The sequence below is a fragment of the Salvelinus sp. IW2-2015 genome, linkage group LG28 (genome assembly GCF_002910315.2).
Source record: "Salvelinus sp. IW2-2015 linkage group LG28, ASM291031v2, whole genome shotgun sequence".
NCBI classification, from domain to species: Eukaryota; Metazoa; Chordata; class Actinopteri; order Salmoniformes; family Salmonidae; genus Salvelinus; species Salvelinus sp. IW2-2015.
Window position 1 is genome coordinate 1,888,843 of NC_036868.1, and position 72,089 is coordinate 1,960,931.

At 42.8% G+C, this 72,089-nt stretch overlaps 2 protein-coding genes and 1 pseudogene across 4 annotated transcripts in view; all 3 read right to left on the reverse strand.

Annotated features, from left to right (window-relative positions):
* Positions 1-5,357: 5,357 nt before the first annotated feature.
* LOC111954422 (myosin-6 pseudogene) lies at positions 5,358-12,510 on the reverse strand (annotated as a pseudogene).
* Positions 12,511-17,154: 4,644 nt separating this feature from the next.
* LOC111954553 (serine/threonine-protein kinase PAK 6) lies at positions 17,155-57,637 on the reverse strand. Of its 3 annotated transcripts, XM_023974368.2 has the most exons (11): positions 50,121-50,344; positions 46,408-46,437; positions 44,914-45,047; positions 29,760-29,999; positions 25,665-26,306; positions 25,005-25,493; positions 23,220-23,353; positions 22,544-22,670; positions 21,996-22,121; positions 19,043-19,177; positions 17,155-18,958 (listed from the first exon to the last, which is right to left on the reverse strand). In XM_023974368.2, the coding sequence occupies exons 4-11, from the start codon at positions 29,961-29,963 to the stop codon at positions 18,791-18,793; spliced, it is 2,025 nt and encodes a 674-aa protein (XP_023830136.1). In that variant the 5' UTR covers positions 29,964-29,999; positions 44,914-45,047; positions 46,408-46,437; positions 50,121-50,344; the 3' UTR covers positions 17,155-18,790. The 3 variants fall into 3 exon arrangements, with proteins under 3 accessions (XP_023830136.1, XP_023830134.1, XP_023830135.1); XM_023974366.2 differs by lacking the exons at positions 46,408-46,437; positions 50,121-50,344 and adding an exon at positions 57,341-57,637; XM_023974367.2 differs by lacking the exon at positions 46,408-46,437.
* A 4,158-nt stretch (positions 57,638-61,795) lies between these two features.
* The window catches only part of LOC111954435 (mitotic checkpoint serine/threonine-protein kinase BUB1 beta), a 17,331-nt gene continuing 7,037 nt past the window's right edge, over positions 61,796-72,089 (reverse strand). The window contains exons 11-23 of the mRNA XM_023974174.2: positions 71,599-71,732; positions 71,110-71,144; positions 70,903-70,965; positions 70,650-70,690; positions 70,189-70,418; positions 68,983-69,152; positions 68,185-68,325; positions 67,949-68,037; positions 67,411-67,572; positions 66,806-66,936; positions 66,401-66,566; positions 65,837-65,952; positions 61,796-62,094 (exon numbers count right to left, since the gene is read on the reverse strand). Of these exons, the coding sequence (XP_023829942.1) occupies positions 61,962-62,094; positions 65,837-65,952; positions 66,401-66,566; positions 66,806-66,936; positions 67,411-67,572; positions 67,949-68,037; positions 68,185-68,325; positions 68,983-69,152; positions 70,189-70,418; positions 70,650-70,690; positions 70,903-70,965; positions 71,110-71,144; positions 71,599-71,732 (1,611 nt within the window). The 3' untranslated portion in view covers positions 61,796-61,961. The remainder of the gene's footprint in view (positions 62,095-65,836; positions 65,953-66,400; positions 66,567-66,805; positions 66,937-67,410; positions 67,573-67,948; positions 68,038-68,184; positions 68,326-68,982; positions 69,153-70,188; positions 70,419-70,649; positions 70,691-70,902; positions 70,966-71,109; positions 71,145-71,598; positions 71,733-72,089) is intronic.

The following is a 72,089-nucleotide window of genomic DNA, read 5'->3' on the forward strand; positions in this document are numbered from 1 at the left end:
CATTGTATTACTTATAAATGATGTGTACACATTGATTCTTGAAGAATATAACTTATAAGTGCCTCATTAGCTTAGTTCGATTGTCGGTCCCCATCAGAACCTAAAATATATGCTTGTTTTACTCCAATGTTTGTAAATGTGAACAAACACTGTGCAGCCTCAAAACATGGTTAAAACTATAATCCTTGCAGGTCTGTCTGTTAATTTTAGAGTGGTTGCAATTCTCCATCCCCATCCTTCAGCTTTTTACCAAAACAGTGGCGGAGAGGACGCTTTGTTATTGTTTTACCTGCTGATTAGTCCTTTAAATTATGAGGTCAATTGCAATGTGACTTGGTTTTAAAAGGAAGAGCGCTAACACTGGTGTAAAAAGATATGGAGGAAGGAAACTCTTTCTCGCCCATGTTTACAACAATCCAATGTTTTTCACCTTAGTAGGACAAGTTAGCTACATAGGCTGTTTTTTCCCTGTTAGCTAGTGATAGTGATGTAGTCTCAGATATCCCAGACCTTGGAGCATTGTAAGCTAAGCAAGCAATTCATCTGTCTAGAGGTTAATAGTGACATCGCCATCTCCTGCCAGCATTTACCCTCCAGATTCAGTAGCTTGAAAACACCCCAAAAAGATTGAATAACGCATTGGAAACCCAATTGGATTTTTGCCCAAAGCTTAGATAAAAACTAAAACAACATAATTCATGATAGTTTTTTTTATATATTTGAGTTAGTTAGTTTTGGAGTCAAAGATAATAGTTTCATTGTTGTTTTAGTTATAGGTTTGTTAATTCTTTTTTATTTCAGTTTACTAAATCGTTTTTTCATCATTTGTTTTCATTTTAGTTTCAGTTATAGTTTACTATAATAACCTAGGTAAATGCTCTGAAAAAAGAGTCTTGATATTCACAACACCTCCAAAGATAGCTTAGAATATCTTTGTCTTACAAACCAAAACCAAAACTATCTTCACCTTATGGTTCTGCAAGCTGTGCTGTGATTCATCCCTTCTGATTTGACCACCACCAAACAGGATGAGATACAGCCTTTGCAGACTGTAATGTACGGACACACAACCATACTAGAGATAAAGGGTCTTGGTGCCTGGTTCTAATTGGCCACCGTCTGCACATCAAACAGGCATCTCTCTCTCTTTTCACCTCCAGCCACCTCAACTAGATGAGATCAGAGAGGGAGAGAGAGAGGCATAATAGTGTTGAAACGCAATGAGTGAGTGTGCATGCACCTTTATCTGTCAATGCGTGTGTATACTTGTATCTGGGGGAGGGTGGATGACATGAGACAGACACCAACACAGCCTTGAAAAGGGGCAGATTCTGCTCCATGTAAAATGTGACACACTGTTGTCACTGTCATGTTTAGCACGTGCTCTGGTAACCCCCCCGATATATCTTGTAGTTTTCAATTAATTCCCTTATTCATGGAAACGTGGTTTCATATGATTTTTCTCGTCACGTGTATACATCTTGTTATTTATTAAGTACGAAATGACATTTGAGGAATTCTTCATAACACTGCCCTGTTTTTGTCCTACACAAGAGCAAGAGCACAAATAGAAGTATATCCCATGACTTACCAATCATAAAAATATTAATCCTATTTGGATGATCAACTGTAAATTTACTGTACTGTACATACACACACACATACATATATACACTGTATATACAGTGCCTTCAGAAATTATTCAGACCCCTTGACCTTTTCCACATTTTGTTACGTTACAGCCTTATTCTAAAATGTATTAAATTGTTTTTGTCCCTCATCAGTCTATACACAATACCACATAATGACAAAGCAAAAAATCTTTTTTTTATTACAAATAACAACGGAAATATTACATTTACATAAGTATTCAGACCCTTTACTCAGTACTTTGTTGAAGCAACTTTGGCAGCGATTACAGCATCGAGTCTTCTTGGGTATGACGCTACAAGCTTGGCACACTCGTATTTGGGGAGTTACTCCCATTCTTCTCTGCAGATCCTCTCAAGCTCTGTCAGGTTGGAGGGGAGCGTCGCTGCACAGCTACTTTCAGGTCTCTCCAGAGATGTTCGATCGGGTTCAAGTCCGGGTTCTTGCTGGGCCACTCAAGGACATTCAGAGACTAGTACCGAAGCCACTCCTGCGTTGTCTTGGCTGTGTGCTTAGGGTCGTTGTCCTGTTGGAAGGTGAACCTTCGCCTCAGTCTGAGGTCCTGAGCGCTCTGGAGCAGGTTTTCATCAAGTATCTCTCTGTACTTTGCTCCGTTCTTCTTTGCCTCGATCGTGACTAGTCTCCTAGTCCCTGCCGCTAAAAAACATCCCCACAGCATGATGCTGCCACCACCATGCTTCACTGTAGGGATGATGCCAGGTTTCCTCCAGACGTAACGCTTGGCATTCAGGCCAAAGAGTTCAATCTTGGTTTCATCAGACCAGAGAATCTTAAGGTGCCTTTTGGCAAACTCAAAGCGGGCTGTCATGTCCATTTTACTGACGAGTTGCTTCCGTCTGGCCAATCTACCATAAAGGCCTGATTGGCGGAGTGCAGCAGAGATGGTTGTCCTTCTGGAGGTTTCTTCCATCTCGACAGAGGAACTCTAGGACTCTGTCAGAGTGACCATCGGGTTCTTGGTCACCTCCCTGACAAAGGCCATTCTCCCCCGATTGCTCAGTTTGGCCAGCTCTAGGTAGAGTCTTGGTGGTTCCAAATTTGATGGAGGCCACTGTGTTGTTGGGGACCTCCTTCAATGTTGCAGAATTTTTTTTGTACCCTTCCCAAGATCTGTGCCTCGACACAATCCTGTCTCGGAGCTCTATGGAAAATGATTTCGACCTCATGGCTTGTTTTTTGCTCTGACATGCACTGTCAACTGTGGGACCTTATATAGACAGGTGTTTGCCTTTCCAAATCATGTCCAATCAATTGAATTTACCACAGGTGGACTCCAATCAAGTTGTAGAAATCTCAAGGATGATCAATGGAAACAGGATGCACCGGAGCTCAAAGGGTCTGAATACCGATGTAAATAAGGTATGTCTGTTTTTGGATTTTTTTATACATTTGCTAAAATAAAAAATTCAACATTTTCACTTTGTCATTATGGCGTATTTTGTGTAKATTGCTGAGGATTTGTATTTATTTAATCCATTTTAGAAAAAGGCTGTAATGTAACAAAATATGGGAAAAGTAAAGGGGTCTGAATACTTTCCGAAGGTACTGAGTATATACAGTACCAGTCAAAAGTTTGGACACATACTCATTCAAGAGTTATTCTTAATTTTTACAATTTTCTAGAATAATAGTGAATACATCAACTATGAAATAACACATATGGAATCATGTAGTTAACAAAAAAGTGTTCAACAAATCAAAATATATTGTCTATTCTTCAAAGTAGCCACCCTTTGCCTTGATGATAACTTTACACACTCTGGCATTCTTCCAATCAACTTCATCTGGAATGTTTTTCCAACGGTCTTGAAGGATATCCCACATGTGCTGAGCACTTGTTGGCTGCTTTTCCTTTACTCTGCGGTCCAACTCATCCCAAACCATCTCAACTAGGTTGAGGTCGGGTGATTGTGGAGGCCAGGTCAAATAGCCCTTACAGAGCACCTACTCTGCGTCTCACAAAGACACGGCAGTTGGAACCAAAAATCTAAAATTTGGACTCATCAGACCAAAGATTAAAATTTCCACCAGTCTAATGTCCATTGCTCGTGTTTCTAGGCCCAAGTAAGTCTCTTCTTCTTATTGGTGTCCTTTAGTAGTGGTTTCTTTGCAGCAATTCGATCATAAAGGCCTGATTCACGCAGTCTCCTCTGAACAGTTGAGATGTGTCTGTTACTTGAACTCTGTGAAGCATTTATTTGGGATGCAATTTCTGAGGCTGGTAACTGTAATAAACTTATCCTCTGCAGCAGAGCTAACTCTTGGTCTTCCTTTCCTGTGGCGGTCCTCATGAGAGCCAGTTTCATCATAGCGCTTGATGGTTTTTGCGACTGCATTTGAAGACACTTTCAAAGTTCTTGAATTTTTCCGGATTGACTGACCTTCATGTCTTAAAGTAATGATGGACTGTTGTTTGTCTTTGCTTATTTAAGCTTTTCTTGCCATAATATGGACTTGGTCTTTTACCAAATAGGGCTATCTTATGTATACCACCCCTACCTTGTCACACAACATTGGCTAAAACGCATTAAGAAGGAAAGAAATTCCACAAATGAACTTTTAACAAGACACACCTGTTAATTGCAATGCATTCCAGGTGACTACCTCATGAAGCTGGTTGAGAGAATGTCCAAGAGTATGCAAAGCTGTCATCAAGGCAAACGGTGTCTACTTTTTTGTGGTTACTAATTTCATAGTTTTCACTATTATTGTACAATGTAGAAAATAGTTTTTTTTTTTAAAGAAAAAACAAGGCTATGTGTACTGTGTAGGTTGTATGACACTTCTCCATACAGAGTCAGAATTAAAGGAGAATTACATTTATATTAAATATTTTGTTAGTTTGTCTTTACCGTGAGTACTATGAATGTGTTTCACATTCTGTTGTTAATGTTATTAATTTTCTTTGTACAGTAGTTTGAACGAATCACAAACATTCCCCGTAAACACCTCTAGAGGTCAGTATTGGTCAAGATATGCTGTCACTGATCAGCGAGAATACAATTTACACAATTTCAAATACTGTGCAATCCCTGATTCATGTTTGTTTCAGTAAAACGATAGATCTATTTACATGTAGGGAATGAACTAGCTCATTTTAAAGAGACAGATATATGACCCTAGTAGGAAAAGGGCGGGATATAACGCAGTTCCCCCTCAGACACTGCCAAAACAAGTGCAATACGTCAATAAGAAAAGGGGGTGATATAATGCACTTCCGCCTCAGACACTGCCAAAACAAGAGGAATACATTTGTTCGTATACCTCTGATCGGATCGTGTGTGACTGAGTGTACCTGTATTTGGCACGTGTAGCCTTTGGCTATGTAGATAAGCAGGCCTCAGCGATCATGCTTATGGTGCTTTTAATCCTACTGTTTTGACACTACAATATCAACATAATCCATTTTCTAAAATGGAGCTTAGTAGAACTAGTGTATGATTTTACTTAACAAAAATGAATTCTTTTAAACCAAACCCAGCACAGTTGCAGTGACAGTTTCAGTCTGGTCGGGCGAAGAGCCTCTCTCCCTTGTTTGATGAGAAGCTGTGGGGTTGRGATCGAGTACAGGCTTGTTACCCTGTTTCCCCTGTATTCTGATGATACACCTGCCAAGTATTTTACATTCCTCAAACTTTATTCATCAAATTACATAATCCTTAGAAAAACCAGAGTGCTGGAGGCAGTTTTTAGTGCAGAGCAGTGCTTTATTTTTCCTAGTTGTAATACAATGTTGTTAGTTTAATCTTTTAAGGATTTAAGATGTTATGGTGCACAGTTGGCAGCATTCATTTCCAATGTACTTTACAAATGTGGAGACAACTTGGTATTGTCACATTGACAATGGACACACTGTTGGAACAGATTCAAATGAAAGGCTGACATTAACTCATGTTTTGGGAGTTATATATCTGACAAAATCATTTAAGGAAATATCTTTGTTGACATCAAAACATTTCCCCATCCTTTTTCTCTGCTTTAGATCAACAATATTACACAGCCTGTCCCCGCTACGGTTTACAGACTGTCCTCAAAAACAACATGACCACTTACTAGACATGAAGCCACGCTTACAAATCCACCAATGCATCTTTCTGCTGTATAGTTTAAACATGTGTGTACGATGCGGTAAAGACGTGCACAGGCCCTAAGCAAGACATTTTTGTAATCATCATAACCAACCATGGTATTCACCTTTCACTGTAATTACAATACAATGTGATTTATGTTGCACAGGGAAACTATTTAGGGCATTAGAATTAGGTATGTTATCTTAAACCAATGAAGCCTATTCCTCTTAAATAATTAGGTACATGTACATGCATTCAATAATATGATTATTGTGATTACTCTCATTACTATAATAGCTTGATTAAAACATTTACATGCTTTGCAAGAAGATCGATTTCCCTTATAATCCGGTTAACATGGACAGCTGTTAATCAGGCTACCTGATGAGGCTTTGAAAAATGCAGAAAATACCCTATCAACTTAAACATTTTATCACAGTGATCATATACTTTTTGGGAAGCCTATTTGATTCTGAGTTTAGTCATATAAAGTTTGCATCTGAAAATCATTTCTATAATGCATACTTTCACAACTCACTTCACTCGTGCCGAGAGGGAGGCACTGCTGGTGAGAGCAGATCAAATACACAGCAGGAACTCCGATCAAGCTCTTTACATGTCCTAATTATTCGAAAGATTGCTAAAAAAAATCTAGGTGTTTTAATCGGTTTATGCTTACTTCGCTTATAACCTTACAGCGATTAAGATAATCAGAGTAAGTAAGGAAGTAATATTGAATTATAAGTATGCATGTAAAACGTACTCATTGTCGGGAATATGGGTTACATTCTTCATGTCTTACATTCTGATCTATAATGCAATTGTGAGAAGAGGGGTAATTGTTCTTATCAACACACCTGTGACATTGCTGTTTTGGGACCTCCTCACTCATCCAAGCCCTTCTTGCCGGACCCGTCCCTGGTCTTGGCCCGGAGTTTGTTCACCTGGGACTCGGCGATGTCTGCTCGCTCTTCAGCCTCCTCCAGCTCATGCTGCAGCTTGCGGAACTTGGCCAGGTTGGCATTGGCCTGTTCCTCTGCCTCCTCGGAGGTGCGCTTGTAGGACTTCACCTTCAGCTGCAGCTTGTCCACCAGGTCCTGGATGCGAGCCATGTTCTTGCGATCCTCTGTCGTCTGGTAAGTGAGCTCCTTGATGCGCCGCTCGTACTTGCGCACCCCCTTGATGGACTCTGTGCCCCTCTTCTGCTCCGCCTCCAGCTCGCTCTCCAACTCCTTGATGCGTAACTCCAGCTTTTGGAGCTGCTTCTTCCCACCCTTCATTGCGATTTGTTCCGCCTCATCCAAACGGTGCTGCAGGTCCTTAATGGTCTGCTCCATATTCTTCTTCATACGCTCCAGGTGAGCGCTAGTGTCTTGCTCCTTCTTCAGCTCCTCGGCCATCATGGCTGCATCGGTGATGGCCTTCTTGGCCTTCTCTTCAGCATTGCGGTTCTCCTGTACCGCTTCCTCCACCTCGGTCTGCAGTTGGAGCAGATCAGCCTCTTGTTTCTTCTTCTGGTTGATAAGGCCTGTATTTTGAGAGTGCAGGAGCTGCATGCGCTCTGTGGCTTCAGTGAGCTCCTGTTCGGCCAGCTTGCGGCAACGCTCTGTCTGCTCAAGAACACCCCGAAGTTCCTCCAGCTCCGCTTGGAACAGATTGTTCCTGCGCTCCAAGAGAGCAATGTTCTCCTTCAGGTCTTCATTCCCGTGTGTAGAGTCATCCAGCTGCAGCTGGGTATCCTTCAGATATGACTGGATGATCTTAAGCTGCTTTTGGGCATCAGCCGCCTGTCTGTTGGCTTGGCTAAGCTGTATCTCCATCTCGTTGAGGTCGCCCTCCATCTTCTTCTTGACTCTCAGGGCCTCGTTGCGGCTCCTGGTCTCAGACTCGAGGGAGGTCTGCAGTGACTCCACCATGCGCTGGTAGTTTCTCTTGACCTGTTCCATTTCCTCATCTTTCTCGGCCAGCTTGCGCTCAATATCCGCCTTCACCTGGTTGAACTCCAGCTGGGCCCGAAGGATCTTGCCCTCTTCATGCTCCAGGGAACCTTCTGCCTCCTCCAGTGCTGACTGGAGCTCTGCTTTCTCTTGCTCCAGCTGCTTCCGTAGTTTCTCCAATTCATGGGCGCTTTTCCCTCCCTCACCAAGTTGATCAGTAAGGTCAGAGATCTCCTCCTGCAGGTTCTTGTTCTCCCTTTGAATGGTCTCCAGGTGATCCAAGGACTCCTCATAGGCATTCTTCAATTTGAAGAGCTCAGTGCTGAGAGACCGAGCCTCCTTCTGGGAACCCTCAAGCTCACACTGTGACTCCTCATACTTCTGCTTCCACTCAGCCATGACTTTGTCAAAGGTTCTCTGTTTCTTGTCCAGAGCTGCAGATGCTGCATTAGATCTTTCAAGATCCAACATCAGGTCCTCAATTTCATTTTGGAGGCGACTCTTGGTCTTTTCGAGGGAGGAACACTTTGCGTTCACAGCCTCCACAGCCTCCTCTGCTTCTTGCAGTCTTTGGACTAACTTCTTTTTAGCTTCCTCCAGCTCCTCAGTTTTCTGGATTCCATCAGTCTCATACCTTGCCCTCCATGTGGACACTTCAGTGTTGGCCTTGGATAGTGCCCTCTGCAGCTCTGCCTTGGCCTCCTGCTCCTCCTCAAACTGTTCTCTGAGCAGGTCACAGTCATGACGGGAAGACTGCACGGCATGGGCCAGTGAATTCTTTGCCTTAACCTCCTCCTCGAGCTGCCTGCGCATATCCTCCACCTGCTGGGTGTAGGAGCTCTTGCCCCTGGTGAGTTGTGAAATCAGGCACTCTTTCTCCTCCAACTGACGTCCCAACTCTCCATTTTCAGTGAGCAGCCTGGCCCTCTGTGAGGAGAAGTCATTGAGGGACCTCTGGGCCTCCTCATACTTGGTCTTGTTCTCATTCATATTGTCTTCCATCGATCGGCACATCTTCTCCATGTTGGATTTGGCCTTCACCACACTCTCCATATTTGAGGACAGGTCGTCTAGCTCCAGCTTCAGCTCACTCTTCTCTTTCTCTAACTTCTGCTTGACACGCTGGAGGTTGTCGATTTGCTCACCCAGTTCGGCCACACTGTCCGCATGCTTCTTCCTCAAGGATGCAGCAGTGGCCTCATGTTGAAGCGTGGATTCCTCCAGGTCCCTGCGAAGTTTCAGAAATTCATTCTCCCTCTTCTTGTTGAGCTCCACCTGGGCAGATGTGGCCCCTCCCGCTTCCTCCAAACGCTCACTTATGTCCTCTAGCTCGCGGGAGAGATCAGATCGCTGCTTCTCCACTTTGGCTCGGGCTGCTCGCTCAGCGTCCAACTCCTCTTCAAGCTCTTCGATTCGTGCCTGGCTTTCCTTCAGTTTCTTCTGGAGCTGAACTCCAGCCACCTGCTCATCCTCAGTCTTTACAGTCAGGCTGCTCATCTCAAAGTCTTTCTTTTTGAGTTTCTCCTCTAGCTGCTGTTTGTCGTTCTCAAAATCCATCAAATTCTCTTGGTTCAGTTTTAGGTCTCCCTCAAGCTTTCTCTTGGAGCGCTCAAGCTCCATTCTGACTTTCTTTTCGTGTTCCAGGGAGCCCTCAAGGTCATCCACCTGTTGCTCCAGCTTAGCTTTAGCTTTGGTCAAGGTGTTGGCTTTGTCCTCCTCACTCTGTAGGTCATCGAGTGTCTGCTGATGAGCCTCCTGCAGTGCCTTCTTCTCTTTGGTCAGCTTCATAATGTTTTCATCCTGGGAAGCCATCTCCTCTGTGAGGTTCTTCACCTTGTTCTCTGTGGCATGTTTCTCTTTCTCAACCTTGGCTAATGTCAGCTCAAGGTCATCTATATCTTTCTTCAACTCAGAGCATTCATCCTCCAGCTTGCGTTTCTTTGCTGTGAGATCTGCATTCATCTCCTCGTCATCCTCCATACGTTCTGTCAGTTCTTTCACTTTTGCTTCCATTTGGATCTTACTTTTTATGAGCTGCTCACAGCGCTCTTCAGCATCTGTTAGTGTGTCCTGCTCAGACTGGCATTGTAGGAGCAGGTCGTTCTTCTCTTGGAGAATACTCACCACTTTCTCCTCAAGCTCCTTCCGTCTTGCTTCTGATTTCTCAAAGGCCTCTTTGAGCTTAGTGAACTCGTCCTTTATGTTTGCCATCTCCTTGTCAGACTCAGCACTCTTCAGCAGTGGCTTGATTTTGAAGAACATCTTCATCCAGGGCCAGTTCTTAACCCCTAAAAAGGCGCGAAGGTTCCACTGGATGACCATTAGAGCATCCCTGCGTTCCACAAGCTTCTGGTACTCTGCCCTCATGAGTATGGCTCTTGCGTTGGCCTGGATCATTGTAATGATGCGGGAGAGTTGTTCATCTCGCATCTCCTCCAACGTACCCAGCAAGCCTGCTTTGAAGAAGACCTTGGTGTTGCCAAACCGGTACTGAGTGTGGTCAATGTCCAATGATCCCAGCAGCTTTTCAGCGGCTTTCTTGGAGTCAATAAACTGTCCCTCAGGAATGACGGATGCATTCAGGATTCTATATCTCTGTTTGAAGTCGCCATAGAGGACTCTGTTTGGGAAGCCCTTTCTGCAGATTCGAATGCCCTCCAGCACACCGTTACAGCGAAGCTGGTGCATCACAAGGCAGTTGTCCATGGTCCCTGGCGTTTTGCTCTCATTTGGGATCAAGCAGCGGACAAAGTGGGGATGGGTGGTTTTCAGGGTGTTCATCAGCTTGTTTAGGTTTTCCCTGTGAAGTGCAGATACAGTCTGGAAAGCAGACCCTTTCTTTTTGCCTCCTTTTCCACCAGCTTTGTCACCTCCCTCCGTTGCTATGATGACAAAAAGATGACTCAACAGCTTGAGAGAGGATTTTGCATAAAGACCACACACTGTTTCATTCAATGGGTCTTTGTTCTTGACCAGCCAGCCAGAAATATTGTAATCAACAGTGCCAGCATAGTGGAGCAGGGCAAAGTGTGCCTCTGCCTTGCCCTTACCTGGAATTGGCTTCTGAAACATTCTATTCTTGCCCAAATGGTTGTCATATAGCTTAGCCTTAAAGGTCTGGTCACTGGCCTTGGGGAACATGCACTCTTCCTCTAGAATTGACATGATCCCAAGTGGCTTTTCAATGAGGTCAATGCAAGCTTGCAAGTCCATCCCAAAGTCGATGAACTCCCAGTCAATGCCCTCCTTTTTGTACTCCTCTTGCTCGAGCACAAACATGTGATGATTGAAAAACTGTTGCAGTCTCTCATTTGTGAAGTTGATGCAGAGCTGTTCAAAGGTGTTGAAATCAAAGATCTCAAATCCAGCAATGTCCAGCACGCCTATGAAATGCTGGCGTGCCTGTTTTGTGTCAAGGGAGTGGTTGATTCTCACCACCATCCAGTTGAACATCTTTTCATACACTGACTTAGCCAATGCACCGAGGGAATAGTAGACCTGATCTACACCTTGACCTTTGGTGACATACTCATTGCCAACCTTGACTCTGGGATGGCAAAGTCCTTTAATCAGATCTGCAGAGTTTATCCCCATTAGGTAAGCTGACTTGTCAGCAGCCTCTGTACCGTCAGGCTCTGCCTGCTCCTCCCGCTGCTTTTGTTTGAACCTCATGTTGCCGTAGTGCATTATGGCACCTGTCAACTTGTAGACCCCCTGTTTTTCCTCTGCAGTAAAGCCGAGCACATCGAAGGCACTATCAGTGGCCATCAGTTCCTCAGAATCATTGATGGATGCTACTGTTACCTCTCCTTGGGAGATGTAGGAGTAGTCATATGGGTTGTTGGTGATTAACAGCAAGTCCAACAGCTCTGGCTTTTGATTGGACAATATCTGGAAGAAAATATGGTAGTTCCTCTCAGCTTTGAGCTGAAAGGTGATACGGGACTTCTCAAGAAGGTAAGTCTCTACGTCGGCAGAGGACAGTTTCCCACTGGTCCCGAAGTGAATACGGATGAATTTGCCGAAACGTGATGAGTTGTCATTTCTCAGTGTTTTGGCATTACCGAAAGCCTCCAGTGCAGGGTTAGCCTGGATGATTTGATCTTCCAGGGTGCCCTTGCTTGGATCCCTCTTAACCCCACTAACTGCTGCAATGCTGGCAAAGTACTGGATGACTCTCTTGGTGTTGACAGTCTTTCCAGCACCGGATTCTCCGGTGATAAGAACAGACTGGTTCTCCCGATCAGTAAGCATATACTGGTAGGCGTTATCTGAGATGGAGAAGATGTGAGGGGGGGCTTCAGTCCTCTTCTTCCCCCTGTAGGCAGACACCACCTCAGAGTCATAGACAGGAAGCCACTTGTATGGGTTCACTGTCACACAGAACAGCCCTGAGTAGGTGTAGATCATCCAGGCTGCGTAACGCTCTTTGAGGTTAAACAGAACAGCTGGCTCATGGAGGAAGGTGAACATGGCCATGTCTTCGATTTTATCGTATTTTGGCGGGTTCTGGGGATGGACGTCCACCTCCTTGACGGTCACGGTAGTCTGGTCCTCCCTCTTCACGACCACCTTTCCCCCCTCTTTGCTTTGGATCTGCCCCTTGACATATTCCACTTTGTCATCAACCACGAAGCACTCGGTCTTGATGTCAAAAGCCCTGGTCTGGGCTTCCAGGCGCTCCTTGTCTGACTTCCTCAGAAAGTGAGCAGCTTTCCCAAACTCAGCCATGAGAGCATCACCCATTGTTGCTGTTGGAGGTCCACAGACAAAGAGATAATCAGTTGGGGTGAACACAGAGCAAAGATCTTGTTTCTGTTGACTCTGTGGGTAACTGCGAGCTCATCTCTGCTGTCTGATCCTTATAAAGGGGGACAGAAGGCCAAATTAGGATGTAGCTGGTGGCATGACAAAAAAAAAAACCCAATTTTATCCCAAGAATGAGAAGTGCCTTGGGGGCAGTTTCCAAGACCTTTAGCTGTTAGTATCCATTTTAGGGAAAGTGACATGTCTCTGCTTATCTCCTGCCTTTCACCCTCCTTGAAATACATTCCACACAGCTCTGCCTAATAGGCCTACCCTGAAAGTTTACTGTAGTTCTTTAGCATTGGGTGTCCATTCATATTTGTTATTATGAACCTTATTATGCAAGAGTAGTACACAAAATTGGACAATTTTGAGAGGTATCATAAATGACAGTAGATATTGCTGTGTTTAGCTGAATAGTCGTGACATGGCGGTTCGGCTGAATTGGTTCCGTATCTGTGGTCGGCTGCTTGCCATGGTCCCTATCTAAGAGATGACATAGACACCTCTCACAGCTCTCACAAAACAAGCTGTCTCGGCTCATCTCCACTCAACAATGCCCTTCAAATAGCACAGCACACAAAGGCACTCTGGTCTTTTTAATGGGGTGTTTCACTGATTCAGGTCTGCACATAAGTCGTGTATGGACTCTCAAAATGTGTAGAGGTTATTTAGTTACATTCTACTGTATATTGCAGTCTGGTAGTTACCTAGCATCTACTGGACAATTACATGGTAAAAGGTAATTGTGTCATCACAACCAAATGATTGATATTTTGTTTGTTTGTGATGAATTAAGGGCCCAGTGCAGTCAAAAACTTGATTGTTCTGTGTTTTATGTATATTTCCACTCTATGAGGTTGGAATAATAGTGATATTGTGAAAATTATGATAATGCCCTTTTAGTGTAACAGCTGTTTGAAAAGACAGCGTGAAATTTCAGCCTGTTGTGGTGGGATGGAGTTTTGGCCTGCCTGGTGTCATCACCAGGCGATGAAATTGTTACCTAACCTCTTGGCCAATAACAGCTAGTTTTCCCCTCCACACTCTGACCACTCCCAGACAGTCATAGCAAAACTCTTGCTTAAGAAATTGCTCTTTGCTAAGAAGATATTTTTGTTCATTTTTGACCATTTTAATTTAAAACGGGTACTTAATTGTTACACAGAAAGGATTTGATATTCAGATAAAAATGGCTGCATTGGACCTTTTAAACAAGCACCATTACATAGGACTTGGTACAGCCACAAATTATGTTGAAGTCTTTTTAATTTATTTTTTTGTCTTTTTCTTTACAGATGTCACATTTTAGATGACGATACCACTGCCTCTCTAAAACAACTATGCTAAAGTGTATGTATTTTGAAAAGTAATGGGATTGAACAACACTGAACAAAAATATACACGCAACATGTAAAGTGTTGGTCCCATGTTTCAAGAGCTGAAATAAAAAAATCCTAGAAATGTTCCACATTCACAAAAAGCTTATTTGTCTCAAATATTTTGCACAAACTTGTTTACATCCCTGTTAGTGAGCATTTATCCTTTGCCAAGATAATCCATCCACTTGACAGGTGTGGCATATCAAGAAGCTGATTAAACAGCATGATCATTACACAGGTGCACCTTGTGCTGGGAATAATGAAAGGCCACTCTAAAATGTGCAGTTTTGTCACACAAAACAATGCCACAGATGTCTCAAGTTTTGAGGTAGCGTGCAATTGGCATACTCACTACAGGAATGTCCACCAGAGCTGTTTCCAGAGAATTTAACGTTCATTTCTCTACCATAAGCCTCCTCCAATGTCATTTTAGAGAATTTGTCAGTACGTCCAATCGGCCTCACAGCCGCAGATCACGTGTATGACGTCATGTGTGCGACGGTTTGCTGATGTCAAAGTTGTGAACCGAGTTCCCCATGGTGGCAGTGGGATTATGGTAACGGCAGGCATAAACTAAGGACAACAAACCCAATTGCATTTTATCGATGGCAATTTGAATGCAGAGATACCGTGACGAGATACTGAGGCCCATTGTCGTGCCATTCATCCACCTCCATCACCTCATGTTTCAGCATGATAATGCACGGCCCCATGTCGCAAGGATCTGTACACAATTCTTGTGTAACAGTTTAACTTTACGTCCGTCCCCTCGCCCATACCCGGGCGCGAACCAGGGACCCTCTGCACATATCAACAACAGTCACCCACGAAGCATCGTTACCCATCGCTCCACAAAAGCCGCGGCCCTTGCAGAGCAAGGGGAACCACTACTTCAAGGTTTCAGAGCAAGTGACGTAACCGACTGAAAGGCTGCTAGCGCGCACCACCGCTAACTAGCTAGCCATTTCACATCCGTTACACTTGGAAGCTGAAAATGTCCCAATTCTTCCATGGGCTGCATACTCACAGATGTGTCACCCATTGAGCATGTGTGGGATACTCTGGATCTACGTGTATGACAGCGTGTTCCAGGTCCAACCTACTGGGTTTCTGATCCACACCCCTACCTTTTTTTAAGGTATCTGTGACCAACAGATGCATGTCTGTAATCCTAGTCATGTGAAATCCTAATGAATGTATTTCCACTGACTGATTTCCTTATATGAACTGTAACTCAGTAAAGTCACTGAAATTCTTGCATGTTGCGTTTATATCTTTCTTCAGTATATACGTATACTCCACAATTCTGAACATAGATGTTTACTATATAATCCACATCTCTGAACATAGATGTTTACTATATAATCCACAACTCTGAACTATTTTCTTGCTGCCACAATTGGAGTTGAGCTATGTTGCCATGCCTAATTATAGAAACTGAGAACATGCATTGCCTTACATTCTCAATGACTCTTGAAGAGTATGTTGATAACAAGGCCTATCATCACAAAGTGCCTCACTAGCCTGCCATGCGTCACTCCAGCACACTTTCAAGCACTCTCCGTCCTTAATTCCGAGATAAGTTTTACAGAGTGTAACACACAGGGCTTTTGAAACCGCTTTGCTATAGCATTTCTCTTCATAAGACTGCATTAAGAAGTCCTGTGCATTTGATATAATCTAAATGTCCATGTACAGCCTAAGTTCATATWTCACAGTTGAATTGATTCAAATGAGATGATGATTTCAGGACATGGACAAACTGTTAAATTCCACTGTTTCTGACTCTAGAAAATGTTGAACAACTTCTATTCTTTAGTGGCTGTCAGGGACATAAAAAAAGCAYTGCCTACCATTTGCCAGATCTATTGACAGCAGTGTAGGTTTGTAAAACTCCCGGGTAATTTACCAAAGTTATTTTGGAATTTTTAGAAATGATTGTAATTAAAAGGTAATTTTGGAAATCTAAATGTATTCATATTCTTTATATCTGTTTCCACAATGTCCATTCGTTTCTAGTAGATAGACCATGTGATTCAGGAGAAAATAACCTAATCATGTAAAACACGTCTAATGAACAATGATGTCATTTCCAATTATCTCCTCAACTCTTTCATTTACCTTTTTTCACAACTGCYACCAATTTGTCCCCAAAACATTTACAACAAAGATATATTGGCATTGTAAAGTAAATAAAACCCCAAAATATAAAGGACATTGCATGCTGAAACCCTCATTAAAGAGTAACAGTGTTCACTAAGTTGATGGGTTATATTTCCGATAATGTTTTACAGTTTTGAGATTCTTTTTTCATATTAAAACATTTTATTATTTGATMTTTTTTTACGTTATGAAAACTCAAGTTTCCAAAAATGTGCTTGTTTACTGGTACATTTCTAGAGTTACTTGGTAATATTCCCTCCCTTTGCAACCCGACAGCAGTGTCAAATCTCTTCTGAGACGGTTCATTCTCCTTCCTTCTTCAAGTTGAACATTCTTAAAATGAGGGGGAAAAAACATGGCTGTGTTAAGTGCTATGAAAAGCTGCAGTGCCAGCTTAACTGGTCTTACGCAATCACGTGTTACATACTGTGTCCCAGTTTTGTGCTGTATACAATAACTGATATGCTATTTCATTTGTTATTATGAAACTATTGTTAAGGAAACATATTGAATATCTTTATCTGTATCCATCTATTTGATTTCTTCACCCAATTTGTCATGCTTTATAAGTGATGAAAATATTTTCAAAATGACTGAAAAGTGTATTAATTGCAAACCTTATCTGCACATTACGTAGTTGAAAACTGAGTCACGCTGAAATTCACAGGGTTGTTTGCTACCTGAAACTTTGTTTGTCATCCTTTTTTTCAACAAGATTTCCATATTTGTACTCATTAACATAAGGCAGGTTAATACAGATCCCTCTGGGAAACCTTTCTCTCACATCACTTATTTTACATTGGTATGGTATAGAAATTACTGCAATTATTTAAACTCTGTGAAACACTTTTTCACTCATACCATAATTTAGTGCTTTTCATCGCATTAAAAGATGCCATGATAAGGTGTAATGAAGGTCACAGAAAGCTCGGTCACAAAACACCTGAATATCCTGTGAAAAGTTAGGACATGATGATCTCACCTGAATGGCAATGACTTGTATACGTATTTGATCATTTAACAGAGGATCTTATGCAGATTCAACAGCATGCTTATATCATGTTGTAGGCCTATAAGCTGTATTTAAATCATAATCAATATGATATTTGCAACAAAAAAACAGCATTTGTTCACAGATATTTATTTWAAAAAATGTAAAGAAGTACCTTCATAGGTTTTGTCCTTTACCAGTACTTACCAAGTACTTACGTGCAAAGTGAAGTCACATTTTTGAAGTGTATGAAAAATATAAACTGCTGTACAGGGTCAGATACAGAACATTCTGAGAAGGACAAAAATGCATGTGAAAATGGGTGTTGACATAAGAAAGCTACAGTACATAGATATCCAGTGTTGGCAAACAGTACAGTTGCCTAGTCAGCTAACAGGGGTACATCAGTAGCCTAGTCAGCTAACAGGGGTACAGCAGTAGGCTAGTCAGCTAACAGGGGTTAACATCAGGAGCCTAGTCAGCTAACAGGGGTACATCAGTAGCCTAGTCAGCTAACAGGGGTACAGCAGTAGCGCTAGTCAGCTAACAGGGGTACAGCAGTAGATAGTCAGCTAACAGGGGTACAGCAGTAGGCTAGTCAGCTAACAGGGGTACATCAGTAGGCCTAGTCAGCTAACAGGGTACAGCAGTAGGATAGTCAGCTAACAGGGGTACAGCAGTAGCTAGTCAGATAACAGGGGTACATCAGTAGCCTAGTCAGCTAACAGGGGTACAGCAGTAGGATAGTCAGCTAACAGGGGTACAGCAGTAGGCTAGGCAGATAACAGGGGTACATCAGTAGCCTAGTCAGCTAACAGGGGTACAGCAGTAGGATAGTCAGCTAACAGGGGTACAGCAGTAGGCTACAAATCAATCCGGTCTTGAGATTTTGAAGTACCTCATGTCCGTATTTTATTCAATTTCAATATATTGCATGCCTATTTTGTCAAAAACATGTTTAACCAAAGTATGGCGGATCCCTTTTTATACTTTAAATACAGGTGATCGGTTCTGATTAAAATAGTGTTTTCCCAGGGATACCTGTCCCACAATAGAACATTGACTATACTCAGTATAGTCTTACTCTTTACTATATTACTCACATTCATATCTGCAATATCCCGAAATACTTTATCCATTTTGAAATTCTATAAAAACATGTTTCTCCAGCAATACCAAAACAAAGCTTCTGCTTGGGACAACTTTGTAGATCATCCCCTGATCAAGTCCAGGGTTACCCCTATGTGATCTGGTAGAAAGGGTCTGGTCATTCATTTGTTTTACAGAACGAATTACCCATCAAGTATAGTACCAAAGTCAGTTGTAATTGTTACATTTCAAAGTCAGTAGGACAAATTGGACAGCGATGGTGGGGATGATCAGTACAGAAGTTTCAGGTCACTGCGATTCTGCATTGGGGCTTGTTGCACTTTTTGCATAGAATTAATTAACAAATCCTTAAACTCAGATATCCAATTCCATCCTGCCCTACACTGCCCAACAAGGGAGCGACGACTCTCCTGTGGATCTGAAGGGATTCCAGAGAAAAGGAGCAAATAAAAAGGGACAAGATAAAGAGAGAGAGGCTTTTCTGATCGACTCGTCTATCCATCCACACACCGAGTGACAGTAAATCCACTTCCTGTAGTGGGCATTGAGACTCAATACCAATGTGGTGGATGGAGCGACAGGTCGCCTGTTAACCCAGGGTCAGACGTCAGGGGATCAGCCCATTYTTCGGCCATCATGGATCCTGTGTGTTTGGGTGAGTCAGCAGCGGGACATGCGCTTACGGTATCGTTCCACTAGGGGTACCAGGCACTGCCGCGAGCCACACTGCAGCAGGAAGGGGTGCTCCAGCAGGTCGCTAGCGGTAGCCCGCTCCTGGGGGTCCCGTGTTAGCATACGATCCAGGAAGTCCTTCAACACAGGGGAGATCTACAGAGAGAGAGAGAGATGGGGTGTGAGTAGTGTGCGAGTGTGAGTGTGTGTGTGTGTGGTATGTATCTATATGTATTTCACCTTCTGTGTGTTACTGACTGTGGGTGGCGGCTCGTCCCTCAGTTTCTTCATAGCTGCCACTGGTGTGTCACTGAAGTACGGAGGCTCTCCATCCACCATCTCTACCACCATGATACCCAGGGACCACACATCCACCTGCCAGACATCAGAGACATTTACAATAATAAACACACACAGAGCCTCACGTATCCTCTAACAGCATATCCAGAGACCTTCCATCCACCTGACTGACACAGGAACATAAAACACACACCAGGGGAGGCTCCTCAGAGGAGGAAGGGGAGAACCATCCTCCTCAGTTAATTTCATAAAAATAAAAATGGTAAAACATTWAAAAAGTTATCCTTTTTAGATAAAACTATACTAAATCTTATCAAGTCATCAAATTATTGATTAAATTGTTATATTTTGCAAAGAGGGTCTACAGTAGCCTCAACAGCACTCTGTAGGGTAGCACCATGGTGTAGCCGGAGGACATCTAGCATCTGTCCTCCTCTGGGTATATTGCCTTCAATACAAAACCTAGGAGGCTCATGGTTCCCATGTGGTGAGTAGTTGACTCAGGGAGAGAAAGACAATAGTTGAACCGTTTTGAACAAATTCATTTCTTCCAAAATGAAGGAGATGCAAGAGAGAAATATATATATAGAAAGAGATTGAAACTAAAAAAAAAAGACACTTTCTTAGCTAGCAAATGCAGCTAGCTAGTTTAGCCTACTGAAACAGCCTGCTCAAACAGAGGGATGCTATGTTAGCTATCTGGCTATGACTAGCCAAMACAACACTGGAACTCTTCCAAGTCAAGGTAATCTTTTGGTTTTACTAATGTATTGCCACCGGTGTAACTGCTAAACTGCTTATTGACTATACACTGTAACGTTACTGCATGATTGTAGTGGGTTTACTAACACATTAGTTATATTAGCTATGTTGACTAGGATGTTACGTTATCTAATATGGTGACAACGATGTAGGCTGTGTGTAGCGGTTTGGCTTGTAAAGTTTTTTTGTTGCCTGGTCACATATAGCTGATGTGTTGTGCATTGAAGTCCTCAAGCGAAGGGGAGCGGTGAGAGGAGGTGAGCGCATGGATGCGAGAAGGAATACAAAGTGGCTGTGTTTACGAGTGGTCAGGGGTGTATTCATTCCGCGGATTCTGTTGAAAAACGTTTCTTAAACGGAAACAAATGGAACAAAAGGGGGATAAACATACTTGAATTTGTCCAATAGAAACTCTCGTTTGCGACTGTTGGACTAATGATTACATCCTATATCAGCTAGATGCAAGGCGGTATTGAATGTCACTGTCTGTTACCTCAAATGCGTCTCTCGACCTGTGTGCAACTACGTTGTAAACTTTAATTCATAGGCTAGGTTGTAGCAACCTCATGATGGGTACAGGGAACATTAGAGTACCATGTAGTAGCCTAAATCTATCGATGTTACAYTGAACTGGGTTAATGGAATGTGAATGACAGTCATCCAATATGCTGTAATAGGCCATGCTCATTAAAAAAAAAATCATCCTCACTCATTTTAAACGTCACTCATCGCCACTGACACACACACCCATAGAAATGGCATGTTCAACCATGTCATATCCTGTACAAGCATTCATTGAACATCACAGGAAAAGGCAGACACTATCACACACATTCAGTGACAGTACACACACTGTCTTTCTCTCACATCAAACGCACACTTAAGGATGGAAAAAGGTCCCTCCATCTCTGTTGAATCCCGATAAGAAAATACCTCGGTGGGTAACAGATAATCCTGTCTGTCTGTTTTAGGCAGTATTCTCTAGTGCAAGGAGTATCTGGCCTGAAGTGGTGAAGGAGAGGTGTAGGCAACAGTAATAGGATCATTGGTCCTTTGTGTGTGTGCGGGTGTTGTGTCCTTTGTGTGTGTGTGTGTGTGGTGTCCTTGTGTGTGTGTGTGTGTGTGGTGTGTGTGTGTGTGTGTGTGTGTGTGTGTGTGTGTGTGTGTGTGTGTGTGTGTGTGTGTGTGTGTGTGTGTGTGTGTGTGTGTGTGTGTGTGTGTGTGTGTGTGTGTGAATAAAACACAATGTGCAAAACAATAAGATCAAAACATACATTGAGCTCCAACAGTATTGGGACAGTGACACATTTTTGGTTGTTTTGGCCCTGTACTCCAGCACTTTAGATTTTAAATGATACAACGACTATAAGGTTAAATTGCAGACTGTCATATTTAATTTGAGGGTATTTTTACCCATTTCGGGTGAACAGTTTAGAAATTATAGATTTTTTTTGTGTACAATCCCCCAAAAGTATCGGAACAAATTCACTTATGTTTTTTTWWTTTTTTTATTGAACCTTTATTTAATTAGTCAGTTAAGAACAAATTCTTATTTACAATGACAGCCTACCCTGACCAAACCCTAACGACGCTGCGCCCTATGGGACTACCAATCACGGCCGGTTGTGATAGAGCCTGGAATCAAACCAGGGTCTGTAGTGACGCCTCTAGCACTGAGATGCAGTGCCTTAGACCGCTGCGCCATTCATTTCTATTGTGCACAAAATAATCTGAAACACAACCTAAACAAACAGCAAATGCATCCAACAAGTTTGTAGAGTCACAAGCTTGATGTGATCATTGCATGCTAGGAATATGGAACCAAATACTAAACGTTTGACTACTTTAATACACATAACTGAATTTGTCCCAAAACCTTTGGTCCCCTAAAATGGGGGAACTATGTACAAAAAGTGCTGTAATTTCTAAACGGTTCACCCGATATGGATGACAATATCCTTAAACTAAAGCTGCCAAAACAACAACACAATTGTCACTGTCCCAAAACTTGTGGTGTTCACTGGATGTGTTTGAGGGACACATCAGTGTTTCAGATACTCTGTTCATATTGTAGAATGAGACAACCTTCTAGCAGTCAAACAAACACAGTTTTGGTTGGTTGTTCTGTTACCTGAGTTCCATATGGCGTCTTTGACACAACCTCTGGAGCCATCCAGTACGGTGTTCCAACCAAGGACTTCCTTTTGGGGATGTCTTTGCTGATCTGAGCACAGAATCCAAAGTCTGACAGCTTGATCTAGGAAAATAATACAATAAAACATTTTTTTAAATTATAATTAAAGGCCATAAAAATGATTGGATACATTACAAATCACTGAAAGGGCCAAATTCCAACATGCTCATCTAAGCTTTAAATTTTGCTTTAGCTTGAACTTTATGCCATTGATATCAATACAATTTGCATTATCTCAATTTAAGATTTGGTCTTCAGTGATTGAGAGTTTCTAGAGGTTTATCTGTAGGGGTTTGCTGGTAAATAGGGRATGGATAGGTAGAGGTGCTGGGTAAGGGCTTTTGAAGACAGTTTCTGCCCTAATTTTGTTTGTTCAGAACCCAGCCACTCCTGCCCCCAGGAGTAAACAGCTAGCGCAATATTTTGTCATGTGTTCTGATGTTACAGACCGGGCTGAAATTATTTCTGGATGTGGCTGCACTTACCCTCCCATCCAGCGTGAGCAGTATAGAGTCACTCTTGATGTCACGGTGGATAACTCCCTGGGAATGGAGGTAGGCTAACGCCTGTAGCACAGCCTCGCACACGGTGGCTATCTGCTCTTCATTCAGCCTGGTATGAAATGACATGCAACTTAAACTTGTTATCCAACATTCTAGTCAGCCGATGATATAAAATTGTAGTTTTTTTGCCTTTGACACAACATCCATCAGGGTTAATCATGTTAGCATTAGCATCATGTGAATCGTTCTCTTCTTTTGTTATGTCAGATCAACATTGTACTGTTCTCCAGTGGACCAAATCGTAGTAGGCAATTACAGAGGAATCTTGTTGCAACACGTGCCAACTTGTGTTATTGTTAGACCCTCCTTTATTTTGGCATTTATAACAATTACATTTCTCCTTTAACGCAAAAGAARGTATGGCGGAGTGGGTGGCAATACAGTTACTTGACATAACTTCTTGACCAAATGGGATTTTCCCAAAACAAACTATTACTCATCTCATTCTACCCGACAGGTTTGGTTTGTGTACATTGTCGTGGCATTCTGAAAATTATTATTAATATATATAATATGATTAATGAACATCACTGTTGCTAGGAAGTATTCTGTGTTTTAAGTTTCACAACATTGCTCCTCTTATTGACAGACCCTTTACCTGGTTTCAGACACAACGTTGGTTAGAGCGCCGCCCTGCAGGTACTCCATGATAACCCACAGCTCCTCTTCCACCAGGGCACTCCTGTACATCTCCACAACGTTGTTGTGCCGGTAGTCCCTCATGATCACCACCTATGGTTACAAATGTACGTGAGAAGAGGTGCTTAGAGGGCTATTATGTCTATACAGTTGAAGTCGGAACTTTACATATTGTTAACACTATAACTTTAAACCGTCCCCTCGCCCCGAACACGGGCGCGAACCAGGACCTCTGCACACATCAACAACAGTCCACCCACGAAGCGTCGTTACCCATCGCTCCACAAAAGCCGCGGCACTTGCAGAGCAAGGGCAACACTACTTCTAGGTTCAGAGCAAGTGACGTAACTGATTGAAACGCTATTAGCGCGTACCGCTAACTAACTAGCTAGCCATTTCACATCCGTTACACTCACCCCCTTTCAACCTCCTCCTTTTCCGCAGCAACCAGTGATCCGGGTCAACAGCATCAATGTAACAGTATAACTTTAACCGTCCCCTCGCCCGACACGGGCGCGAACCAGGGACCCTCTGCACACATCAACAACAGTCACCCACGAAGCGTCGTTACCCATCGCTCCACAAAAGCGATGGGTAAAAAAATAGAACATTTTGGCCAAATGACCATTGTTATGTTTGGAGGAAAAAGGGGGAGGCTTGCAACCGAAGAACACCGTCCCAATCGTGAAGCACTGGGTGGCAGCATCATGTTTGGGGGGTGCTTTGCTGCAGGAGGGACTGGTGCACTTCACAAATAGATGGCATCATGAGGGAGGAAAATTATGTGGATATATTGAAGCAACATCTCAAGACATCAGTCAGGAAGTTAAAGCTTGTCGCAAATGGGTCTTCCAAATGGACAATGACCCCAAGCATACTTCCAAAGTTGTGGCAAAATGGCTTAAGGACAACAAAGTCAAGATATTAGAGTGGCCAACACAAAGGCCTGACCTCATCCTATAGAAAATTGTTGGCAGAACTGAAAAGCGTGTGCGAGCAAGGAGGCCTACAAACCTTATACCAGCTCTGTCAGGAGGAATGGGCCAAAATTCACCCAACTTATTGTGGGAAGCTTGTGGAAGGCTACCTGAAACGTTTGACCCAAGTTAAATAATTTAGAAGCAATGCTACCAAATACTAATTGAGTGTATGTAAACTTCTGACCCACGGGGAATGTGATGAAAGAAATAAAAGCTGAAATAAATCATTCTTTCTACTATTATTCTGACATTTCACATTCTTAAATAAAGTGGTGATCCTAACTGTACCTAAGACAGGGAATTTTTACTAGGAATAAATGTCAGCAATGTGACTGAGTTTGGCTAAGGTGTATGTAAACTTCCGACTTCAACTGTAAGTAATCTATCCATCTAGATAGGCAATCTATCCATGTAGATAAGCAATCTTGACAGACAAATGATATCTAAAGGTAGCTTTTCAAGCTCATTGGGAGAAAGTCCGTGTCTATCTACCTTTCAGACTAGACATGCATTTATTAATTGAACAGAATGTTCAAATTCCAAGAAACTGTTGTGTAGTGAGTTTTACATGTCATTAAGTGCAACTCACTATACAATAAAGTCCTCTCTTCTGTCCTATACCATTTATGGAGGCATGCTGTTTCATATCTTGTTTTAATCCTTCAGGCCAGATAGGAACCCACAACCTAATGATATACTAACATAGTTTAGCCTTTCTTACAGTCCAATTCTGACCGTTTACCTCCCATTAACATACTGCATACCTCGTTAAAGAGCAGCTCTCTGCGCTGCTGCTTACGGATATCCATCATCTTCACTGCCACCTGCCGACCACTATGCCTCTCGCGGGCAATGCACACAACCCCCGTGGAGCCCTCCCCGATCTTCACAAAATTCTCCAGAGAGGTGCGCGGGTCGCCCTTGTCCACCACCATCTGCAGGGCCGCCTTGAACTGCACATGGGTCACTTTGACCGGCTCAGTCTCTGGCCCATGCTTGGGTTTGGGCTGTTGCTGCTGCTGGGCCGTTCCTGTTGAGCTGGTGGCCGGGGAGCCCGTGGGAGAAGGCCGGGGCTGGGATGGGCTGTCYTGTTTGGGGAGTAGGGGCATGGTAGCCCCCTGAACTATAGGTGATAACAATCCAATGGTGTAGCTGGAGGAMGAGCGTGAGGGTCTGTGGGTTCGCCCTCGGCCTGAGATCAGGCTGCTGGTGCCATTGGGTAAGGACATGGCCGAGGGCCCTAATGAATTCCTCTGGGAGATGACAGGAAAGATATTTTAGCATAGGCCTTCGACAAACTACAAATACAGGTGATCTGCAATGACAGGTGTAGGCAACTGCAGTCTTGAGGTGACCACAATGTTTCCTTCCAACAAGACASAGCTTCAACATATCAATGCTAAATGGAAACGGAAGAGGCTTACCTTCAGGTCACAGGACGAGTGGGTTCTCTGAGGAGAAGTATCCTTGGAGGAGGTCAGAAGGTCCGGCAGGTGACTGACCCCAGGCTTGACCCTCATGTTGACCTGCTGCTGCGTCTGCAGGGTCTGCAGGTTATAGCAGGATGCCGGCCTCTGATTGGCTACCTTGCCCTTTAGAGGCATCCCCATCTGCTGTCCCGGCCTATTTATAAGTCCGGCCCATTCGCTACGTGTATAATGACCTGTGCCTCCTCTAGGGGGCGTGGGGGCTGGCCCCTTCGGCAGAGGTGCAGGTTTATCCTCAGCCGCCGTGCTCATCTCATGCGTCGACTTTGCCCTAGGCAGTACCCCATTGGGCTGGAGGGTGGATGTTTTCCTAAGAGCCAGTTTGGGGCTGCCGGTCTCGCTTTGTACCTGCCAGTAGCTGTTACCGCCGTTATGACTCTTCTCTTGGCCCAGCTCCTCATACTGATACGTGTCCCCTTCGACGAGCTCGCCCAGACGCCCCATGGAGCGTGCCCGTTGCCGCGCCGAAGGACTGCTCTTCCGGAGCGAGTTGGAACTGGTGACGGTAAGACGAGTCATCTCGGAGATGACGTGGGAGATGTAGTCTTCGTGTCCAATGAAACTCCCCCTACAAATGGTCTGAAAGGGAGAAATTGGACATGAACAAAAACAGTCAATATTGGTTCTGGAACATGGTAGGCACAACCAGGGCCCYATTTCACGGGCTGGCTGATAATTAGAAATGATATAAATTGTCAATAATCTCTTTAGAAGCGCTGTGTAAAAAAGCGACCTGTACTGATTTTTATCCATTCCTATCCCTCTGTGCAAAACAGACTTGCCTCAGGTCAGAGGTCATAGGTCAGGGATATATAGTTCCCAATCATGGGCCCTGGCCTGCCCTGCTCTTGCTGATGTAGACCCTATTGTGCTGCCTAACCAATGACTGTGCTGTGTACAATGGCACTTCAGGAGGCAAGTCAGAGGCTTCTTCCAAAAATTATTGTTTTATTTTGTCCCAAAAAATGCAATATCTCTGCATGCRRACTAGGCCTATTGATGTCCTTTTAAGTTTGAGAGGGAGAGTGCGAAGATGAGAAGGAGGACCGGAGGTAAGCTTGCTACTGCTATAATTGATTAAAATAAAATCAGTATGTTTCATTGCCCRTAATGAAGCTATTTATCAGAGTTTTTGGCCTCMCAATAAGCCATATTTCAGTAATTTACTTAACTTACATTACTATGAAGCGGCAACCGCAAAGATGGACAGCGCATGGGTGCTGAAAGTACGCTAATTCSAGAAGGCCTAATTCATTTAAACAGTTTTCATTTCAATTTGACTTTAGGCTCCTGACAACGAGGGCTTTGTGTYGGAGCCTGTTTCTTSCTATTCAAGAAATAAGAGGTTTGACAGACTAAATTATAGTCTACTATCCATAGACTTTGTCAGCCGATTCCTTCAGTCACTGTGYATATCTCAGTGTCAGTGAAGGGCTTGGTGTGTTAAGTTAAAACCAGGGCTGGAATTGTAATAATTGTATTATTATTTGGGGTATAGGGGAGATTCACTTGTTGTTTTTAAGCGTTCMGGGAGGGTTGGCTAAAAATATATTTCACTGAAGGCATCCATTTTCATTTCACAGAAGCCCATTTTTCTTTAGGTATYCCTCATTATAAATAACGTACAGTCCCTTAGTCAATGACAGGAGCCCCCAATTATCTTTCTAATGAACAGCAGAGAGAGCAAGAAAGTAAGAGAGAAGAATGAGAGAGGGAGAGAGATGATGATGATGATGGGTTAGCTATCAGGGTCAGGAGCATGTTCTTGACAGCCTCTCAGCTAATGAATTACTAGGCATGACTGAACACTGCTCGTGTTAAAAGTCTGYGCGACAGTTTAGTACAAAATTAACTTCAAGAGTATCACCATTATCTCTTATTTGAATCCCCTCGTCAAGTATATCAATAGACATCCAGTCTGCACGTAGAAATCCAGTCGGCAGAGCCGGTGGTCTAGTGGTAACACTCCTGGCGTAGACACATGTATAATCCTCTCCCTATCGGAGACCGGGGTTCAATTCCCACTCCTAACCCTTCAATCTGTTTTCCCCACCTGCCTGTATCCCCTCTGATTTACTCCCTCACTAAATAAAATGTGTGAAAATMCCCATAAGAATTCCAGTCTGAAATGCAGTGTATATAAACTAACAATATATAGGCGGTCTAAGAGTGTGACACTGTRTCTTGGAAACTATTTTCATTGCTCCTGTTGTGTACCTTGAAACCAGGTCAGGTCTAAATGGTGTGTGAAAATAGAGCACTGTGTACACAACACAAGTTGCACCCAACACGAAGCTTGATAAAAGTGCCTTGAGATTGCTGSGAATGGTTCCATAAACAAATGAGTGCAAATAAAAGGTAAGAACAAAGGTTGGTTATGGTAGGCCTAAACTGTGCTCTACTGGTCAATGATGTGTGTGTGTGTGGTCATGATAGTTAAAAAAGTTAAACATCTCTGTGCAGTATTACACACGTTTTTGAGTTTTGACAGTATATTGGTTTAGTTCGTCGCAAACAAGTTTCACTTAGTTTGAATGCACAGATWCATTTTTTGCAAGATTACGTTCATTGGTGAGTTACGTTAAATGTAGGACTGACACAAAATCAGTTTGTGTGTTGTTGAGTAAAAAGGGCTCCTTGATTAATTTACATGCTGCAAGTATTGGTACTTACCTACTATCTATTAACTTAATTTCATCTCATTCCAATATTTGCTATATTCAATCTGTTCAATACCAATATCCCCMTAAAGCATGTTTGTGTATACACCATTCTAGTATACCATCATGTTTGCAATGATTGAAGATAATGAACAGATCAACTTTCACATTTTGAACATACCCATAACAATTGTATTAYTTTCTTGAGGGACTTTTTAGGTGTGAGGTTACTTTTTAAACACAAGGACAATGTATCAATCAAAACGTGCTGTAAAAATTGTAATTTGTGCCAATACATGGGGAAGTGGTGAGGACACAACAGGCACATAAGGTCTGAGGATATAAACCTATATCCTCAGGGTTTTTCTCACAATTTTTTGTTGTACGTTAACGCACCATGGATGACATGTCAGTGTGTCATGCAAGGTGTAAACTAAGCTAAGATTCTCTTTTTGTCACAGGATTAAATATGACCTAAAAGAGCAACATACTGACAGGGAGAATGTTGCCTCGGAAGAGTATCACAAAAAGTTGKCTCTTTAAGCGCTTTACCAAACACTTCCTCTAACTGTGTCTCTGTCTCTATTGTACTAACAAACAAATAAACCCGTCATTCAGTATTTCATATGCATGTCCTGGTGTCACTAAAACAGGTGTTTATTTTTACCAATGCTTTCATATACAGTACGTATAAAGACACACAGGTATTTATCTGAGTCCTGTATAATAAAGTATGTGCATGAAACACACTGAATACACAGAAGCATGCAGATATCATTATTGTTATTTACTTGAATTGGGTCAGGTGAAACTGAACATCAAATGCACAGTAGTTGACAACAGCAAATCCACTTCCGTACATTTAACTCTGAAGGTGTTAAATGTAACACTTTCAGTGCCCGTATTAGTTCCTCTGAATCCAGTGTTAAATTAACACTTTCGAGTGTTGAAAAAAGAACACTGCCTTTAGAGTTAATTTGTTAATGATAATAATAATGATGATAATGATAATAATAATAATGATGATAATAATACATATGATAATAATAATTATAATAATGATAATAATAATTATAATAATGATGATGGTAATGATAATAATAATGATAATACTGATGATAATAATAATGATAATAGATATGATAATAATAATGATTATAATAATAATAAAACTAATAATAATTATGATAATAATAATGACAAGAATGATAATGATGATGATAATGATACTGATAATGATAATAACGATAATGAAAATAATAATAATGATAATAATAATGATGATAATAATGATAATAATGATGATAATAATTATGACAATGCTAATAATAACAATGATAACAATGATAGGGCATGAGGCACCCCACTGTACCTTCTTGGGCCTGAGCTCCACATTGGTGATCCGGGACGGGTCCACCACCGGTTTTGGCCTCCTCAGGATGTCAATGACGCTCTGCCACTGGGGCGGCAGGCCCACGAAGCACCCCTGCACTGCGTCAAATGACGTGTGGACCCGATGCTCAAAGTTCTGTGGCGCCGAGATCTCCGGCCTCCGCTTCTTTTTCCGCCGGAACATGACGAGACAGCCGGTGAGGGGCGGGAAGRAGGAGGGCTGGGGAAAGCAAGGGGAACCCTGTTACCACAGGACGTCAACAGCTTCTCAGCCAAAGCCATGGTGGCAGTGTATCAAGAACACACACACACTGACACACAYGCACACTCTCTCTTTCGGTAGTGACACACTCAAGCAGACATGCAGGGGTCCAGGTAAGATACCCTCTGGTACGTTGCAGTCAATGTGAAAAGACRAGTGTCACAGGGTTGACGTTTTTCTCAACAAATTGCAGTCGATGGGAAAGATGAGTGTCACAGGGTTAATGCTTAAGTGAATACATTGCATTCAATGAGGTAAGATTAGAATCCCAATATGGACGCATAGACAAAGCAATCACAAAAATGACACTCTCCCTCCCTCCCTCTCCATCTMTTTCTCCCTCCTCTCTCTATATTTCTCTTTGTCGTCCCTCCTTCACCCTCTCCCGCTCTCTCTCCTTCCATTCTCTCTCTCTTTCTTTCCCCCTCCCTCTAATCTACGTATTTTTCTCTCTCTCTCCCACCTCGCTCGCCCTTCTCTCTCTCTCGCCCACCTCTTATTGGTATGGGAAACGTGTTTACATTGCCAAATCAAGTGAAATAGATAATAAACAAAAGTGAAATAAACAAGATTTTTTTTTACAGTAAACATTACACTCACAAAAGTTCCAAAAGAATAAAGACATTTCAAATGTCATATGATGTGCAAATAGTTAAAGTACAATAGCATTTTAGTTGTTGATTATTTTCAATGTTTCAAGTAATTMTCTTTTTRATTTCTCGTGATTTGGTTGGGTGGAATTGTGTTGGAACTGGGGTAGAACTGGGCTCTGTGGGGTCTGTTTGTGTTGGTGAACAGAGCCCCAGGACCAGCTTGTTAGAGGACTCTTCTCCAGGTTCATCTCTCTGTAGGTGATGGCTTTGTTATGACAGGTTTGTGAATCACGTCCTTTAAGGTGGTTGTAGAATTTAACGGCTCTTTTCTGGATTTTGATCATTAGCATGTATCGGCCTAATTCTCCTCTGCATGCATTATTTGGTGTTTTGCATTGTACACAGAGGATATTTTTGAAGAATTCTGCATGCAGAGACTCAATTTGGTATTTGTCCCATTCTGTGAATTCTTGGTTGGTGAGCGGACCCCAAACCTCACAACCAGAAAGGTAAATGGGTTCTATAACTGATTCAAGTAGCCAGATCCTAATTGGTATGTCGAATTGTATGTTCCTTTTGATGGCATAGAAGGCCCTTCTTGCCTTGTCTCTCAGATCACTCACAGCTTTGTGGAAGTTACCTGTGGCGCTGATGTTTAGGCCGAGGTATGTATAGTTTTTTTTGTGCTCTAGGGCAACGGTGTCTAGATAGAATTTATATTTGTGGTCCTGGCAACTGGACCTTTATTGGAACACCATTATTATTGTCTTACTGAGAATTACTGTCAGGGCCCAGGTCTGACACAATCTGTGCAGAAGATCTAGGTGATGTAGGCCTTCCTTGGTTGGGGACAGAAGCACCTGCTCATCAGCAAACAGCAGACATTTTAATTCAGATTCTAGTAGGATGAGGCTGGGTGCTGCAGACTGTTCCAGTGCCCTCGCCAATTCGTTGATATACTGTACAGTCGTGGCCAAAAGTTTTGAGAATGACACAAACATWAAATTYCACAAAGTTTGCTGCTTCAGTGTCTTTAGATATTTTTGTCAGATGTTACTATGGAATACTGAAGTATAATTACAAGCATTTCATAAGTGTCAAAGGCTTTTATTGACAATTACATGAAGTTGATGCAAAGACTCAATATTTGCAGTGTTGACCCTTCTTTTTCAAGACCTCTGCAATCCGCCCTGGCATGCTGTCAATTAACTTCTGGGCCACATCCTGACTGATGGCAGCCCATTCTTGCATAATCAATGGTTGGAGTTTGTCARAATTTGTGGGTTTTTGTTTGTCCACCCGCCTCTTGAGGATTGACCACAAGTTCTCAATGGGATTAAGGTCTGGGGAGTTTCCTGKCCATGGACCCAAAATATCGATGTTTTGTTCCCCGAGCCACTTAGTAATCCCTTTTGCCTTATTCCAAGGTGTTCCATCATGCTGGAAAAGGCATTGTTCGTCACCAAACTGTTCCAAAATGGTCTCAGGATGCTTTACTGTTGGCATGACACAAGACTGATGGTAGCGCTCACCTTGTCTTCTCCGGACAAGCTTTTTTCCAGATGCCCCAAACAATTGGAATGGGGATTCATCAGAGAAAATGACTTTACCCCAGTCCTCAGCAGTCCAAACCCTGTACCTTTTGCAGAATATCAGTCTGTCCCTGATATTTTTCCTGGAGAGAAGTGGCTTCTTTGCTGCCCTTCTTGACACCAGGCCATCCTCCAAAAGCCTTCGCCTCACTGTGCGTGCAGATGCACTCACACCTGCCTGCTGCCATTCCTGAACAAGCTCTGTACTGGTGGTGCMCCAGCTGAATCAACTTTAGACTTTTGATTTTCTGAATCAACTTCAACTGCAGGGCTGAAATGCAGTGGAAATGTTTTTGGGGGGATTCAGTTCATTTGCATGGCAAAGAGGGACTTTGTGATTAATTGCAATTCATCTGATCACTCTTCATAACATTCTGGAGTATATGCAAATTGCCATCATACAAACTGAAGCAGCAGACTTTGTGAAAATAAAATATTTGTGTCATTCTCAAAACATTTGGCCACRACTGCATATTTTGAAGAGGGTGGGGCTTAAGCTGCATCCCTGTCTCACCCCACGGCCCTGTGGAARGAAGTGTGTGTGTTTGGATTTTATAGTGTTGTATGTTTTTCCCCAACACCACTTTCCATCAATTTGTATAGCAGACCCTCATGCCAAATTGAGTCAAAAGTTTTTTTGAGTTCAACAGAGCATGAGAAGACTTTGCCTTTGTTTTGGTTTGTTTCTTTGTCAATTAGRGTGTGCAGGGTGAATACGTGGTCGGTCTGTTGTATGGTCATTTGGTAAAAAGCCAATTTGACATTTGCTCAGTGCATTGTTTTCACTGAGGAAATGTATGAGTCTGCTGTAAATGATAATGCAGATGATTTTCCCAAGGTTGCTGTTGACACATATCCCACGGTAGTTATTGGGGTCAAATTTGTCTCCCCTTTTGTTGATTGGGGTGATTAGTCCTTGGTTCCAAATATTGGGGAAGATGCCAGAGCTAAGGATGATGTTAAAAAGTTTAAGTATAGCCAATTGGAATTTGTGGTCTGTATATTCATTATCATTTCATTTAGGATACCATCAACTCCACAGGCCTTTTTGGGTTGGAGGGTTTGTATTTTGTCCTGTAGTTCATTCAATGTACCYGGAGAATCCAGTGGGTACTTGTAGTCTTTAATAGTTGATTCTAATATTTGTATGATCATGTAAATGTTTTTGCTGTTTGTTCTTTGTTAWAGGGCCAAAAAGATTGGAGAAGTGGTTTATCCATACATCTCCGTGTTGRATAGATAACCCTTCGTGTTGTTGTTTGTGAGTCTATGGATTCTTCAATTACATTGAGCTGATTTCTGATGTGCTGTTCCTTCTTTTTCTGTAATGTATTTCTGTATTGTTTTAGTGATTCACCATAGTGAAGGCTCAAGTCTTCTGGGTCTTTGGGTTTTGGTTGGATAGGTTTCTCAATTTATTTTTTAGGTTTTTGTATTCCTCATCAAACCATGTGTCATTGTTGTTCATACATTTATTTTTTAATTTTTTAGATTTGATAGGAAAGCTGAGAGGTCAAATATACTGGTTAGGTTTTCTACTGCCAAGTTTACACCTTCACTATTACAGTGAAACCTTTTGTTCAGGAAGTTTAGTTTTTTTGGTACGTTTCCACACTACTTTCCTTCCATATAGCATTTCTTAATATTATTCAGTTCCTTTGGCTTTGATGCCTCATGATTGAGTATTGCTCTGTTCAAGTAGACTGTGATTTTGCTGGGATTTTGTTCCTCTCTCTGTCTTTTGAGTGACATCGGTAGAACAGTTGAGGCTAGAAACAAAATTCACACGGGATCGTTCAACAGACGCTTCCGATGAATGCAAGCCTACATCTGACCATGTGAAATGAACTCTTCACAGAGAACAAGGCTTTTCTTCTATAGAAAAGCATTACCTACAGCCCTCACATAAGCATGAAGCCCCTGTTGACTGTGATTAAACTGTCCTTGCAGACAACAAATCATGACCATATAGGGATGCCCTGTATTTAGGTTCAGCTTCCTGTGGCAAACAGAAAGTGTCTTACTTCATCTTCAACATGGTATTTCATTCTTTCCCTGCAGTTACACAAAAACACTGTCTTCCATCCTCTGTAGAACGGWCATTTCTGTAGAACGTACAGACTTGAAAGGGGACCGTTAAAGAGTGTCCCCAGTAGGCTGTACATTGAATTTCAGCTTCCTGCGATTACAGGAAGTGACTTAATTGGGGGTCATAGGGGTCACATATTTGACATATTTGTGATTGGGGGACTGTCATGACTCTTGGCATATAAAATGTAAATTCAATCGACCCAAAAGCCTTTTTGACAGGCAGACAGACAGACAGATTCAAGTTTCAAGTCAATCTAAAAAAAATGTGACCAATATCCTCTTCAGAATTCATAAAAAGGATCTTAGTTTCTAGAACTGCAAGACCCTTGTGTCCAATACACTGCCTGTCTGCAGGCAGGGGGGGCAGGGGGGAGGGGGAGGGAGGAGGAGGGAGATAAAGAAGGGGAGAGTGAGGGAAGGGGAGAGAGAGGACAGAGAGAGAGAGAGAGGAGGGAGAGAGAGAGATGAGGTCGAGGGAGGGTAAGAAGGAGAGAGAGAGAATAGGGGGGAGAGTTGGGGGGGGGGRGGGAGTACTGCCTGTCTGCCAAATCAAAAATCTAATCAAATGTATTTTTCACATGTGCCGAATAGGACAGGTGTAGACTTTCTCTTGAAAAAGCCAAACCTTGACCCAGAAAATATAAAAAACTAATCGGCCTATATCGAATCTCCCATTCCTCTCATTTTTTTGGGAAAAAGCTGTTGCACAGCAACTCACTGCCTTCCTGAAGACAAACAATGTATACGAAATGCTTCAGTCTGGTTTTAGACCCCGTCATAGCACTGAGACTGCACTTGTGAAGGTGGTAAATGACATTTTAATGGTTCAGACCGAGGCTCTGCATCTGTCCTCGTGCTCCTAGACCTTAGTGCTGCTTTTGATACCATCGATCACCACATTCTTTTGGAGAGATTGGAAACCCAAATTGGTCTACACGGACAAGTTCTGGCCTGGTTTAGATCTTATCTGTCGGAAAGATATCAGTTTGTCTGTGTGGATGGTTTGTCCTCTGACAAATCAACTGTAAATTTCGGTCTTTTAGGACAACTATTGTTTTCACTATATATTCTACCTCTTGGTGATGTCATTCGAAAACATAATGTTAACTTTCACTGCTATGCGGATGACACACAGCTGTACATTTCGATGAAACATGGTGAAGCCCCAAAATTGCCCTCGCTGGAAACCTGTGTTTCAGACATAAGGAAGTGGATGGCTGCAAACGTTCTACTTTTAAATTCGGACAAAACAGAGATGCTTGTTCTAGGTCCCAAGAAACAAAGAGATCTTCTGTTGAATCTGACAATTAATCTTGATGGTTGTACAGTCGTCTCAAATAAAACTGTGAAGGACCTCGGCGTTACTCTGGACCCTGATCTCTCTTTTGACRAACATATCAAGACTGTTTCATGGACAGCTTTTTTCCATCTACGTAACATTGAAAAAATCAAAAATGTTCTGTCCAAAAAGGATGCAGAAAAATTAATCCATGCTTTTGTCACTTCTAGGTTAGACTACTGTAATGCTCTACTTTCCGGCTACCCATATAAAGCACTAAATAAACTTCAGTTAGTGCTAAATACGGCTGCTAGAATCCTGACTAGAACCAAAACATTTGATCATATTACTCCAGTGCTAGCCTCCCTACACTGGCTTCCTGTTAAGGCAAGGGCTGATTTCAAAGTTTTACTGCTAACCACAAAGCATTACATGGTCTTGCTCCTACCTATCTTTCCGATTTGGTCCTGCCGTACATACCTACACGTACGCTATGGTCACAAGACGCAGGCCTCCTAATTGTCCCTAGAATTTCTAAGCAAACAGCTGGAGGCAGGGCTTTCTCCTATAGAGCTCAATTTTTATGGAATGATCTGCCTACCCATGTGAGAGACGCAGACTCGGTCTTAACCTTTAAGTCTTTATTGAAGACTCATCTCTTCAGTAGGTCCTATGATTGAGTGTAGTCTGGCCCAGGAGTGTGAAGGTGAACGGAAAGGCACTGGAGCAACGAACCGCCTTTGCAGTCTCTGCCTGGCAGGTTCCCCTCTCTCCACTGAGATTCTCTGCCTCTAACCGTATTACAGGGGCTGAGTCACTGGCCTACTGGTGCTCTTCCATGCCGTCCCTAGGAGGAGTGMGTCACTTGAGTGGGTTGAGTCGCTGACGTGGTCTTCCTGTCTGGGTTGGCCGTGGCGGAGATCTTTGTGGGCTATACKCGGCCTTGTCTCAGGATGGTAAGTTGGTGGTTGAAGATATCCCTCTAGTGGTGTGGGGGCTGTGCTTTGGCAAAGTGGGTGGTGTTATATCCTGCCTGTTTGGCCCTGTCCGGGGGTATCATCGGATGGGGCCATAGTGTCTCATGACCCCCCCTGTCTCAGCCTCCAGTATTTATGCTGCAGTAGTTTATGTGTCGGGGTGCTAGGGTTAATCTGTTATATCTGGAGTATTTCTCCTGTCTTATCCAGTGTCCTGTGTGAATTTAAGTATGCTCTCTCTAATTCTCTCTTTCTCTGATTCTTTCTCTCTCAGAGGACCTGAGCCCTAGGACCATGCCACAGGACTACCTGGCATGATGACTCCTTGCTGTCCCCAGTCAACCTGGCCGTGCTGCTGCTCCAGTTTCAACTGTTCTGCCTGCGGCTATGGAACCCTGACCTGTTCACCGGACGTGCTACCTGTCCCAGACCTGCTGTTTTCAACTCTCTAGAGACAGCAGGAGCAGTAGAGATATTCTCAATGATCGGCTATGAAAAGCCAACTGACATTCACTCCTGAGGTGCTGACCTGTTGCACCCTCGACAACTACTGTGATTATTATTATTTGACCATGCAGGTCATTTATGAACATTTGAACATCTTTGCCATGTTCTGTTATAGTCTCCACCCGGCACAGYCAGAAGAGGACTGGCCACCCCTCATAGCCTGGTTCCTCTCTAGGTTTCTTCCTAGGTTTTGGCCTTTCTAGGGAGTTTTTCCTAGTCACCGTGCTCCTATACCTGCATTGCTTGGTGTTTTGGGTTTTAGGCTGGGTTTCTGTACAGCACTTTGAGATATCAGATGATAAGAAGGGCTATATAAATAAATTTGATTTGATTTACAGGGAAATGCTTACTTAGGAGCCCTATCCAAACAATGCAGAGTTAAAAAGTAAGAAATATTTGCCCAAAACATGTTAAGGAAATAGTAACACAATAAAATAACAATAATGAGGCTATATACAAGGAGTAGCAGTACTGAGTCAATATGCAGGGGTACAAGGCAGTTGAGGTAATTGATATATGTTCATGTAGGTAGGGGTAAAAGTGACTAGGTAATCAGGGTAGATAAGAAACAGAGTAGGAGTGTGAAAGGTGTCTGTGTCTGTGTGTGTGTGTAGCGTCAATATGTGTGTGTGTTTTGTGTGTATGAGTGTATGTGTGCCTGTCTGCCTGTCTGTCCGTTTGTCAGTGGGAGAGAGAAGGCGAGAGAGATGAGTAGAGGGGGAGGCAGGGAAAGGAGGGAGAGAGGAGGGGAGGGTGCGGGAGCGGGTGAAGCAGGGATGTGGGAGTGAGGAGGGGGAGAGAGAGAAGGGGGTGAGGGACAGGGAGGGAGGGGAGAGAGAGTCAACAGACAGACAGAGGTAGGGAAATAAGGAGGGATAGAGATTGGAGGGGGGGAGATGAAGAAGGGGAGAGTGAGGGAAGGGGAGAGAGAGAGATGAGGTTGAGGGAGGGTAAGAAGGAGGGAGAGAGAATAGGGGGGAGTTAGGGAGGGGGAGAGAGGGGAGGGAGTAAAAGAAGGGGGAGGGAGAGAGAAGAGAATAAGGGGGGATGAAGAGGAGGTAGATAGTGAGAGAGACATGAGATAAACAGTGCTACAGATGGCTATATCGGTCCATTGAAACACTGCTAGTAAAGGCTCAGTAAAATACCTTTGTGATAAAAACATAAATACATAACATTACATTTAAAAAAATATATATATATTCACATTTTTCAGGGGGTGCTGCAGCACATCGTTTTCTCCCTCGCTCTGTCGGGCCACACCTCCCCTTGTTAATTAGATTTTTTTTTTGATGCTATACAGTGTTTGTTTACATTTACTTTGTTTAAGCTTGTAAAACAAGCTTAAATGTTGGGTTCTTCCATACTGTAGTTCAAAAATGTATGTAGCCACTGCAGATTGCCCCTTTAATGATTAGGAGGGAAAATATAAACTGACCTTAGATCAGCTTATAGGGTCAACTTCCCTACTCTATCTCCTTCAGTTAGCACAACGATAATGGTCCCATTACTACACTACATAGTCAGTCACCCACCACAGCATTACTACACATGCTATTGTTAGCTGTCTGTCACTTTCTGCACTAACAAGCACTGCTAGGACGGGCACCTGAGCGTGATTGTTCTGTTAGGGTTTCAAGGCCGTTTTCCCCAGACCCAGATTAAGCTGGTTCCTGGAATAAAAAGCACTTCCATAGGATATTCTCCATTGAGTGTGTTTTTTAGCCCAGGAGTTAGGGTTTAAAATGATTTCAGCATCAATGACACAATAGGCGACGTGTCATAACCTAGAAAAAAACGGATCGGAAGACGCTGCGCTGTCTTACCCAGTGGAGATGGATTTATCTCCAGAGAGTACAGAGAGGATGTGCATTTGGTAGTTGTTTACTGCTTCTTCAAATGACAGACATGACTTTAAGCACTTCCAGGAAGCCTTTAAGGTTTTGACCACGTGTGTATGCACAAGGGTGAGCTTGCATGTGCATGCACGCAGGACTAGTCAATGGTATGTCCTGTAACCACAGGCCCTACTTTCTTGGCTATGTTTTTCTGAAACGCTTGTGTAACAAACTACGATAAGCCTCTTTGAAACTTACATGTCCTACTTCACATCTAAAAACAAACTATCAACAGTTTTTCACTAAATGTTGAAAAGGCTCTGAAACCACGATCAAACTAAATAATTTCTACGTCATATTATATGACAGGTAGTTCCGGCCCTGGCTGCTCCACTTCTCAATAAATAATGATACAAATCCCTGGATTACGAAATGTAACATAAATATCTTCCTTTTCAAAAGGACGGAAACAGTAAGATGATATGGTAACATTATGTGTTACATAACAAAACCTTTTTGAAGATGTTTAGTGTACAGTAGACAGACATAAGATCCGCCCATCAGGGGTGTATTCATTAGAAACTAAACGGAAGCAAACAGCTGAAATGGAAATAAGAAACACTAGTTTTTCTGTTGCAAAAAGTTTTTGCTACTGTGAGCTCTTAATGAATACACTCCAGATCTACAGTGATCATTCATGTGACATGAATTATCACGATTATTAGCATATCTGACATTACCCAGATGCCGATTTGCTGTTATATCTGATTCATCACTGTGAATCCAAAACAATATTTCACTGTCACTTTTCCTTTCTATGTCCAGCTTGGCAATGCATAACTTCACCTCCACTGAAAAAAGCAACCAAAACTGCTACCAGTGTTGTACTCTCTGTAAGTACCAGAATTTACCATTTGCCAATCCACATAGACAAATATCATGTAGATACCTGTAGAAACATGACAAAAAATATATACTTTAGAAAGAAAATGTATCCATGTGAAAGACACAGACTTTATTGAAGACTCATGTCTTCAGTAGGTCCTATGATTGAGTGTAGTCTGGCCCAGGRGTGTGAAGGTGAACGGAAAGGCACTGGAGCGATGAACCGCCCTTGCTATCTCTGCCTGGCCGGTTCCCCTCTCTCCACAGGGATTCTCTGTCTCGGACTCTATTTCGTGGGCTGAGTCACTGGCTTACTGGTGCTCTTCCATGCCGTCCCTAGGGAGGGGTGTGTCACTTGAGTGGGTTGAGTCACTGACGTGATCTTCCTGTCCGGGTTGGCGCCCCCTCGGGTTAGTGCCGTGGGGGAGATCTTCGTGGGCTATACTCAGCCTTGTCTCAGGGTAGTAAGTTGCTGGTTTGCGGAGTTGGCCCAGTCCGGGGGTATCGTTGGACGGGGCCAGTGTCTCCCGACTCCTCCTGTCTCAGCCTCCAGTTTCTATGCTGCAATAGTTTGTGCCGGTGGGCTAGGGTCAGTCTGTTATATCTGGAGTAATTATCCTGTCATATCTGGTGTCCTGTGTGAATTTAAGGATGCTCCCTCTAATTCTCTCTCTCTCCCGGAGGACCTGAGCCCTGGGACCATGCCACAAGACTACCTGGCCTGATGACTCCTTGCTGTCCCAAGTCCACCTGGTCATGCTGCTGCTCCAATTTTAGCTGTTCTGCCAGCGGTTTTAGAACCCTGACCTGTTCACCGGACATGCTACCTTGTCCCGGACCTGCTGTTTTCGACTCTCTCTCTACCATGCCTGCGGTCTCTAACTCTGAATGCCTTTCTAGGGAGTTTTTCCTAGCCACCGTGCTTCTACATCTGCATTACTTGCTGTTTGGGATTTTAGGCTGGGTTTCTGTATAGCACTTTGTGACATCGGCTCATGTAAAAAGGGCTTCATAAATACATTTGATTGATTGATTGATCATTGGGGCATTGTTACTTCCCCAAATGACGGTGTGATAATGGCTCTGGAGGGGATGGCTGACGTTTTACAGGCTCCTAACCAGCTGTGCTATTTATTTATTATTTTCGCATTGTTTGTAGCTCATTTTGTACATAATGTTGCTGCTACTGTTTCTTGTGACCGAAAAGAGCTTCTGGACATCAGAACAGCGATTACTCACCTCGAATAGATAGAGCTGGCTGGCTTCTCCATGCATCGGCAGGACAGAGCAGCTACTTCTGAGAAGACGAGGGGCGGAGGTGTATGTCTATTTGTCAATAACTGCTGGTGCACAATGTCTAATATTAAAGAAGTCTCGAGGTATTGCTCGCCTGAGGTAGAATACCTCATGATAAGCTGTAGACCACACTATCTACCAAGAGAGTTCATATCTATATTATTCATAGCCATCTATTTCCCCCAAAACCGATGCTGGCACTAAGACCGCACTCAACGAGCTGTATAAGGCCATAAGCAAACAAGAAAATGTCACATGTGCAACCAGAGGAGAAAAAAACCTCTAGACCACCTTTACTCCACACACAGAGACACATACAAAGCTCTCCCTCGCCCTCCATTTGGCAAATCTGACCATAATTCTATCCTCCTGATTCCTGCTTACAAGCAAAACTAAAGCAAGAAGTACCAGTGACTCGCTCAATACGGAAGTGGTCAGATGACGCGGATGCTACGCTTCAGGACTGTTTTGCTAGCACAGACTGGAATATGTTCCCGGATTCATCCAATGGCATTGAGGAGTATAACACCTCAGTCACCGGCTTCATCAATAAGTGCATAGACACGGATTACAGGCAACATTCACACTGAGCGAAAGGCTAGAGCTGCTGCTTTCAAGGAGCGGGACACTAATTCGGACGCTTATAAGAAATCCCGCTATGCCCTCAGACAAACCATCAAACAGGCAAAGCGTCTATACAGGACTAAGATTAAATCCTACTACACCGGCTCTGATGCTCATCAGATGTGGCAGGGCTTGAAAACTATTACAGACTGCAAAAGGGAAACACAGCTGCCCAGAGCTGCCCAGTGACGCGAGCCAACCAGACGAGCTAAATGCCTTTTATTCTCGTTTCGAGGCGAGCAACACTGAAGCATGCATGAGAGCCCCAGTTGTTCCGTACGACTGTGTGATCACGCTCTCTGTAGCCGATGTGAGCAAAACCTTTAAACAGGTCAACATTCCCAAAGCGGCCTCCCGTCGCAGTGGTAGCTGTGCCACTAGAGATCCTGGTTCTAGTCCAGGCTGTGTCGTAGCCGGCCGCGACCGGGAGACCCATTGGGCGGCGCACAATTGGCCCATCGCTGTCCGGATTACGGGAGGGTTTGGCCGGCAGGCATGATCTTCTCCCATCGCGTACTAGCGGCTCCTGTGGTGGGCCGGGCGCAATGCACGCTGACACGGTCGCCAGGTGTATGGTGTTTCCTCCGACACATTGGTGCGGCTGGCTTCCGGGTTAAGCGGGCATTGTGTCAAGAAGCAGTGCGGCTTGGTTGTGTTTCAGAGGACGCACGGCTCTCGACCTTCGCCTCTCCCTAGTTCGTTTGGGAGTTGCAGCGATGGGACAAGACTGTACCAATTGGATACCATGAAATTGGGGAGAAAAAGGGGTATTTAAATCTGAAAACATTTATAATATTAAAAAATATATATAAAAATAATAAACATTCACAGGGTCGCAGGGCCAGACGGATTACATGCTTGGACAAACTGGCAAGTGTCTTTACTGACATTTTCAACCTGTCCCTGACCGAGTCTATAATACCTATATGACTCAAACAGGCCAGATCCTCAATAGGTTCTACAGCTGCACCATCGAGAGCATCCTGACCAGTTGCATCACTGCCTGGTATGGCAACTGCTCAACATCTGACCGTAAGGCGCTACAGAGGGTAGTGCGAACAGCCCAGTACATCACTGGGGCCAAGCTTCCTGACATCCAGGACCTCTATACCAGGTGGTGTCAGAGGAAGGCCCAAACAATTGTCAATTACTCCAGTCAACCAAGTCATAGACTGTTCTCTCTGCTACCACACGGCAAGCATTACGGGAGCTCCAAGTCTAGGACCAAAAGGCTCCTTAACAGCTTCTACTCCCAAGCCATAAGACTGCTGAACAATTAATCAAATGGCCACCCAAACTATTTTAAATTGACCCCCCACTTTTGTTTTTACACTGCTGCTACCCGCTGTTCATTATCTATGCATAGTCACTTTAAAATTACCAAAACTAACCTGTACCCCTGTACATTGACTCGGTACTGGTACCCCCTGTATATTGTTAGGTAATTTTCTTGTTACTTAAAAAAAAATATATATATATTTTTTACTTTAGTTTATTTAGTAAATATTTTCTTAGCTCTATTTCTTGAACTGCATTTTGGTTAAGGGCTTGTAAGTAGGCATTTCACGGTAAGGTCTACACCTGTTGTAACGGTCGTCTTGTGGTGAGAGATTGGACCAAGGCGCAGCGTTGTGATAGGACATAGTAATTTATTWAACAAAACCGAAAACACGAAGAACACTTGAATTGATACAAAACAACAAACGACGTAGACTGACCTGAACATAAGAACTTACATAAAACCGAAGAACGCATGAAACAGGAACAGACTACAACAAACGAACGAAAACACGAAACAGTCCCGTGTGGTGCATACAGACACAGACACAGGAAACAACCACCCACAACAAACAATGTGAAACCACCTACCTTAATATGGTTCTCAATCAGAGGAGATGAAAACCACCTGCCTCTAATTGAGAACCATATCAGGTCACCCATTAACCAACATAGAAACACATAACATAGAATGCCCACCCACACTCACGCCCTGACCGACTAACACATACAAAAACAACAGAAAACAGGTCAGGAACGTGACACCTGTATTCGACGCATGTGATAAATACAATTTGATTTGACAAAAGGAAGGGATGTAGTTTGCTCCCTGCACCTGATAATAGCAGACAAGAATGGCATTTATAAATGCCAAAATGTGACACTTTGATCAACTGTTCAAGGCCCACAATGTCATCACTCTGCCTAGGGCTAGAATGGTCACCCCACCCCTCTTTTGTTGTTTAGTGGTACAGTCCATGAGTTAGAAGTGCTGGTTGGTGTGTCTCCAAGTCCAGGTAGGGTTGGCAGATGCAACATAAAGTCTCACTAAAGTAGGTAAGTCAATATTTACCTAAGGTCGGAAAGTAAACTAAGAGAGCTGTCCCGAGAAGTGGGATATTGAAATGACACATTCACTCTGAGCTAAACGGTTGTATCAATCTCACTTACTGCACTGTACTGAATGTACAGAAGAGTTTACATTTTGAACGTAGGTCAGGCTTACAGTTACAATAACTAAACATGGTTAACAAAACATTTATTATTAGATTTTTTTGTCATGGTTCAGTCATGCCACTGAACCAGGAGTTTATTCTAATAGTATGTCAGTACTCCTACCAACATGAATCTTTCTCTAAACTGGCCATACTGCACTAATGTCCTTTCACTCAGCCCTCTCTTAGTTGCTTCTCATTAAAGTACACTATTTACAAGATCAGAGGGGTCGTCACGGTAATATGTTATGACATTATACATAACTGCTTCTGCTACCCTCATGAGCAAAGTGTTCCGAATAAAAGTTCTGTGCGGGACATCAGAGCATGAAACTGATCAGGGTTGGCAACATTTCAAGTAAATTCAGGATATTAATTAAAAGGGGAGGTTCATTCATTTATCTCCAATGATGGAATGTTCAATTCTTGAATTGAGATGAATGGCTAAACTTTATTTGAAGGCTACCGACATAAGGACTTCATAGCACAAATACTTATTTTATCATGTACTCATTCTCCATGTCGCATAAAAAAATATATTGATTATAATGTACAGTTTCCATATCTGGTGTCAAACATCACATAATAAACAGATTAGCCACAGATCTCAGGACATGCTGTAGTTTAGGTATAAACATTGTCAAGAAACAAGAGTCCTCTGGAGGCTAGAGAAGAGAGGAAGCTGTGTTGAGCCTTACCTGTCTTTACCGTGGTCTTGCGTCTTCTGCCTCTCTTAGTTCCTTTTTAATCCCGGGCGAGCGAGGGCTTTATGTCCACCGTCTGTCTGTCCGTCTACCCTTAACCCACCACTGGGGTCTTAATGATTCTCGACCTGGAAGGGAAAGAAATGTTAGATAAAATGAATGTTATTTACTTTCCCTCTCCCTCTCTTTATTTCCCTCCTACTGTTTGATCTGCGGGTGTGGTGGAGGATACAGAGAGACAAGAAATTAGATCTAGACTAGTGTCGCTCATCTGCCGCTACGGAGGATCTCGTCCACTCCTCTAACTGGCTTGTTCCAGAGTGTAGATAGTGGAGGCTAATGGATAGTAATGTGTCTTGGGATCCCTGTTCAAGTCGATTTATTACACTTTATTTATCCCCAAGGGCCAATTATTTCTGGGATTTAACAGGCATGGCATGCGGACAACACATGACAACAGGATAAATACATCTCCTACACCATATGCCATACTGTACGTTGCATGAACAATATGTTGACTATTTCATTGTTATTAGAACGATGTGCAATTATGAGTATTCAGGACATGTATTTCAAAGTGCATACAGCAAAAACACATCTGTTTATCCAAGCAGCCATGGTATAAGTCCCAAATTCAGTAGTGTAAAGTACTTAAGTAGTACTTTAAAGTATTTTTACTTAAGTAATATTTTGTGGGGTACCTGTACTTTACCTATTTATATTTTTGACTACTTTTACTTTTACTTCACTACATTCCTAAAGAAAATAATGTGCTTTTTACTCCTTACATTTTTCCTGACACCCAAAAGTGCTTACATTTTGAATGCTTAGCAGGACAGGTAAATGGTACAATTCACACACTTATCAAGAGAATATCCCTGGTCATCCCCACTGCTTCTGATCTGGCGGACTCGCTAAACACAAATGCTTTGTTTGTAATTTATGTCTGAGTGTCGGAGTGTGCCCCTGGCTATCCTTATATTTTAAATTAAAATTAAAATTGTGCCACCTGGTTTGCTTAATATAAGCAATTTTAAATGATTTATACTTTTTACTTTTGATAAGTAAGTATATTTTTGCAATTACATTTACTTTTGATACTTAAGTACATTTTAAACCAAAACGTTTTAGACTTTTACTCAAGTAATATTTTACTGGGTGACTTTTAACTTTTCTATTAATGAATCTTGTGACTATACTCAAGTATGACAATTTAGTACTTTCCCCACCACTGCCCAAATTACACCATATTCCCTACAAAGTGCACTACTTTTAATCAGAGCCCTATGGGCCCGAATCAAAAGTAGTGGAATACATAGGGAATACAATTCTATTTGGTATGCGCTCATGGTGAGTCATTGTCACACTGTAGAAGATAAGACTTATTGGGCCAATATCTCATCATGTAGACAAATACAGATAGTACAGGAAGTACACTTCAGCGGATGAAACCAAACACAAAAATAAATGAATTGACCATAAACCTACAGGGTAGATGATCCTGGAGACAGACTGGAGCTGGCAGGATGCAGTGCACACACACCAACGAGAGGAAAGCAGGAGAGAGAGAGAGAGAGAGAGAGAGAGAGAGGAGGTGGTAAGGGGAATGTGTCAGCTATTTCATGATTCCAGTTATGATGCACGGTTCAGAGTTGTTGTTGTCATGACAACTCCTTCAAAAGAGTAAAACAGCAAATAATTCCAGTTTCAGATAATGAATAGGCTAAATATTTCACAGCTAAGAATGTGTCTCTACAGCAGAGCTCTGGATTGGGATGAAAGCTAGTTCCTGTGACATGACAACATACAGTGAGCAAGGTGCTCCTGGGATGGTTGTAGACGTTTTGAGTAATGTCTCCACTCACTGGTGGGGTGGGGGGGATGATACCTTTCCTGGTGAAATGCCCATCCAGTTATTTTGGTTGGAGGATACCAGGGTAGTATTCATTAGGGCACACACCTTAGACAAACGTCTTGCAACAGGAAAATGAAAACTTACTGGACAAGTACAGGTAGTCCCTCCCTGTTAAGTGGGTTTTCTTCTGTTTGGTGCTTAATGAACATGACCCAGGTGTTCCACAGACCAAACAGGTTCAAGGGGATCTGGGACATCTCTTGGTCTTTGTGTTCATGTCACAGTCACTAATCTAAGTCAGGGTTTCCCAAACTCAGTCCTAAGTTGATTATTTGAATTAGCTGTGTAATGCTAAGGCAAAAACCAAAACATGCACCTAGGGGGTGCAAACTAAGATGGAGTCTGAGACCGAGTTTGAGTCTGCTTCTAACTATTCATGTAGGAAATGACTTCATAGTGACTCGCATACCTTGTAGTATTATTTCTACAAGAGGAAAGGACCCCCCCCCCCCACCATGTCATTAGCTATGAACTAGTAATAATATCTCAAGCTATTAACATACCTCTTAAATTATATCATCATTACCATCAACAATCAGGTCTGGCAAACAGCTTAACGGAAATGTAGCATCCAGAGTGCGCAATTTTAAAGGTTAAAAGTTATTTAATTTTTTTTTACTTTTACTCCTTTTTCTCCCCAATATCATAATTGGTGGTTACAGTCTTGTCCAATCGCTGCAAATCCCTTACGGACTCGGGAGAGGCGAAGGTCGAGAGCCATGTGTCCTCCGAAACACGACCCTGACAAGCCGCACTGCTTCTTGACACACTGCTCGCTTAACCCGGAAGCCAGCCGCACCAATGTGTCGGAGGAAACGCCATCCAGCTGGCGACCAAAGTCAGCTTGCTGGCGCACGGCCCGCCACAAGGAGTCCCTAGAGCGCACTGGGACAAGTAAATCCCAGCCAACCACATCCTAACCTGGACGATGCTGGGCCAATTGTGCGCCACTTCATGGGTCTCCTGGTCACGGCCGGCTGTGACACAGCCCGGGATCAAACTCGGGTCTGTACTGACGTTTAAAGGTTAAAGTTGTTAACTTTTTTTTTTTAATACTGGGGTGACTTTATCCACATCCAATAATTTCATTTTCAAAACAAAATCAAACTTGTGTCTCGTACCACGAGAAACACGCCTTGTTCCGTTCCCACACACATTGCTAATAGTGTCAGTCTGAGCATTTAGATACAGTACATACATTAACTGTAGTCAAGATCTCGGCCTACTGTTCTCATGGTTTTGTTGTTAACATAAGCCTTACGGCAAGTCTGAGATAGGCCACCTGTTGTTCCTCTGTCATGTCCTTGTCACAACTGACAGAGTCATGTTAACCATACAGAAAACCTAAGTAGCTTTTAATTTGAACTTTTATTTTAAATAGTTTTATCTTTTCCCCTCTCTCTTTTTTTGCTGTACAGTGTCCTGGGTGTTTTGAATGGTGCTTAAAAAAATTATTATACATTATTATTATCATTGAAACCCATCATTCATATTGTACGGAGAAACCACCTAAGATGTGGTATAGTAACAATAGAAAAACGTATGTTTGATGCTAACTTGAAGGATTTAGGATCTATGCCTTTGAAACCACCATTATGTGAGATTTGTGAGGTTTTCCTTTATACTATGCTGTAGGACTAGGACTAAATACCGGAGGAGTCCATGCTCTTTACATGCTGCATGACCAGACATCTCTGAGATGCCTCACTATTCAAAACAACGCATATCCAACTCAACTGAGCTGCCAACAGCTCAACTGCCAACACCCAGTGTTCAACTAACAAGTTGACTGTTGAAATGTGCAGCAGCCTAGGCTTGTCATGAAGAATGCAGATATTTGAAAAAGAATGTAGTTAAATTGGTGCTGGTGAACTACAATGTGCTCTCGGAGTTTGGCACTGATCAGGAGTCAGCTGTAGTTATTGTATTAAGTCACATCCTGTCCAATGGTGGTAGTGGTGGTACCGCACAGATATCAACCTGACTAAATATCAATGCATCTCAAATGGGTTAACTGGTGTGTTGATTACAGCGTTGGTGAAAAGCCAAAAGAATAGTCCCAATTTAAACAGGGGTATATTCACTAGGAACCAAACGGAAGCAAAATGTTGAAACGAGGGACTAAGATGAAGTTGTCCCAGATGAAGTTGTCCCAGAACTTTGTCCCAGATGAAATGCTTGTTTTTGCTACGGTTTGGACTAATGAATACACCCCAGGTAGGTAACAGATAAGTAACAATACCCAAGCATAGTATCAGTGCCCCAGTAACCACCTGTTTCTTGCTTTTGTGAATCCTGCAGTGAAAATAGAGGCTAAACCCTCTATTGAAATGTATCCCTTTCCCATTGTACACTGTCCTCTACCCAAGACATGCACTGTCCTCTACCCAAGACATGCACTGTCCTCTACCCAAGACATGCACTGTCCTCTACTCAAGACATGCACTGTCCTCTACTCAAGACATGCACTGTCCTCTACCCAAGACATGCACTGTCCTCTACTCAAGACATGCACTGTCCTCTACCCAAGACATGCACTGTCCTCTACCCAAGACATGCACTGTCCTCTACCCAAGACATGCACTGTCCTCTACCCAAGACATGCACTGTCCTCTAAGACAATAATTATATTCAATATCAATTGAAGTGTTGGTTCTGTTTGTTTGATCTTCATTTCTGAAGCCAAACATTCCACGTTTTGTTCCATCTGATCTACGTTCAATTCAGCGTTGGGGTCAATAAAAAAAGTAAACCAAATGTACTTTTTTGAATGGACCCCAACCTTGATTTGAACATGAACATGAATCAGATTAAACATAACTTGGGATGTTTTACTTCCTGAATTGACTGCAATTTACCCTGATTCAAATGTCAACTCAAGCACCAGATAGAGTTGCAGTACTCCAATCTCTGTACAATGACTGGCAGAACTACATAGTGAGCTACTGTATGCCTTCAAACAGTGTTCATTGTAGCAGCCTGATGCCTTGTCTGTATCGTAGCGGATCAGAAGCAACCCTTTTGAAAACACACCAAAGAGAGACTCAGAGAAGAAGAAGACCAGAAGTCATTCCCACTACCAGCTCAGGGACAGTCCCTTCAGGCAGTACCCTGTTGGATCTCTCTCTCTATTCTGGCCTGGCACTGTTGTAGGAAAACTGCATGGTTCAATGTTCTGCTCTCAAATTCTGTCAAATGAACAGAGGTACTTGCTAGAGCGGGTTCTAAGAGAGACGAGAGAGGTGGTGAGAAGAAGCAGCCATTTCAGTTCCATTTGTTCACTCACCTGGTGGGAAGGGGTTTAGCTTCTTTGCGGGGAAGGTGAGGGGAGAGGGGGAGAGGGATTGGACCGGATCGGTGGATAAAGCTGGTTCCTCTGTGGCATGACGATGACCTATCTGTTCCTCCTTAGTTTACTCTATTCTAACGCTTGCCGTTTTGCCACATGGTCTGTAATGACTCTCTCTCTCCTCCCCCTCTTCACCTAGCCAGTGGAGCGTAGCTTTTTTTTTTCTTTGTCCAACTCGCTCCCTTCTACCTCACACTGCCTCCTCCCTTCCCCCGACAAACCCCTTTCTCACCTCTTTCCTACAGGTAAGAGAGAGGATGAGAAGAAGGGGAATCTGAGACAGAAAACAGCTCTTACATCATTACCATCACCGTCTAATGAATGTGGCTCCTCTGTGAGGGAGGTTGGAGTGGGAATGTGGTCTTTCTCTCTGTCACAATTCAAATTGTATTTATCACACACACACCGAATACAACTGGTGTAGACTTTACAGTGAAGTGCTTGCTTACAAACCTTTTCCAGTGATGCTGAGTTTTAAAAAAATAATAGAAAATAAAATAGTAACTAACACAAGAGGAATCAAATAAAATACATAAGAATGTTGCTATAATACAGGGAGTAACAGTACCAGATCAATGTGAAGAGGTATGAGGTATTTGAGGTAGATACACTACATGACCAAATGTATGTGGACACCTGCTTATCGATCTCATTCCAAAATCATGGGCATTAATATGGAGTTGGTTTCCCCTTTTTTTTGCTATAACAGCCTCCACTCTTCTGGGAAGGCTTTCCACTAGATGTTGGGACATTGCTGTGGGGACTTGCTTCCATTTAGCCACAAGAGCATTAGTGAGGTCGGGCACCGATGTTGGGCGATAAGGCCTGGCTCGCAGTCGGCGTTTCAATTCATCCCAAAGGTGTCTGATGGGGTTGAGGTCAGAGCTGTGTGCAGAGCAGTCAAGTTCTTCGACACCTATCTAGACTAATCCTTTCTGTATGGACCTCACTTTGTGCACGGGTGCATTGTCATGCTGAAACTGTTGCCCCAAAGTTGGAAGCACAGAATCGTCTAAAATGTCATTGTATGCTGTAGTGTTAAGATTAACCTTCACTAAGGGGCCTGAACCATGAAAAACAGCCCCAGAACATTATTCCACCTCCACCAAACTCTACAGTTGGCACTATGCATTGGGGCAGGTAGCGTTTGCCTGGCATCCGCCAAACCCAGATTCGTCCGTTGGACTGCCAGATGGTCACTCATCACTCCAGAGAATGCTTCCACTGCTCCAGAGTCCAATGACGGTGAGCTTGACGTCACTCCATCCGACGCTTAATATTGCGCATGTTGATTTTAGGCTTGTATGCGGCTGCTCGGCCATGGAAACCCATTTCATGAAGCTCCCAACGAACAGTTATTGTGCTGATGTTGCTTCCAGAGGCAGTTTGGAACTCAGTAGTGAGTGTTGCAACCGAGGACAAATATTTCTACGCGCTTCAGCACTCGGCGGTCCCGTTCTGTGAACTTGTGTGGCCTAACACTTTGCGGCTGAGCCGTTGTTGCTCCTAGATGTTTCCACTTCACAATAACAGCACTTACAGTTGACCGGGGCAGCTCTAGCAGGGCAGAAATTTGACGAACTGACTTGTTGGACAGGTGGCATCCTATGACGGTGCCACGTTGAAAGTCACTGAGCTCTTCAGTAAGGCCATTCCACTGTCAATGTTTGTCTATGGAGACTGCATGGCTGTGTGCTCAATTTAATACACCTGTCAGCAACGGGTGCGGCTGAAATAGCCAAATCCACATACACTATATATACAAAAGTATGTACATAAAGGCAGGGTAAAATGACCAGGCATCACGATAGATAACAATAAGAGTAAAATAAAGAACAGAGTAGCAGCAGCAAATGATGAGTGTAAAAGTGTGTGTGTGTGTGCATGTATGTGTGTTGTGTATGTATGTATGTGTGTTGTGTGTGTATGTATGTGTGTTGTGTGTGTATGTATGTATGTATGTATGTGTGTTGTGTGTGTATGTATGTGTGTTGTGTGTGTATGTATGTGTGTTGTGTGTGTATGTATGTATGTATGGTATGTCATGTATGGTGTGTGTGTGTTGTGTGTGTATGTATGTATGTATGTATGTGTGTGTGTGTTGTGTGTGTGTGTGGGTGTGTGTGTACGTAGTGTTGGAATGTGTGAGGGATTTGTGTGGGAGTGCAAGTGTAGTGTGTGTGAATGATTGTGTATATATAGTCTAGTGAGTGTGTATATGGTGTGTACGTACAGTTGAAGTCGGAAGTTTACATACACTTAGGTTGGAGTCATTAAATCATTTTTCAACCACTCCACAAATTTCTTGTTAACAAACTATAGTTTTGACAAGTCGGTTAGGAGATCTACTTTGTGCATGACACAAGTAATTTTTCCAACAATTGTTTCCAGACAAATTATTTCACTGTATCACAATTCCAGTGGGTCAGAAGTTTACATACACTAAGTTGACTGTGCCTTTAAACAGCTTGGAAAATTCCCGAAAATGTCATAGCTTTAGAAGCTTCTGAAAGGCTAATTGACATCATTTGAGTCAATTGGAGGTGTACCTGTGGATGTATTTCAAGGCCTACCTTCAAACTCAGTGCCTCTTTGCTTGACATCATGGGAAAATCAAAAGAAATCAGCCAAGACTTCAGAAAAAAACATTGTAGACGTTCACAAGTCTGGTTCAACCTTGGGAGCAATTTCCAAAAGCCTGAAGGGACCACACAGCCGTCGTACCGCTCAGGAAGGAGTCGCGTTGTCTCCTAGAGATGAATGTACTTTGGTGCGAAAAGTGCAAATCAATCCCAGAACAACAGCAAACGACCTTGTGAAGATGCTGGAGGAAACAGGTACAAAAGTATCTATATCCACAGTAAAACGAGTCTTGTATCAACATAACCTGAAAGGCCGCTCAGCATGGAAGAAGCCACTACTCCAAAACCGCCATAAAAAAGCCAGACTACGGTTTGCAACTGCACATGGGGACAAAGATCGTACTTTCTGGAGAAATGTCCTCTGGTCTGATGAAACATAAATAGAACTGTTTGGTCATAATGACCATCGTTATATTTGGAGGAAAAGGGGGGCGGCTTGCAAGCCGAAAACACCAACCCAAAACGTGAAGCACGGGGGTGGCAGCATCATGTTGTGGGGGTGCTTTGCTGCAGCAGGGACTTGTGCACTTCACAAAATAGATGGCATCGTGAGGGAGGAAAATTATGTGGATATATTGAAGCAACATCTCAAGACATCAGTCAGGAAGTTAAAGCTTGGTCRCAAATGGGTCTTCCAAATGGACAATGACCCCAAGCATACTTCCAAAGTGGTGAGTCAAAATGGCTTAAGGACAACAAAGTCAAGGTATCGGAGTGGCCAACACAAAGGCCTGACCTCAATCCTACAGAAAATGTGTGGGCAGAACTGAAAAAGTGTGTGCGAGCAAGGAGGCCTACAAACCTGACTCAGTTACACCAGCTCTGTCAGGAGGAATGGGCCAAAATTCACCCAACTTATTGTGGGAAGCTTGTGGAAGGCTCCCAGAAATGTTTGACCAAAGTTAAACAATTTAAAGGCAATGCTACCAAATACTAATTGAGTGTATGTAATCTTCTGACCCACTGGGAATGTGATGAAAGAAACAAAAGCTGAAATAAATAATTCACTCTATTATTCTGACATTTCAGATTCTTATAATAACGTGGTGATCCTAACTGACCTAAGACAGGGAATGTTAACGAGGATTAAATGTCAGAAATTGTGAAAAACTGATTTTAAATGTATTTGGCTAAGGTGTATGTAAACTTCCAACTTCAACTGTATATACACACACACTCGACTATATACACACCATATACACACTCACTAGACTATATTTACACACCATATACTGTACACACTCACTAGACTATATATACACACCATATACACACTCAGTAGACTATACATACACACCATATACACACTCACTAGACTATATACAGTTGAAGTCGGAAGTTTACATAGATCTTAGCCAAGTACATTTAAACTCAGGTCCCATGGTGTTTATACTTGCATACCATTGTTTGTACAGATGAACGTGGTACCTTCAGATGTTTGGAAATTGCTCCCAAGGATGAACCAGACTTGTGGAGGTCTACAATTTTTTTTCTGATGTCTTGGCTGATTTCTTTAGATTTTTCCATTATGTCAAGCAAAGAGGCACTGAGTTTGAAAGTAGGCCTTGAAATACATCCACAGGTACACCTCCAATTGACTCAAATTAGGTCAGTTAGCCTACCAGAAGCTTCTAAAGCTATGACATTTTCAGGAATTTTCCAAGCTGTTTAATGGCACAGTCAACTTAGTGTATGTACACTTCTGACCCACTGGAATTGTGATACAGTGAATTATAAATGAAATAATCTGTCTGTAAACAATTGCTGGAAAAATTACTTGTGTCATGCACAAAGTAGATGTCCTAACCGAGTTGCAAATCTATAGTTTGTTAACAAGACATTTGGGGAGTGGTTTAAAAACAAGTTTTAATGACTCCAACCTAAGTGTATGTAAACTTCCGACTTCAACTGTATATAGTCTAGTGAGTGTGTATGTAACGGATGTGAAATGGCTAGCTAGTTAGCGGGTACGCGCTAATAGCGTTTCAATCGGTTACGTCACTTGCTCTGAAACCTAGAAGTAGTGGTTCCCCTTGCTCTGCAAGGGCCGCGGCTTTTGTGGAGCGATGGGTAACGACGCTTCGTGGGTGACTGTTGTTTAAGCTATTTAGCAGTCTGGCTATTTAGCAGTCTTATGGCTTGAGGGTGGAAGCTGTCTCTGAGCCTGTTGGTCCACTCTGGTACCATTTGCCAGATGGTAGCAGAGTGAACAGTCTATGGCTTGGGTGGCACATTACACACACAAAGAGCTTGAAAGGGCTGCACTCCTACACAGTGCAGGCTCAGGCTCGTCTTTGAGAGCCGGGTGCGTTCCTGCCTTCAGGCCCTGAAGCACATAGCTGCTTTAAGCCTCTCTCTATGGCTGGTGACTCATCAACACGCCACGGCTGAATTAGTGTTCGTGTGGAGTCACCCAGCTTGGGACAACTCCCCTTGGTAACGGTGGACAGCCACGGTTACAGATCCACGCCAGAGAGGTTAGAAAGGGAGCTTTTACGTTCCTTAATACGGTTATTACTACCTAACTATTCCTGAACAATAAATATTGACCAATGTGTTTTTGTATGAATGAGGAAGAAAGAGCTGTAGGATTTTCAAACTAAATTTGCCTTTAATGAGAAGCATAGAATGAGAATTGTAAACAGGACGGAGTGAGTGAGTGAGGCTACGAGTAACAGTTGATGGTCTCAAACACCTGAGCCTCTAGAAAAAAGACAGGGATGTCAGTCACTTTTAACAACCCCTTTCCCCCCATTCGTTCCCATCCCCCCACTCTGACAGCTGATTGGCTATTCACTAGCCGATCCCCTAACTTCACACATGGCTCCCCAGTGAAGTTTCCCTTAGGTACAGATCTCGGATCAGCTTCCCCTACTCCAATCCTAACCTTAAACCATTAGTTGGTAAAATACAAAACAGACCCAAGATCACCATCAAGGGACAACTTCCCCCTATTCCCCTCACATGCCACACAGAGGTCAAGGCAGTGCTGCTTCTGAAGACGCAAAAATGACAGAAAAGTGTTGTTTGGGCCATTGCATTTCCAAACCACCTGAGCAACCATGACAGAATTTACATAACTGGTCACAAGACTGGGGCTGCATCTCATATGGCACCCTATTAAGTACGTAGTGCACTACCTTTGACCAGAGCCCGATGGGCCACGGTGAAAAGTAGCGCAATATATAGGTTGCCCTTTGGAATGCACACTGGGATTTCCCTTTTGCTAGTAACAACCACTTTAGTGGTTGAGTCACAGATAAGCCAGGTCCTTGGGATGACAATCATTCACTCTTGTAAGCTACCACAGGGCAAGTCCAGACAGTGTAGTCACATGATTACTGTTAAATTACAGTATGACCAGGTAGTGATACTTTAAAAGGTCAAAGTGACGGCCCAGCACCTTCAGTGGCCCACAAACAGCAACGTCTTCCTGGTTCACTGCCATATATAATGAGAAGTGCGAATGAACTCAGTGTACTTAATATATGCAAAGAAAATCAAAATGCATGTGTCAACAGGCACAGAGCCAAACCAAAGTCCAAACTATTTCTAATATAAAATGAAAATGAGTATTTCTAATTGGACAAGTTGGAGATTGAGTACCTCACACTCCACTTCAGACAGTCTTCTTCTGTTTGTTGCCTAATGAACATGACAGACGTCTCAACAACACCTGGTTGTCATTAGCGGCTGTGACACATTGAAGTCATGCAGGTGTAGGATAGGAGAGTGAGCTGTGACTCACAAAGACAACGTTCTGCACAGTACAGTGATAGGAAGAATGCCTGTCTTCAAGGGATGCAGTGTTTGCTGGTTTCATTTCTAACCTTTTAGGATGGAAACACCTCTAAACCAGGAACAACAGGGTAGAACATAAAATGGAAGCCGTTTAACAGTTCTTTCTTCTCCTTTTAACTCTTATTTTTACATTTAGGTTCTATATCATTCTGAAAAAATGAGAGCAAACTTGCACTGCAGGAAAGCTTAGTAAATTCTGCTGACAAACGATATGTCTATCTTGAAAGGAAAGACAACAAAGCCAACTGAAACCAATGCACAGTCAGTGGGCCTTAAAAACTAACATCAAGCTCCTCTGTTATAGGCCTACTGGCAAAAATTCTGTATGTAAAACAGCAAGAGAAGGATGAGTCCAGGCAAGTGCAGAGTCGTTGGCTGATTAAGAGAGCGAGAAGTGGTTGGCTGACTCAGAGGAAGAAGCAGAGCCAGACATGGTATCGGTGAACAAACTGACTACCCACAAAGCATGAGCAATAGCTGGTCCGACAGCTGCATTAAACAATTTCTAATTAAATTAGGCCAAGCAGAGATGCTCTACATTTAAAAGCCATGAAATACAAATACTGTACATTGCAATGATTAATATTACAAATTAAGGCTAATAAGTAATATGCTAGCCAGACCAACTTCCTTTTTCGGCAGTCTATATGCACTTTATCCAAAGTCTCATCATTTTATCTTTATACCAATGGCACATATCATTTTTTTACTTACCACAGTTGAACTACTGTGCTTCGGACACCAATACCCCATCTCTGAATTGAATTGCTTTTCATTCTACCAACTTAGTTTGCCCTTGGACTGGACAAGTGTGTGACTTTTCTCAGTGGAGGCACTAGGTAGGGTAGAGGGAGGGAACGGACCGTCTGTACCGTCAAGACACCAATCCATGAGCGACCAAGCGGGTTCCTCCTCTCTCTCTAGCAATATTCTGATTATGGAGGATTTTACTTGCAAACTAGCCGCCACTCCTCTCCTATCAAATATTAACTTCACCGTGGGATAAGCTTGTACGCCTCACCACCTGTCCAGGCAGGCAGGCAGACAGACGTCCTTGGGAGAGAGAGCGATTTCCTTGAGCCTCTGGCCTAAAGGCAGAAAGTTCTAGTGTTATTGTTTAGAGTTAAAGAGCTAGTTCCATTTTTTGGTCATTAGTCCACTTGCAATACAGTCACTCAAACTTTTTCAGCAGGTACCCCATTTTTCTGCCAGAATTTCTGGGGACCCCATTTTTTCCGCCAGAATTTATTGCGACCCCACCACACCCCAAATCTAATGACACAAACGTAATTAAAAAAATTATCAACAAAAAATAAACAAAATCGGTCAATTTCCATTTTTACATCAACAAATAAGCTTAAATTCATTGAATTGTTTTGTTTTCTCTTATCAAAATGAAAAGAAACCGATTAATACATTTATATCTTTCAAATTATCTAAAAAATGTTTGTATATTGTCCCCCCCCTCAAAATTAAAAAAAAATATATATAGAGATATATATAAATATAGATATAGATGTATCTATATATTTTGGGAGCCCCACTGCAGTTTCCCCAAGATCCCCGACTTAATACAATCTCAAAAAACAGCCTGGTCTCAGACTAGACTTAACATAAACGTAAATTAGTATATGTTACATTTGGTAGGGTTACATAAGACAGAAACTAAACATAGGGTTGTTGGTCAGGGTGGATGGGTGGGCATATTATGCAAATGTCTAGCAACCCAAAGGTTACGTGTTTGAATCTCAGACAACTTTAGCATTTTAGCTAATTAGCAACTACTTCTTAGCTACTTCGCCACTACTTTGCATGTTAGCTAACCTTTCCCCTAACCTTCACCCCTAGCATAGGTAACATTCGCCACCTAGCTAACATAAACTCAGCAAAAAAAGAAACGTCCCTTTTTCAGGACCCTGTCTTTGAAAGATAATTCGTAAAAATCAAAATAACTTCACAGATCTTTAATGTAAAGGGTTTAAACACTGTTACCCATGCTTGTTCAATGAACCATAAACAATTAACGGTTGTAAAGACACGAACAGCTTACAGACGGTAGGCAATTAAGGTCAGTTATGAAAACTTAGGACACTAAAGAGGCCTTTCTACTGACTCTGAAAAACACCAAAAGAAAGATGCCAAGGTCCCTACTCATCTGCGTGAACGTGCCTTAAGCATGCTGCAAGGAGGCATGAGGACTGCAGATGTGGCCAGGGCAATAAACTGCAATGTCCATACTGTGAGACTCCTAAGACAGCGCTACAGGGGACAGCTGATCGTCCTCGCAGTGGCAGACCACGTGTAACAACACTTGCACAGGATCGGTACATCTGAACATCACACCTGCGGGACAGGCACAGGATGGCAACAACAACTGCCCGAGTTACACCAGGAACGCACAATCCCTCCATCAGTGCTCAGACTGTCCACAATAGACTGAGAGAGGCTGGACTGAGGGCTTGTAGGCCTGTTGTAAGGCAGGTCCTCACCAGACATCACCGGCAACAACATCGCCTATGGGCACAAACCCGCCGTCGCTGGACCAGACAGGACTGGCAAAAAGTGCTCTTCACTGACGAGTCGCGGTTTTGTCTCACCAGGGGTGATGGTCAGATTCACGTTTATCGTCGAAGGAATGAGCGTTACACCGAGGCCTGTACTCTGGAGCGGGATCGATTTGGAGGTGGAGGGTCCATCATGGTCTGGGGCGGTGTGTCACAGCATTATCGGACTGAGCTTGTCATTGCAGGCAAACTCAACGCTGTGCGTTACAGGGAAGACATCCTCCTCCCTCATGTGGTACCCTTCCTGCAGGCTCATCCTGACATGACCCTCCAGCATGACAATGCCACCAGCCATACTGCTCGTTCTGTGCGTGATTTCCTGCAAGACAGGAATGCCAGTGTTCTGCCATGGCCAGCGAAGAGCCCGGATCTCAATCCCATTGAGCACGTCTGGGACCTGTTGGATCGGAGGGTGAGGGCTAGGGCCATTCCACCCAGAAATGTCCCGGGAACTTACAGGTGCCTTGGTGGAAGAGTGGGGTAACATCTCACAGCAAGAAATGGCAAATCTGGTGCAGTCCATGAGGAGGAGATGCACTGCAGTACTTAAAGCAGCTGGTGGCCACAATGGATACTGACTGTTACTTTTGATTTTGACCCCCCCTTTGTTCAGGGACACATTATTCCATTTCTGTTAGTCACATGTCTGTGGAACTTGTTCAGTTTATGTCTCAGTTGTTGAATCTGATGTTCATACAAATATTTACACATGTTAAGTTTGCTGAAAATAAATGCAGTTGACAGTGAGGACGTTTCTTTTTTTGCTGAGTTTATATGTTTTGCACACACGAATTGTAATTCATAACATATAAAGAAATGGATGGACATCCACAAATTAATAGATACAGTGCCTTCAGAAAGTATTCACACCCCTTGACTTTTTCCACATTTTGTTGTTACAAAGTGGGATTCAAATTGTATTTGTCATTTGTCAGTGATCTACACAAAATACTCTGTCAAAGTGGAAGAAACATTCAAACATTTGTTAAAAATGTATGTAAAGTAAAACACTAATATCTTGAGAGGTATTCAACCCCGAGTCAATGCGTTCGTCACCTTTGGCAGTGATTACAGCGGTGAGTCTTTCTGGGTAAGTCTCTAAGAGCTTTCCACACCTGGATTGTGCAACATTTGCCAATTACTCTTCCAAAATTCTTCAGTTTCTGTCAAATTGGTTGTTGATCATTGCTAGACAACCATTTTCAGGTCTTGCCATAGATTTAAGTTAAAAAATAATAATAATTCAGCCACTCAGGAACATTCAGTGTTCTTAACTAACTTCTTAACTAACGTAATTAACTTGTGTAGACTTGGCCTTGTGTTTTAGGTTATTGTTCTGCTGAAAGGCGAAGTCATCTACCAGTGTCTGGCGGAAAGTAGACAACCCGGTTATTCCTCTAGGAATTTGCTTGTGCTTAGCTCCATTCCATTATTTTTTTGTCCTAGCACTACACACAGCCGATTCAAATAAAACTAATCAAGCTTTGATATGAAATCAGCTGTGTAGTATTAGGACAAAAAAACAAATGTGCACCCCATGGGTCCAGAGGACTGAGTTTGGGAAACTGCTTTAACGATTACACGCATACCCATAACATGATGCACCCACCACTATGGTTAAAAATATGGAGTGGTATTCAGTAATGTGTTGTATTTGACACAAAACGGAACACTTTGTATTCAGGACATTTTTTTTGCAGTATTACTTTAGTGCCTTGTTGCAAACAGGATGCATATTTTGGAATATTTGTATTCTTTACAGGCTTCTTTTCACTCTGTCAATTAGGTTAGTATTGTGCAGTAACTACAATGTTGATGATCCATCCTCAGTTATCACAGCCATTAAGCTATGTAACTTTCACCCTTGCCCTCATGGTGAAATCCCTGAGCGGTTTCCTTCCTCTTCGGCAACGGAGTTAGGAAAGACGCCTGTATGTTTTCAGTAACTGGATGTATTGATACACCATCCAAAGCGTAATTAATAACTTCACCATGCGCAAAGGGATATTCAACCCCCCCCCCCGGGTGTTTGAAATTCACTGCTTGACTGAGGGACCTTACAGATAAATTGTGTGTGGGGTACAGAGATGAGGTAGTAATAAGTCAAGTCCATGAAACTAGTGACTTAAGCAAATGTATACTTCTGAATTTATTTAGGCTTGACATTTCAGCTTTTCATTTGTACAAATTTCCCAAAACAATATCACTTTGGGGTAGTGTTCAGGTAACAAAACAAATCTAAATGTATTCCATTTTCAATTCAGGCTGTAACAAAATGTGCAAGAAGTCAAGAGCTGTGAATACCTTCTGAAGGCACTGCATGTCAGACCAAATGTGAATTACACTAATTGACGTGTTCTAGATTTACTATGTTACTTCAGCCAGCCCCCCCCCCCCCCCCGGTTAACTGCAAGTGTATGCCGTGCTCTAACTTAAGACATAACTCAGATTTATGTCAGTACAGAATTCTCTGTTTATGTACCATAAAAAACTGTTCAGAGGTGACTGGTCTATGATCGATGCCACCAGGACAACACCCTCTACAGGCCATATATAGGCAGTACATCCTAAAAATGAATACTACCATTGAAAAGCAAAACAGTCATAATGAATAAGACCTATACTTTATTATCAACAATCATTTAACAGAAAAACTTTTACATTGAAATTAGGAAAAAACAAAGGGACTAGCAAAACAATAACAGCAACATCTAGGAGACAAATAACGTCTAAGTAGCCACACTGATATATCACTAGGAAGGCAGTGCTAACTAGGCGCCATAGCAAGCAAATGTAGACTTCTTCATGTCTTCAAGTAGCTCTGTGAGAACTGATACAGAAGGCCTGTCTCCGGGATTCAGAACGGTCCGGAAGAACTTGCTCCAAAACGCATCGCTCAGGTCACTGAAATAAAAAGAATATGCTTGAGGGACAGGGGATGAAAGACAATATCTGCATCCCAATAATCTAATAATGTGTCCTTTCTCCAGAATTGTGCACTCGTTCACTTCTTCATGGATTTGGTACAAGGCCCAGGACTAGACTGATTACTAGGACACATACTCAGATTGCGCTGACCAGCGTCTTCACTGACATTTTCAACCTGTCCGAGTCTAATACCAACACGTTTCAAGCAGACTACCATAGTCCCTGTGCCCAAGAACACTAAGGTAACCTGCCTGAATGACTACCGACCCGTAGCACTCACGCCTGTAGCCATGAAATGCTTTGAAAGGCTGGTCATGGCTCACCACAATTATCACAGAAACCCTGGACCCACTCCAATTCACCCCAAAAGATGTCGCAATCGCTATTGTACTCCACACTTCCCTCTAATCTGGACAAAAGAAACACCTACGTGATAATACTGTTCATTGACTACAGCTCAGCAGCGTTCAACACCAGTGCGCTCAAAGGTCATCATCCAAGCTAATGACCCAGGGACTGAACTCCTCCCTCTGCAAGTGGATCCTGGACTTCCTGACGGGCCGTCTACAGGTGGAGGGTAGGCAACAACACATCCACCACGCTGACCATCAACACGGGAGCCCCCCAGGGGCGCGTGCTTGGTCCCTCCTGTACTCCATTCACCCACAACTGCGTGGCCGTGCACGCCTCAGACGCAATCATTAAGTTTGCTGACGACGCAATGGTATTAGGTCTCATCACCGACTACAGTAAACAGAGGGCCGAGCACACACCCCATTCACATCGACGGGGCTGTCGTGGAGCTGGTCGAGAGCTTTAAGTTCCTCAAAGTTCTACAGCTGCACCATTGAATGCATCTTGACTTGGTATGGAAACTGCTGTCAGAGGAAAGCCCTAAAAATGGTCAAAGACTCCAGCCACCCAGGTCATAGACTGTTCTCTGCTCCCGCACGGCAAGCGGTACAGGATAGCCGATTAATTGGGGCCGATTTCAAGTTTACAAAATCTGTAATTAGCATTTTTGGACGCCGATTACATTGCATTCCACGAGGAAACTGCGTGGCAGGCTGACCACCTGTTACGCGAGTGCAGCAAGGAGCCAAGGTAAGTTGCTAGCTAGCATTAAACATACAAAAAACAATCAACCTTAGGATAATCAATAGTTAACTACACATGGTTGATGATATTACTAGGTTACCTAGCTTGTCCTGCGTTGCATATAATCAATGAGGTGCCTGTTAATTTATCATCGAATCACAGCCTACTTTGCCAAACGGGGGATGATTTAATTATCAAAAGCACATTTGCAAAAAAAAGCACAACCTTTGCACGAATGTACCTAACCATGAACATCAATGCCTTTCTTAAAATTAGATTATATATATATATATATATTTTTTTTTAAACCTGCATATTGTGTTAAAATAAATTAATGTTAGCAGGCAATATTAACTAGGGAAATTGTGTCACTTCTCCTGTGTTCATTGCACGCAGAGTCAGGGTATATGCAACAGTTTGGGCCACCTGGCTCGCTGCGAACTAATTTACCAGAATTTTACATAATTATGACATAACATTGAGGTTGTGCAATGTAACAGCAATATTTAGACTTAGGGTTGCAGCCCATTTGATAAAATACTGAACGGTTCCGTAAATCACTGAAAGAATAAACGTTTTGTTTTCGAAATGATCGTTTCTGGATTTGACCATATTAATGACCTAACGCTCGTATTTCTGTTTTTATTATAATTAAGTCTATGATTTCATATTTGATAGAGCAGTCCCGACTTAGGCAGCAGCAGGCTCGTAAGCATTCATTCAAACTTTACTGCTTTTGCCAGCAGCTCTTAGCAATGCTTGCTTCACATCTCTGTTTATGGCTTCAAGCCCATCAACTCCTGAGATTCGGCTGGCAATAAAGTGACTATTAGAACATTCAATAGACAAAGGTATACGAAATACAAAATGGTAGAGAGAAATAGTCGACCCGTCATAATTCCTATAATAACTACAACCTAAAACCTAACTGGGAATATTGAACCACCAGCTTTCATATGTTCTGAGCAACGAACTTAAACGTTAGCTTTTTATTTTATACATGGCACATCTTGCACTTTTACTTTCTTCAACACTGTTTTTGCATTATTTAAACCAAATTGAGCATGTTTCATTATTTATTTGAGACGAAATATAATTTATTTTTGTATTATATGAAGTTAAAATAAAAGAGCTTGTCCAGTATTGTTGTAATTGTCATTATTATAAAATATATATATAAACAAATAAATACAAAACTCGACCGATTAATCGGTATCGGCGTTGAAAAATCATAAAATCGGTCGACCTCTAGTACAGGAGCACCAAGTCTGGAACCAAAAGGCTCCTGAACAGCTTCTACCCCCGAGCCATAAGACTGCTGAACAGTTAATCAAGTGGCCACGCTGACTATTTACATACCCTGTGTATTATCTATCCCGATTGCCTCTTCACCTTTACTCCTACCTAAATGTAGATATTACCTCTACCTCGTATCCCTGCACATACTATAGCCTCTGTCATTTTATTGTGTTACCATTTATTTTTTGGCAAATCTGTAAAAAACAAATTAAATAAATGTAAAATCTGCATTGTTGGGTAAGGGCTCGTAAGTAGGCCTTTCACAGTGAAGTCTACACCGGTTGTAGTCGGCGCATGTGACAAATGTGTTTGATAATATGGTGAAAAACAAGAGGATTGGAAGACAGGAGTCAGTTGTGTTCCAACATACCTAAATGGCTTCCTAACCTCATAATTCTCTCCATGACCACTTAGACAGCCGCAGGGTCATCACTAGTTACAACAGGCACGAAGTCAGAAGGCCCGCCTACTGGACCAATCAGATGAGGGTGTGTGATGAGGCATATTCCGGTTGGTGGGAAATGCCTCATTTTCGAAATAGCATCTCTTGAGTTCAAGTTTGATATATATTGTGTATATCAAACCATAATACTGTGTATTAAAAGTACCGTATGTAAAGTGCAGGAATAAATGTAACAAAATATCAGTAAAAAAACAAAAAAATGTAAGACAAAGTTACATTTGTCCTCCTAAGATGGGGGTGGATGGACTAATAGAACCTTTCCAGACAGATTTCACCCCAGTGTTTTACCCAAAAGGCTCAGACTTAGTTTCCATCTCTGCGGCCCGGCACCCATCTCTCACTTGGGGCCAAAGCCAGGCCACTGGTACTTTTCAGATTTCATTAACATAACAATGGCTAACTGTGAACTTTAACACCTCACAAAGCAAATAAGGTTGAATTTGTCATATTAAAAAAATAATGAAATATTTGTGAAACTACATTTTACTTGTGGATTTTTTTAATAAAAAAAATCAAGGTGTCAATTTGTCAACATGCCATTTTTAAAACAATGCAGATATTATTTTGGTTTAACACAAGTAGTAAGGGCAAACAAGCTCACTAGGAGAGTTTGAATAAGACATCCAATTAGGACTCTGCATTTAAAACGGTTGATTTATTAGATAATAAATAAGCTAATCATTGATGAACACTAGATTCAAGCAACGCAAGTCTCTCGTCTGCGTACACACACTCCCTCATCGGATTGGTCGTTCCTCACACCCCCTCATCCGATTGGTCGAGTAGGACAGGCCTTCTGACTGTGGCAACTGGTGAGGACCCAGCGGCAGGACATGACAAGAGGAAACCGTACTATACCTGGGATGTGCTTCCTGATATTCCTCCAGTGTCCACACGGAGTCTTCCTTAACCAGGCGCATGGTTCTCTTCTTCAGCAGAGTGTGGACAGTCTCTGCAATGCCCAGGAGATCCACCTGTAATCAGGGAGAGCGACAGCTACTGAACTAGGGGAGAGCGACAGCTACTGAACTAGAGCAGAGCAACTCTCAAATCATAAATGGAGGTATCGGGTAGATTTTTAGGATGGGTTTTATTTAAATATACGTACCACAATGGAACATTTTACATTAAAGAAAACCTAATTGCAGTGCAGCTTACATAAGGGAAGAACATGATTAAAAAGAGAAACACATATGGGTGAGGTACAGAAGAGCATTGGGGCCATGCAATAAATAAAATACATCCTACATAATGTAAATAAAGTATAAAGATGCTGATGGGGGCAGGCCAGGGGTTTTTGGGGTGTGCATATCAATTAAAAATAGTGAAACATTGACTTTATTCTTGAAGTCTTTAGACTCTGGAAAGCATGTAGCGATGTGACGATGGCAACAAGAGGCTGTAGACAGGTGTGTACCGTACCTGATAGGGGCTGGCAGAGGGGGCTAGTAGGCCCTGTGTGATGAAGTTCTGGGCTGCTGGGAGGCTGTGTGCTGCTGTCACCTCTGGCTGAAGCTCCAGGTCCACGGAGCAGGAGAAGTCCAGCGCAACGGCAGCACCAATCTCATCCATTGGTTCATCAGAAGGACTGAGGGGGAAGCAGAGAAAAGGAAGAATAAGACTAGTAGATTATATGACTGGATTTAAAGATCAAATCCACATGTAGGGAAACAGCCCTACTGTTCATCTCCCACAGCGAGTGTATGTAAGCATGCAAGGACTACAGTGAGTAAGTAATATGCATGTATGTCAGGAGTCTGAACAATGCATGCAAGTCTGCATTCGGCAACTCATATGCATGCGTGGCTGGACCGTGTGTGTGCATACCGATTCATGACCAGTGTGTCTGGACTGAGAGCTCCGTGGATCAGGTGGCAGGAGTGCATGAGTCTCACCAGCTCCACTGTCTGCATGGCCAGGGAGGCCACGATTTCCTCAAAGGACTCCTCAGCCACCTCCTGTGTATGACAGGAGAGGAACCACAGACCTTAATGGTTGTTTTTTTAATCAGAATCCTGTTCTTTACATCATAACTATTGTTTTTTTGCAAAAAGAACTCAACTAAGGGTTCTTAATGGACAAGTTCTAATAGAACCTCCTCGTTTCAGATCATTTTCTTCCGTTTGATGCCTACTGAACACGACCCAAGGTACACTATAAAATGACATCTTGCAAATGGTTTATACGCCGATCTATTGTTATTTTATGGGTGGGGAAAGGTTGCAAGATCGAATCCCCGAGCTGACAAGGTAAAAATCTGTCATTCTGCCCCTGAACAAGGAAGTTAACCCACTGTTCCTAGGCCGTCTTTGAAAATAAGAATTTGTTCTTAAGACTTGCCTAGTTAAATAAAAGGTAAAAAAATGTATTTAAAAAAAGCAGATTCTATAAGGGTACAATAATGCATGGAGGACAGGGGTGGAACTACCCACACGCAGTGTGCTCTGCTGGGGGGCCTTGTGGACCGTGACGCAGCCATCCTGGAACAGGAAGCAGCGCCCCGCGTCGTGGACGGGTGCCTGGGAGTCCCGGGCTAGTCGCTCCCTCAGTTTTGAGCCGATGTAGAAGTCCCACGGCACCGCAGTGCGCTCCAGCTGCACAAGGCAAGAGTGACGTGTTAGATCTCAACTCACTGGAATGTCAAAACCATCATGTTGATCTCATGGACTGTCAGTCATTGCATCCATAGCACCATATATGGACTTGATTTCTCCAGCTCCATCCCTCAGCTTTATAGCAAAACAAGTGGCGGGGAAAAACTCAAAACTTTGCCTTTAAAATAAAGCCAACGTTCCGAACGAACCAGCAGTGCAATTTTGCTTAATCTGCAATTCTAGATCGATTGAGGTGGAGTCTGCATACACAAACAGTTTGAGGTGGAGCGTGCATGTAGGAAATCATTCAACTCATCAACTCACATGAAGGACAGTTATTTAAATCTACTTTGAGTTCAGTCATTCACTGCCTTACCTTAATGGCAACGTCACCCCCACCTTGGCCTGCATAGATGGAAAAGTTCTCATAGTCCATCTTGGAATAGGTAGCAAAGGTGTCGTTCCCTTTAAACAAGACGGTAAAAAAAAGAAAGATGAACAAGCGGTGTAGAGTTATAATCCGTCATTTAAACCAACTGTCCAGCCATCATTAAACCAACCGTCCAGCCATCATTAAACCAACCGTCCAGCATTCATTATTAGTTGAACTACCTAGAATCAGCACATCATCTTCCTCAGCCATGGGAAGGGGACCATCCTCTGAGTAGAAGTTAGGAAAGGAGCTCAGGTCCACTTGATCCAGCAACCGTTGTCTCACCCTCACACTGCAAGGGTCCTCAATCACAGGTTGTACTGCAATACCAGGATGAAAGAACAAGGCATTCCAACATCAAATATACTTTACTTATTCCTTACAGCGCCTAGTGAAGCCAAGAGTCTTAAATATACTAGTCATACAAAATGAATGGAATCCAAAGTGAATGGGCACTGGGTTGAACCCCCAAATAGTCAGATTCAGCAGTGTTAAATAGGTGAAATGAAATGTCAGTGTGCAATTGAACACATAATTCATAACTAATAGTTTCTTATGGACCACATGGAGTTAACAGTTACCTACTATGGACCAATGCTTCTACTGAAACATAAGATTACAAACAATCAAAATGAAAAAAGGTATTTTAATAAAATTAATAGAATGCTTTTCTTTTGGTCCACTAAACTGCCATGTGCAACACTTTTACATTGATTGAGGTGAAATATGGCTTTCTTGGACAGCCAAAGAAAAGGCAGGCAGGAATTTATACTGGAAATAGGATTGTGTGTAATTTAGCATTGGCAAAGTATTTTTCCCCCATAATTTTTATTTATTTAAATTACGTCATTTAGCAGGCAACTTACAGTAGTGCATACATTTCACACTTCCCCCCCTTCTCTGTCCTGGTCCCCCGTGGGAATCAAACCCACAACCCTGGAGTTGAAACCACCATGCTCTACCATCGAGATACTCACTGCATGGTGAATTCTGGTCCATGGCATCGAGGTGGGGTTCGGCGTGGCTCTCCTCCAGCCTGCCGAGGTGGTGGACGGCCTTTCCTCCAGAGTTCGTGCACACGGAGGAGGCGGAGGTGGGACCTGAAGCCATGGAGCCCCAAGCCTCCAGACTGGCTTCTTGGATGGGGCTGCAGAGCAAACATCAAGGAGATGGTCACAAGTGCCCTGTTCAAATAGATATTTTCTTGAAGTAATTAATGTTTTGACATAATTGGTGAAAGCAATACAATGGGTTTTAGATTGTTGGTAACTTCAGAGCTGCACGTTATGACTTTTCCCTTTACTTTCCATTTGAGCGGGGTTGTGTTCATTTGGCATGAAACTGAAGAAAACGAGTTGTAAAGAGGGGAGGTACTACCTGAACTTGTCCAATAAGAAACGGGTCATTTTCAGATACCTTCAAAACATTTTACAACGGTGTGCCCGCATCAATGAACACAGCCCCGGTTTATCATCATGACTTGTGTAACAGTATAACTTTAAACCGTCCCCTCGCCCCGACACGGGCGCGAACCAGGGACCCTCTGCACACATCAACAACGGTCGCCCACGAAGCATCGTTACCCATCGCTCCACAAAGGCCACGGCCCTTGCAGAGCAAGGGGCAACACTACTTCTAGGTTTCAGAGCAAGTGACGTAACTGATTGAAACGCTAGTAGCGCGTACCCGCTAACTAGCTAGCCATTTCACATCCGTTACACTTGCACTGGCAGAGTTGGTTTAGAATGACTCCGGGTCATTCTCCCGGGTGGCGCAGTGGTCTAGGGCACTGCATCGCAGTGCTAGCTGCGCCACCAGAGTCTCTGGGTTCGCGCCCAGGCTGTGCTGGGTTCGCGCCCAGGCTCTGTCGCAGCCGGCCGCAACCGGGAGATCCGTGGGGCGACGCACAATTGGCATAGCGTCGTCCGGGTTAGGGAGGGTTTGGCCGGTAGGGGTAGGGATCCTTGTCTCAGTATGTAAAAAATGTACTAAAATGTATGCACTCTACTGTAAGTCGCTCTGGATAAGAGCGTCTGAAAAAAAATAAAAAAATAAAAATAACAAACTCCGGGAATGACTCCGGGAGGGAAAGGGGACAAGCTACAGAGCTCGCTGCCATCAAACTCTCAATAAGGCTAGTGGACTTGTCAGTCGGGTCAAGTCATTGGGTGGTCAAACTATACCTGAGCTTCTTCCTTCCGTCCGAGTCAAGTTGAGGGTTAATGCCGGGCTCCTTGGTCAGAATGCCAGCGTTGGGCGAGACCGCCCTCTGTCCCATGGCGTGATAAGGAGAGGAGGCCATCTTGGCGGCCTTCACAAAGTCCTGCGTGTCCTCTGGGCTGGAGCACAGAGTCTTGTTCTTGTGGCCGCTGACCACCTCCTCGTTCAGGGACTCTGTTCTCTCTGGGAAGTTCTGGATGGTACAAGTCAATCAATCTACCTATTGATATGATTTTTTTGTGCAACTAGGAACTTCCAACAGATAACATACGTACACTAGACTGAGCTCAGGTCTGAGTTAGCAAGACCGCACAAACAGATCTGGGAACAGGCTATACATTCAGGTCTTGCCTGAACTGTACTAGATTAGAGATGTCACTTTGTAGCACAAAATTTAAATTTCAGTTACAAAAACTGTCCAAACCTTATATAATTGAGTTCGTGCAGAGCGGGGGATACTGCCACCTGTCAAAAAAAATAAAAAAAATAAATCACCTTTGAAGTGCATGGAAAAGTCTGAAATACTTTGATTAGTGTCATTGTTCCCGCATAATTATTAGTTATCCAAATAATAGTACTGTGTTAAAATAACATGTTTTAACCCATGTTACAAAACTTCCTTAATATAGTTTTGAAGCAGGTTGGCATTTAGAGGACTTGTGTTCATTCAGAATTACCTGGAAACGGGTATGGAGTCTTAAAGCAAAGACCTCTGTCTCCAGCAGGTAGGAAAACATCATCTAAAATAGCAATCAAGTCAGAGAAAGACCTCAAGTACAGGTCAAAGTTGATAATTGACTATCAAATATCTAATATTTTTTTTACCTCACATTTTTTTGTATGTTGCATGTATAGCGTAGATGCATACTGTAATGAACACAAACCTGGAAACATGTCCTTTTCACGGGGAATAGGGTTTCTGTAAAGTAAAATGGGGGAGACATTTCATTGTCATATAGCCTAATTCATGTATGTGAAAATATGATTTGTTTGACTGCCTATGACAATGTAAACTAGACTTAAGCAATCAGGCCCGAGGTGGGCTATACGGTCAATATACCACAGCTAAGGTCTGTTCTTAAGCACGATGCAACGCGGAGTGCCTGAACGCAGCCCTTAGCCGTGATATATATATTATATATATATATATATACACACACACATCGATCTATCACTAACCCTAGAGGAGCCTTATTGCTATTATAAACTGGTTACCAATGTAATTAGCGCACTAAAAATAAATGTTTTGTCATACACTTGGCATACGGTCTGATATACAACGGCTGTCTGCCAATCAGAATTCAGGGTTTGAACCACCCAGTTTATAATGTTTATTAATGCCGTGATATATGACAGGATTCTCAATGGCTTACCCAGACCCATGTGCAGAGCCAGACTGGGATCCTTCATCGAAGATCTGGAAGGCCATTGCATTCTGTTGGCTGGTAGGTAGGACACCTCCAGACCTACACTCTGTTATTTGAATGGACTCGGTCCCAGTGACGATCTAGGAGCAAAAAATTAGGAAAATTGTTTATTTTGCATGAAATCGCTTTTAGACAGCAGGGTTGTGTTCAGTAATGAGAAAATGTTTAGAAACTAACTTGTCCAATAAGAAACTAATTTTCCTGTTGCAACCCCTAGGATATTTTTCAGAAGCAGTGGCAGAGTAAAGTTGGGTCTTCCTGGGGCATACATCTATACAAAAAAAATATTAAACTGGGGAAATACTGGCTACGGTGCGCTCTACTGAACACGACCCAGATAGTTAATATGGTTATCTGCTACTAGACTATCCCAAACAAGTTGCTTTCACAGTCGACATCAATGACCTCTGCAGTTTGTCTAAACACTTTCTAGCTGG